A 72,089-nucleotide genomic window follows, 5' to 3' on the forward strand; every position below is an offset into this window, starting at 1 on the left:
CAATGGATTGTGACATTTATTAGGAATTCTCTCCACCCCGATCTCTAGCTCTTGTAATGCGAGACACTGCCCCGAGTTGGTCGGAATGCCGGCAATCAAACAATTACCGAACAATGTACCGCCTCGAGAAGCCAAGGCCTCCACAACTTAGTGGCCGGCGCATTCGAGTGAATAGCGGGCGCAATCGGCTCGAAACTGAGTTCACTCGGCGATGATCGGAGAGATAAAAGTGAAAGTCTAGTCTTCTGTTCTGCACATCGGATCGCGGTTCGATTTCTCCCGAGAAATGGCTTTTTCAAGTCTTTTTCAAATAAATTAAACAAAAAAGTACACTGCTACCAAGTTGGAATAATTTGTGACTTTTTGATTTCTTTTGGGTGTTTTTTTTTTTTTTTTTTTTGCAATGGATGAAGTATCATAGAAAACCTCTTCTTATGTCATTTGTATTAATCTTTTTTTTTTTGTTTTGAAATTTTTTGCTGCTGCTCTCGTCCTCTGGCATCTTTCTTCTAGCTATGGCTTCTCAGATCGGAGCCCGTTTAGGGCTTGTTACTGCAGATCCTCATGGTCACCTTGTAGCTCAGAAGCTCTCCATCAGCCATCTCAATGTCAATCTATTTGAGGTAAAGATTCCAACCTATGAATCAAACATGACCTTTTGTTTTCTTTACCTCCTTTGCTTGAGAATTTATCAACATTGTGCTTTCTATTTCTATTTTGATTTTTTTGCAATCTAGAATGATAGTTTTTTTATTTCTCCAAAATATGGCCAGCGTCCAATTCTGCTTCTTATGCACAAGAAATTTCTACCGTTTTATTTTCTTTGCTGCCTAAATTTAAGTATTTTCTAAGCCACAAGATAATCAGCCCCCAATTCTGCTTCTTATGTGCAAAAATATGTCACCATTTTGTTTTTTTGCAACCTAAATTTATAGTTTCTTTCCTCCACAATATAATCAACATCTAACTCTGCTCCATTTGCATAAGAATTTGTCACCATTTTGTTTTGGGCACCATCTTTTGTTTTTGCAACACAGGCTCTAAATATGATCAACATCCAATTTTGCTTGTTTTTATAAGAGTTTCTTGCCATCTTGTTTTCTTTTTTGCAATCTAGATTTACAATTTGTTTTTTCAAATATGACAAACACCCAATTCTGCTTCTTGCATCAGAATTTATCAGCACTTGTTTTTTGCGATTTAGTTTTATAGAATTTGTTTTTAAATGTAATAATATCCTTCTTTGGATACGAATTTGTCACTAGAAATTTTTGCTTCTTTGGATAAGAAGCTGTCAACGTTTTCCCCCCAAATGCGCAACATGAATTTTTGGCTTCTTTGCATAAGAATTTGTCATCAATTTTTTTTTGCAATTTAGAGTAACAGTTTGATTTTTTCTCCAAAATATGTTCAATGTGAAAATTTTTCGTTTCCTTTCATATGGATTTTTCTGCAATTTCTCTCTCTCTCTCTCTCTCTCTCTCTCTCTCTCTCTCTCTCTCTCTCTCTCTCTCTCTCTCTTCCCTCGCTTTGGAGACATTTCCATTCTGGATCGACCTATGCTAGAGATCTTTCGAAGACAAAAGCTACAATATACCTAATTTGAGGATCTCACATGTGCCAAAAACCAGATTCCCTCATTAATTTTCTTTTCATGTTATTTACTTTTATATTTACTGTGTAATATTTATTTCATTTTGATTTGTTCTCAAGACGAGACAACACTTAAGATGTAATCTTTTATTTGGTCTTATAGGCCATTTTGGCCTCTTAAAAGACGTTAATATATCTTTCTTTCTTTCTTTCTCTCTCTCTCTCTCTACATATATATATATATATATATATTTCTTCTAAACTATGATTACTTTTAAAAATTGCTTCCTTCATAAGAATTTGCCACCATTTTTGTTGCAATCTAGATTTAAAATTAGTCTTTGTATTTGCAACATATGATTGATATGGAATTTTTTACTGATGACAATTTATCTAGTTTTTGCTTTCTTATTTTGACCGTTTCGTATTTTGCATGATATGAAATGGTTTTTGCATAAGAATCTCTAAAGTTCGTTTATCATTTTGACCATTTTTTTGCAATTTTAGATTTATATTTTTTCTTTTGCAAGCTGTGAGAAACATGTATTTTTGTTTCTTGCATAAGAATATGTCAAGTTTTCATTATTATGTTTTTGCAAGGTATGATCAATGTGGAATTCGCTTCTTCCAACGAATTTCTCAAGTTTTTGTTTTTTGTTTTGATTTTCTTTTTGCAATTTAGATTTGTAAAGTGTACTTCTATTCTTGATTTCTCTTCTTGCATACACATTTGTCAAGCTTATTTGACGTGGACCATTTTTCAGCACCATTTTTTTGCTACATGATGCATATGTATATAGCTTGAGGGCAGATTTATCTCTACAATTTTCTTGATACATCTAAACATTAGTATTTGAGAGGACACAAATTCAGAAGATTTTTTTGCAATGGGACCCGCAACAATGAGGGAGAAGATTTTTATTTTCAAAATAGTGATGCTGCATCTATACATGATTTTCTTTAAGTGTTATGTTCACAATAACCACAAATATGGCACATTTGTTGGCAGATTGATCCCAGGCCTAGAAATGAAGGCCCCAAGAATCCGAACCTGGTGCAATGCACTAGCACTGCTGAGGCAGCTGAAGGTTTGCAATCTGCACACTCTCAAATGCATGTCATGAGTATACCTTTTTTGAGAAATTATGCCTATTTGAGGATTGGTTGTTTTGGAGAGAGGATGGGTATATATTCTGGCCAATTTTGCTTGTTTTAAGCATTGAGAGAGCATGAACATTAAGCATATGCATTATTCTTTTGGACAGAACATGAGTACATGTTCAATTGTGCTTGTTTTAAGAATGTCAAGTTTTTTGGATAAATTAGCTTGCTTTCAGCATTATGATTTTTTGTGGATACAGAAGAAGGGTTGGTTACTAATAAACACAAATACGTTTTCTGATAAAAAAGTTGGAAGGTTATGTGTCTTCCTTTAAGTAATGCATGGAAATCCTACATGGAGAGACATTCAATACTGCTAGATTGTCCATAGTATATGATGATGAAATTCTATATGCAACCTTCTGGTTTTGAAACAGGCTGTGGAATACTAATTATCATGATTTCTGACCTCATCGAATTGGACGCTGTTATTACCGATGTTCTCTCAGGTGTATCAAAGGAATTAGGATCCATTTTTCACAGTAATTTTATCATTTACTTCATGTAACGTTTTCTGACTACAAATTTGTACTATAATTTCAGTTGTTGCAGATCAAACTGTGATAATTATCTGTGGAGGATTCTCTCCTACGTATATCACAACTTTGGCGAAAAGGATATCAGGTATATTTTTGTCCTCCTTGTCGGTATTAGCTTTTACATACTCTTTAAGAAATCTTATTGGATAATCTTTGACATTTCATTGGAAGCCCTTACCGTCAATTGCATCTGCTGATAATGCACATATAGGCAATGCTTAAGTTCATTTTTCTGTAGCATCTATATGAAAGATGTCTCTGAACTAGGAATCTTTCTCAGATGCAATAAGAAGAACTTCAGCACATGAAAAAGATAGAACCAGAAAATACAACACACCAAATATATAGTATATAAGAAATTGAAACAATCTTTATGAACAAATGACACAAGATTAGCAGCGACTTATAGAAGCTCAAGATGAAATGAAGATTCTGAAATCTTTGTATGAAATGGAAGACTTGCTTAACACTTGTCGGAGTTGAAGCATGCATTTCCCTGCAGTTGTGTTGGCAGTAAACATCTGCTTCACTGTCACTTGGAAGAATGAGTGGGCCTTGAGGGCCAAAGCTATTAGGACCTCTGTCTCTCTTCAATAGAAAATGTGTAGAACTAACATAAACCCCTGTTTTTCTTAAAATCAAAGGTTTTCCTTATCTTATATATTACAACAAATTGTTCAATGTCTTTTGAGATATCCTAATAGATGATGAAGGTGGATTGCAGTGTCTCCCCTATCCATCAGGAATATCTTTAATGGTGATAGAAGTTGCGTAGATAACCCCCCATTTTTCATAAAATGAAAGGTTGCGGTTGTCTTATATACGACTTTTAAGATACTTCAAAATTACTCTTTTAGCTTGTTTTAACCTCTTTATTTTTTCCTGAATTTACCTAGTCAGAATGCCACATTTTGTTACCAATGGTATTTGTTTTAATGCTCCAATAAGTTAGAACAGTAATGGAAATATTTGATCTTATGCTCACAATGTGCCAAAACTCTGACATTTAAATATATGATCAGCTAAGAATTTTCCTTTTACAGAAAAACAGGAAACTTTGCTGTTGATAAATGCAGTTATTTCTTTTGATTCAAACTCTGTTGTGAAGGTATGCCTATTGGCATGTCATTGTTTTTTCATAGCAGTTTCCATGATCTATGTGATTCTTGTTTCAGTTTTATTTCTCATGCCATATTCCCTTGGAACCTTCTATTTTGTATTTACCCAGATGTTGGCATCTGGCACTATCAAAGCCTTGGAAAAAACAGGCAGTGCACTTTCAGGTAAATTTATCTTTTGAGTGGTAATTGATTAATTTAGCAGGAGCGTTTTTTAAAGAATATTTCATAAATGATAAGTATAATTATAGTAATTGTTTTGTCTCTGTTTTAAAACTTAACCACAGATATTAAATTTTTGCAGTTTTCTGGATTTCATTTTTGTAATATGAAGTTCCATGTGCTATCATTTCATGTCGATGATTTCTCTTGAGAATCTCACATGAGCTGAAAACCAGTTTCCCTCATCTCTTTTTATCTTATTTACTTTTATATTTACGAAGTAATATTTATTTTATTTTGATTTGTTGTTCTCAAAGACGAGACAACACTTAAGATGTAATCTCTTGTTTGGTCTTATAAGCCATTTTGGCCTCTTAAAAGACGTTAATATATCTTTCTTTCTTTCTTATATAAGTTTTAATGCAATAATACTTTGGAAAAACTCATCCATGGAAGATATTTGAGCCTTTGGCTAGTACGCCTATGAGCTAGTTATTGTTTTTTTTTCCGTAGTGAAATTTCACACAGGTTTGTCACTCTGAGGGATATTCATGCACAGAGGGTAGAGTCAATGCAGTAAAGAGGCAAGAAAGAAAGAAAGAAAGAAAGAAAGATATATTAACGTCTTTTAAGAGGCCAAAATGGCCTATAAGACCGAATAAGAGATTACATCTTAAATGTTTTCTCGTCTTTGAGAACAAATCAAAATAAAGTAAATATTACACAATAAATATAAAAGTAAATAAGATGAAGAGAAAAGAGACGAGAGAATCTGGTTTTTGGCACATGCGAGATTCTCAAGTTAGGTGTATTGTAGCCTCTGTCTCCGAAAGATCTCTATCATAGGTCGATCTAGAATGGAAATGTCTCCAAAGCGAGGGAAGCACCTACGATGGCGGGAGATAATGGCTTTTGAGAAAATGTCATTATCCAACAAGAGGAGCTAGCCAGATGCCTTTTTGAGAGATTAAGTTGCTAGTTCATACATATGATTACTAGCTTGTTGTTAGAAAAACTGTGAATAACAGCAGCGGAGCAATTGTTAAAACCAATTAGACACAGCTAACCTGTGAGAAGGCTGTTAGACAGCAGTAGAAAAAATGGTTGCAAAGAGTAGAGGCACAACCAAAGAGTAGAGCTTGTTTTTAAGTAGCAACCAAAGTAAAAGTCTTTACAAAAGAGGCTGGTATAGCCTATTTATACAAAATTAGGGAAAGTGGGTGAAATGGTTGTTTGGTAGTTAAGTGACTCTTGTACTACCAAACAGGTACAATAAACTAGGAATAAGAGGGAATATCTTGGAAAAAGTGGAAGAGAGAAAAGGCATTTAAAGCGTTGCAGATTCTAGAGAGAGAAGGCATTTAAAAAGTTGCAGATTCTAGAGAGAGAAGAATCTGGGAAGAGAGAGAATGTAGTATAGAGATAATAAAGATGAAAGAGAGTGCAGGTCTGGAGCTGCCACCCTCCAACACTTGTAAGATCAGGGTCAAGTAATGAATGTGACTGTTGCATGTATTTTAACTCAACTTCTCCATTCTTGTTGTCTGCTAGCTGACATGGGAATTCTATTGTAGCTTTTCTATCTTTTTGAAAATGCCTGTTTATCCAGCAAAGAGATAGAAAACTGACATTCTATGGTCTTCTTACTAGCCATATGCAAGGATTATGTTCAAATCGAAGGGGATGTAGGTGCAGCCAGGTATTTCTGTTTTCCTTCAGGGTTTATATAGTTAAGATCTGTAAAAAATGGCAACTTCTGACAAATAATGCTTATTTATGGCATTACACGTCATGATTCTGTTTGCTTGTATGATTACCCCACACACATATGATAGCATATACATGCCATATACTCAGTCAAATATAAATATTTTACTAGGTAAAAATGTTATCATATTTTGTTTTGAATATTACCCTAAATGCTAACATTTGTTTGCCCTGCAGCAAGGTGTGGATGGTTGAAAAACTTTTAGTAGCTGTACACATCACTGCTGCTGCAGAAGCCATAGTGCTGGGTGCAACTGCTGGAATAAACACCAGAGATCTTTATGAGATTATAACAAATGCAGCAGGCAGTTCACAGTAAGTCTTAGCAGGAGACACCGAAATCCTGTTTTTCTGTAACATGAAAATACAAATATTTTAAAAGTTATCATTGGACTGAAAACAGGAACTGACTTTGCAATGCTCATACGTTTGTGGACGAGTGTATTAACATATTCAATACTTGATTGGGGTTTTTTGGAGGGAGAAGGAGATAATACTAATAATTATAGAAGCAGTAAATAGTAAATTATGTTACGAGTACAAAAAGAAAAACGTCTTTCTCCTCTAGTTTCCTATAATTAAATACATATCCAACACAAAGGTCTGCTGATCACTGGACTGAAATTATGGACCTGAAGGCAAATTGGAAACTGCAAATATCTTGATCAATCAACCAAACATGCTATATACATTTTGGATTCTTTTTGTAAGAAAGAAATTCTATTATAATTGCTAGTTATATGGAGAAATATGAAAAATATATTAATGTCTCAACAGAACCATAACACAAGTACAAGATTACAACTGTCTATGTTAAAGTCATCTATGTGAGTACAAAAAGAAAACCGTCTTTCTCCTCTAGTTTCTTAAAATTAAATGCACAGCCAACACAAAGGTCTGCTGATTATTGGACTGAAATTATGGAGCTCCAAAAGTAACTTCTGAGGTCCGGAGCTAACATTCTCCTCCAGGTAAATCAGAAAGAAAGAAAGATACATTGAGGCCAAAATGGCCTATAAAACCAAACAAAAGATTACATCTTAAGCGTTGTCAAGTTTTTGAGAACAACAAACCAAAATGAATGTTACTAATTAAAAAGTAAATAAGATAAAAAGTGACTAAAGAATCTTGTTATCGGTTCATGTAAGATTCTCAATTCAGATATATTGTACTTTCTGTCTGTGAAAGATCTCTAGAAAGTTATATTAAAGTCTTTTAAGAGGCCGATTGAGAAATTACGTCTTAAAATGTTGTCTCATCTGTGAGGACAGCAACCCAAAATAAACATAACTAAGTAAAAAGTAAATAGGGAGAGAAAGAACATGGAAACCCTAGGAAAAGGTCTATAAGACCAATTGAGAAACTACATTAAAATGTTGTGTCATCTGTGAGGACAACAAACCAAAATAAACATAACTAAGTAAAAAATAAATAGAAAGATAGAGAACATGGAAACCTTAGGAAAAGGTCTCGTGTTCTCATAGTGTGAAAGGGAATAAAGACGAGTACTTAAATGTAATGGAAGTATAAAAGCCAATGTTTTGGCCTTTTAAAAGATGTTAATATACCTTTCGTTCTTCCCCACATCTGCCTAACTTTGTGCAAGTTTAGATTTGATCTCTTTTCTCTTATGATACACTTAGAAATTCGGGTAGGAATATATGCATATAAATCTATTTAAGACTGGAACGTGCGGCCTTTTGGTTTCCAACGTAGTTGGGAGCTCTTTGAGCAAAGGTACCTAAGACTGGCAGGTATATCATCAAAACAACTTGGTGAACATGGAGATCATCATTATTGGTATGCTGAAATGCAAGAATGCCTTGAATCACATTGCGCATTTATAAATTATTCTCATATATTTAATGCAAATTCCCACTTGACTTATCATAGAAAAATACTAGATAACCCTGAATTGTAACTTCTGATCTAGCTGGAGGAGAATGCTAAATACCCAAAATTGGTAGCAGTTCTTTAATGCTGCAGATAAATGATGGGTTTAAACATATCCCTAAATTTACCAATGATTGGTAAACTTGAGTTTTGCAACTTTATGCAACATAGAATGTAGAATGGAGAGTCTAGGTATTGTATCCTGAGAAATTATGATCATGAAAGTGAAGTAAACTATAGACTTTGTTTTTATGGGTGGTTCTAATAGTTTTCTGTAAAAAACACCACTTCTATTTTAGCATGTTTGTGGATCGAGTGCCTCAAATGCTGGCGGATGAATATCTGAAGTCAGGTTCTACTATTCGCAACTTTCTTAACAGTTTGGTAATATTTCATGTCCAATTTCAATTCTCTTAGTGTTCTTTGAGTATATTCCTTTATTCTCGTTGATGATTGCCTGTATTTTGTTAAGAATATAGAAAGATGATAATCATTCTAAGGATAGTACTTTCTACTATGTCGTAGGAATGTTAAAGCAAACAATGATGGGGTATTAACATCCTAGTAAATATATAGCAGGAGAAAGACGGAAAGATATTTTAATGTCCTTCAAGAGGTCATAGTGGCCTTAACGCCAAACAAGAGATTACAGCTTAAATGTTAAAGCAGATGTGTGTCCATATAAGAGGGCCTGATGATGAATCCATGCTCTGATGTATGTAAAACGTGTCCTATAGTGGGCCATCTTCCTACCAAGAGATGTAGTGGGCTGGTCCATCTTATTTTGTATTCGAACATGATTCTATCAGTTCGAATCACTCTATTTTTTCCACTTTGCTGGCCTCAATATTACACTCTAGTTGGCCCTTTGAATGGACAAAATTTCCAACCTTGCTCATTGTCTAGATTTTCCTCACTTTTAAGGGCTGTAAACTGTACCAACTGATAGCTCATGTGCAACTATGCATCTTTTGTTTGACATTTTTAATTGTAGAATATTAACTTTGGATGCCTTTAGAATGTTTGATAGAAAACAATGCAGAGACACAAGAAACAACATGGTCAGAAAAGAACAATAGGTTCTTCTAGAATGGTTAGGTGGCTATAAAACTTGGAACTTATAATGCCTCCAAAGATCAATTAAAATAACAAATTCAAAGTGTTCTCTTATGTCCTTGTGTTTGGTTCTAATTTTTGTTTCTTTAAATAAAAACATAAAGTACTCATATTACTACTATGTATTGTAGAGTTTATTGCTTGAAGAAGCACGAACCCTTCTGTTCCCTCTGCCACTCACTGCAATAGCAAACCAGTATTTTCATATGGGTAAGTTTTTGAGGTTCTTTTTGAAACATTTTGTCCGATGTTTATGATGTATTGTCCGATGTTTATTGCTTGATATGAGTGGTTGGGTGGGCCGAAAAAGGAAGCCCACAAGAAGATGCCAAGAATCTCGGAACAAAGATTGGAGCATCAGATATTCCATTTGCTTCAGCATGGAGGGTGGGAAGAGATGAGTCTAGAGCTAAAGCACTTATCATCCGCTTCATGGATATTGACAATAAAAAAGCTTTCCTCTCTAAAAGAAAGGCACTCAAGGGTGAAAAAATATACTTAGACGACGATCTCACTCCAGCCCAAGTGGCACACTGCAAAGAAAACATGCCACGAGTGCTTGATGCAAGAAAGGAAGGTAAATGGGCCGTATATAGAGATGGCAAGATCATTATTACAGAGAAGAGAACAACATGACGATCTATGGCCTATGAGACCCTACGCATGACCATATGGAATTGCAACGGCTCTCTACGGACAAATGTCGGATATTTTGAAGATACATTGAAAAACACAGATATTGCTATGTATACAGAGACTCACCAATGCATGGCTAACAAACTCCCTGAGGTACAAGGATATAGATGGGAGTCAATATGTCACCCCCAACCTCGGACACGAGGAAGCACTAGAGGTTCGGGAGGAGTGGCTATGCTATACAAAGAGGAGCTCCATGATAGAGTGCATGTTGTCCATAAGGATGTAGATGCATGCTACATGTGGATACGAATAAAAAGAGGGGATCTTAGAGAGTTATATATTGCAATTTGCTACTTTCCACCTGCCTACTTAAGGTTTGCACCTCTAGGTGAATCACCATATCTACCACTATATGATGACATCATAAGATTTGCTTCTATGGGGGACATAATACTATTAGGAGATTTTAATGCATGAACCAAGGATGAATAAACAACTATTTTTAACACCAATGAGGCTGTTTATGGAGAAGTTATGGCGGAAGAGGTTGGTCTAAAGCAACAAGCTCAAGATATGAGTGTTATAACTGAATATGGAAAACACTTTCTAGCCTTAGGAAGCACGCATGGATTTGTGATATATAAAGGCTTGTCACAGTGGCCTGGATCAGATGCTTTGACATGTTGGAACCCAAAAGGGGGTGCAAGCACAGTTGATTATCTAATGGGATCTCCATCTCTTTTACCTGAAATAACAGTGTTCACTATATCGGGGAGACCTATTGGCTTGGCAGCTGATCATGCATATCTACGGTTCGAGGTAAATGATGGATGCACAAAGGATGTATATGCTAAGGAGAGTGGGCTGAATAAGTATCTATTTACTCGCGAGACAATTGATGTGTATAGTTGTGGTGTATACAATGGCATGCTAGATTTGGATCCTTTCGCACCCCTTGAAGAACTTACCCAAGGATTATCCAAATCATTGCATAAAGCAACCACAAATGCCTTCCCTCACACAACGGCCAATCCTCCCAAACTCGGTAGAGTAATACAAAATAGTTTGTATGATGACGAATGTCGTGATACAAGGAGATGCTTGCAGTGTGATGTAACTCGGGGCATTTATACACACAACCAAGCGAGAGCAACCTTCCAACGTCTCGTAAGGAAGAAGAAGAGACTGTATTTGGCTAAATTTGAAGATCATTTGTATCACTTGTTTCTAGGACAAGAGAGTAAAAGAGCATGGAAAATGTTTAATGAGAGGCAACCCACCACACAACTGACCTCACCTCAGGTGTGGCATGAATATGCAAAGGTTCTATATGATATCCCGGGCCAACCTCCTCTTCCCCACCCGAATGCTTCATGCCCACATGAATCAACCTTCTTTACACCACAAAATGTCAGAAATTCCATTGATCGGTTACAATTTGGGAAGGCCCAAGATCATGATGGATTGGTGGGTGAGCACTTTATCTATGCACGTGACACCTTGCTCCCATTGCTAGCACACATACAATTGATCGGGCAATGGCAATTTGCTGTGCACGTAGGCCCCGGCCCCATGGACCACGACCTCGACACCCTTGTCATCGACAGATAAAAGCCATTATCTCCCTCCATCGTAGGTGCTTCCCTCGCTTCGGAGACATTTCCATTCTGGATCGACCTATGCTAGAGATCTTTTGAAGAAAAAAGCTACAATATACCTAACTTGAGGATCTCACATGTGCCAAAAACCAGATTCCCTCATTTCTTTTCTTTTCATGTTATTTACTTTTATATTTATTGTGTAATATTGATTTTATTTTGATTTGTTCTCGAAGACGAGACAACACTTAAGATGTAATCTCTTATTTGGTCTTATAGGCCATTTTGGCATCTTAAAAGACGTTAATATATCTTTCTTTCTTTCTATGAAGCATGTTCCTCTGGATATGGTGACTTCTCGGATGCAGCTGTGGTCAAGGTGCTTAAATTCTTCTGTATAATTATTCAAAGTGAAAGCAAAGCATGCAGACCAGACTGTCTCGACCAGACACGTGCATGGGATCACAGCACAATTAGAACATTAAAGCAAATATTTACTTTTCATATATCATAGAATAGATATATACATATATGTAGCGAAGATATTGAATATGGGCATCATGTTTTTTTTATCATTTTACATATGCTTTTGTTGTAAGGTATGGGAGAAAACTGCCGGTGTCAAAGTTACTGCAGCTGCAAAGTATGATCACGAGACTTTTTCTCAAAAGGCAGAAAATATAGTGAAAGAAGCTCCATCAGTACAACATGTTGGGTTCATTGGACTTGGTGCTATGGGCTTTGGCATGGCATCAACATTACTTCGGGAGAAGTTCATAGTTTGTGGATTTGATGTAAGATGCATGCGAAATGACTGTTTTGTCTGCTTGTGATTTCTAATGCATTTTAATGAGTTTATGAAAAATGAATGGGTCAATCAAAATGACACTTTCTTTTTCTTTTGATTTATAACGTACTTATAAAAAGAAAATAATGATTTATTTCAAATTATTATCTCTCCATTCAAATAAAACATCACTTCATCTTCAAGCAAGGAGGCTTTGTTCCATCTTCTTTCATTTAGATCTCCATATGATGAGGATATTTACACCAGCATTATGCTTAATATTCCATCATGACGGTATCTTTCAGTGCAATAACTGCTTTTTTTGGCTATGAATGTCAAATGTACAATCTTTGTACTTCCCTACTCACAACAGTTTGGAAGGATTAATGTACAGATAGTACACAGCCTGTGCCATGATGTGGCCGGTGTAGAGGAGGAATATAGAGAACGTGAAGAATAAAGAGAAAAAGGGGACAGTGCAGAAATCAATGTAAAAATATGTAAATACAATCTGAAAAATATATAATAATGAAAAGTCAATGGCCTAGTGGTTAAGGCTATTGATTGTGTGGGAGAAGGTGTAGGATTTGAATCCTAGCATGAGTGCGTGGGTGCTAACTACCCTTTTTTTAACATTTCAATGAGAAGGGGGTGTTTACGCATTTAATGCAATCAGTGAGCCTCTTCTCTCACTATAAAATGGGATTTGAGGGCTCATTTTCGGGTTGGATTTTATTGGGATGTTTTTGGGTGTTTTGAAGAGCTCGTCTTCTATTTCTTTTATGCGGGTATTCTTCTACCCTTTTCTAGGCTTTCTTCCTTCTTTTATATTAGGGGTTTTGGGGTGTGAGAGTGGAAATTGGGCCACTTCTCCTTCTTCGTCTCGAACTTGGTTTTTCTTGCTTGAACGAGGGGAAAGGATGAGAAGAGGATCTCGAAAAGGACAAAAAAGAGGTAGTGGAAAGATTCAACAGCAAAAGGAGAAGGCCATTGATCGTGAGGTTGGGCCACTAAAACTCAAGAGTCCTTCCTCCTGGTTTACTCCCAATCTCCAAACAACTATTCCCTTGTAATCACCTCTCGCATTTGCTATTTTAATCACTCATTGTAAACCCTATTTTGAAAAAGGGGATATTTTGTTAATAATTTAGTGGGTGTTGCCTTAATCCAAGAGTTTTAATACTAAGCACGGGTCTTAATTCCCATTTTCCTTGTGTAATCGTGTTGAGTGGAGGAAAGATAGTTAGGGAGGTTGATTCTCAACGTCCACAACAAAGTTTCCTTCAGTCATGATTCTTCAATCTGAGGCTTCCTTGAATCACGATTCCTCGAACCAAGGTTTCCTCGAATCACGATTCCTGATTCCTCAAGCCAGGTTTCCTTGAATCATGATTTCCTCTAATCCTAATTACTCAAGCCTAAATTCTTCAAGCTAGGTTTCCTTGAACCAGGAATCCTCGAATCAAATTCCTTGAAAGTGATAATTCTTGAAATACAAAGGGGTTACATGAGGGCTACCCATGAAGGGCTTTAACTCTTCTCACACAGTATTACATCCTAACTGGTCAATATCCCCTGTGGTCTCGCTTGAGTAGGACACACTCGTTCGTTTACGCGACATCTATCTTCTTAATTAAAACAAAAATTCAATTCCCTTTTATCTCTTTGTCTAATTTCTAAAACCTTTCTATATGGAACAGGTTTATGAACCAACTTTGGTAAGATTCAGGAAACTTGGAGGACTCACAGGGAATTCTGTCGCAGAAGCTGTAAGAGGTATAACATTGTCAAAGGAGTAATTTGTTTTACCAAGTTTCAAAATAGTTAAAAGGTTCCCGGAAGATATATCTTATTTTTATACACAATGTCAAGCATTTTAACGTTCATATAAACTAGTGAAATCATTGAGGAGTCTGACTTCATCTTCTATGAGATGAAGTTGTAGGCTGAAAGGAAAATCGACTAGCCAAAAGAAAATCCTGACTGAGTCTGCAGTAAGTAAGATATCCAGAAACTACATAACAAGGAGGAATGTACTCAGATCTATTTAGCCTGCAGAATATGTTAGCCTTTTGTATGTTCTTTCTGGTGGTACCAATAATCTTTAAGTAACCATCCACTAAAATTGACTAAAGATCCTTCAGATTAGTGTGAATAGATGAATACTTCTCAAAACATTTTTCACCAAAATATTACTCTGCATAAAGACTATTCAAGAATCAAGAATCGTTATCTAAACCTATGTAGTCTTCAATTAGTGGAATTTGGGCCATGGATTCTAGGGGATGGAAAACCTCTAACATGATCAGTTATAGTTATGCATGTAACATACTCCCCCACTTTAACGTACTCTCAGATTCTCAGAAAGTATAAACTTGCAGCTGATTGTACAATAGATTCATCTGTCTGAGATATTGTGTTTGTTAAAAATGTATCAAAATCAAGTTAAGCAGTGAAGTCATTTTATCTGAAATTCTGTTTACTGATCTCACTTTGTTAACTTTTTAGCCTCTGAAGTAGTTGTTGTGATGGTTGCAACGGAAACTCAGGCAGAGAGAGTATTGTTTGGAGAGGAAGGTGCTGTTGCAGGTCAGTGCACATATTCTCTGTTTCAGAATTTCTCAAAAGAGCTCTTCATTCTGGATCAAACTATGCTAGAGAACTTATGAAGAAAAAAATTACATTATATCTGTCTTGAGAATCTTACCTGTACCGATGACAAGATTCTTTAGTCACTTTTTATCTTAGGAAAATTTATTTTAGTCTCTTGTCCTCAAAGACGAGACAACACCCAAAGATGCAACTCTTGTTTGGTCTTGTAGGCCATTTTCACCTCTTAAAAGACGTTAGTATATCATTCATTCATTCTCTCTTTATACTGACATGTTCCTGCTTTTTGTCAGCTGTTCCGAATGGTTGCACTATTGTGCTCTGCTCGACAGTGTCTCCAGTTTATGTCGCAAAACTCGAACAGCGCCTCAGAGGTAGTGTTTTTCCGGATTCTATTTCTTATGGACTTTCGGTAATTTATGTGTTTACTTTATACTTTTGGATTAGTTTATTCTATGACCTCTTGGGAAAGCATCAGATTGGGAAAGCAGTGCTTAGTTGTGCTGTTTTTTTAGGAACTACTTTTTTCTCTTTAGGAGAGGTAGCTTCTAACTCACAATAAAATTATTACTAATTCTTTAGATATTTTAATGTCCGTATTCACTTTCAATAAAACCTACTAGTTCCTATTTATACAAATTTCAACTAATACTCATTAGACCATAGGAGTCATATCCAAACCAGTATCACATTATGTTCTCCTATATAGTTAATATCCCATAGGTATGTGTGATTCAGCTTCCAAGAAACTATGATTGAGTTCCTGTACAGCTTCTTGTTTACTCTCTGTGAATGCAACATTTTGGAAAATCTGCAATAGAGCAGACCAGATATTTCTGAAAAAACATATGGACTAGGATCCCAGGAGCTTTGTTTAGTGTCTTATATGATTTATATAGAATATTGTTCAGAGTATGGAGAATATTGTTTATATATAGTTTAACAAGGTGAGAGATTCACTATTGCTAAATTTGTGCAAGATGGATGTACTTTTTGAGATTGAATATTATTACATTTTAGAGTTTCTGAATCTTGGTGTGGGATCTTCACCAGCTTTTAGTCAGTTATATAAAGTAGGAAGTGGATGGTCAGCTTTTAGCCGAAATTAATGAAGAGAGAAGTTATTGAAGTACAACAATACAGCCACAGCAGCTCATCAACAAAGAACAATGAGGACTTTCTTTGTTCATCATAGCTTGTGTTACAAGTTAATCAAGGACTGCAAAAGTAGGGTCTTGATTCAGAACAAATCAAATGGGTTACATTAGCTTAGGTTATAGTAATGTCCAATTCATGTAGGCCATAACATGTACACCACAACAATTTGGACCACAGTCTCATCACCCTTGTTATTGAGAAATAAAGCCATTAGGACCTTGGAAGGGGTTACAATAGATTAGGTAATAGCAATGTCCGATGCACGTAGGCCATGACATGTATGGCACAACCATTTGCACCACACCTCATCACAATTGTTATTAACAAATAACAAAAATGCCATTACGACTTGACAAATAAAACCATTATGACTTGACACAAAAAATGCATCCTGGATGTGAAAAATATCTCACATTTTGGAGAAGCCCGTGTTGGATATTTTTTGAAGATAAAAATTTCAGTCAATCAATCAAAGTTCAGCATCTTAAGTTCTTAGATATCTAGATTGTTTAGAACCAATCAATCAAAGTCAAGCATCTTAAGTTCTTCGATATCTACATTAATATAGGTTTCTTTCTTTCTGATTCTGCTTATAATGCATTGCAGCTGAAGATAGGGATCTTCACCTAGTAGACGCCCCTGTTTCAGGAGGAGTTGTGAAAGCTGGAAATGGAACTCTTACGGTATAATGGTGTTTCCTCGTCAAATGCCTCTGACACATTTATATTCAAGTATGATATTCTATGTAATATGTATGCAGATTATGGCAGCCGGATCAGAAGAAGCCCTCAAAAAAGCAGGATTGGTTTTGTCAAGTAATATCACAGTTGTTTTATCAACTGAAAGTCCATAATAATGCAATGTTTGTATTTATATTGATTTCTGTAACGTATTCTTTGCAGCTTTAAGTGAAACTTTATATATTATCGATGGTGGAGCTGGTAAAGGAAGGTATAATATCTTCACTGCTTATAGATTTTGGTGTATCTTCTGGAAAACTTTGTCGGCCTATTGTCTGAATGTTATCATCATGTTGCTTGTTAATCTCAATATATTTGTAGTTCAATATGCTCTCAGTCAAAGTTTTGATTGAGAAAAAGAATATACTGGGTTTCTTCAACGTTAGAAAAAATGTTTCCTCATATTTTTATAGCCAGGAGAAGCTATATTTTTCTGCTATTCAACTAGCACCGAAACCTAATATAGTACTGGTGGCTTAGTGTTACTAGTTAAGTTAGTACGGGGGGCTAATGCTACTAAGCAAATGAAGAGTTTCATAGAAACCTAATTTGTTGCATAGAGACCTTAGGTCATGCAACCCCTCTACTAGATTCAGTCAGAGAGTGATTTTCAATGACTTTTCAGACCTAAGGACAAATCATCTAATTGTAGAATATCAATACCATTCATCGTTCAACTACTTTCATCTCCTTCACACATCTAGTGTACCTGTGCGTGAAAGTCATTCTATGGTCATGCATCTCTCTTTGCCCAGAATACAACCATTTCTATCGACAAAAAGCTATTTCATACCCAGAGGGTGCATATGGCTACTTCCACCAGATCCTCAAGAACAGACGAGGAAAGAAGGCAGACTTTCATCACTTCATGCTCAAAGCTTGACGCAGTCACTGTATATATTACGTTGTGCTATTCTCAGAATTCAGTCACATGGGAATTCTGAGGGATTTATAGTAGAGGTAATGAAAAGGCTTGAAATTGAAACCCAACATATAGAAGTAAATTAACGAGGATTTAATTGCTATGCTATGACAAAGCAAGTGGGATGAACACCACACAGGATTAGTACAATCAAAATTAGCGTATACTCCTATTCATAGTTATTTAGTTAAAATCTCACTTGCCTACTCAAGGGTGCACCTCTCAGACAATATCCATATTTAACATTATACAATGATGTTGTAGTGTTTGCAATTATGGAGATACAGTACTATTAGGGGACTTTGATGCGTCTATTGAACATGAAAAAATAACATTGTTTGACAAAAACAAGGCCATGTATGAAGAAGCTGCACCATAATATGTTGACCCAATGAGACAAGTTGAAGATATGGGGGAAGTGCAAGAATATGGCAGACAGTTTCTTTAGTGTAAATGGATTAGTAAAATATCGAATGTCTTGTCACAATGGTCAAGATCAGATGCTTTGACATGATAGAACCTCAGTGGAGGTACAAGCACAGTTGATTACGTGATGGGTTCTCCATCCCTTTCACCCAACATAAGAGAGTCCATAAGAGTTGTCAAAGTCATTGTGTTTTGCAGACACATATTCCTTCCCCACAGTATAGTTGGCAGTGCACCTACTCATGCTAGAACCACACAATAGCTGGTATAATGAGGAATACCATGATAAAAGTAGACACTTGCGAGAAGAGGTGACTCTAGGGACTTCTACACACAGACAAGGAAGGGAAACCTTAACCTTCAAGAAAGAAAGAAAGAAGAAAGAAAGATATATTAACGTCTTTTAAGAGGCCAAAATGGCCTATAAGACCAAACAATAGATTACATCTTAAGTGTTGTCTTGTCTTCGAGAACAACAAATCAAAAAATTAAGTAAGTAATACTCCGTAAATATAAAAGTATATAAGATAAAAAGAGAGATGCGGGAATCTGGTTTTCAGCACATGTCATATTCTCAAGTTAGATATATTGTATCTTTTGTCTTCGAAAGATCTCTAGCATAGGTCGATCCAGAATGGAAATGTCTCCGAAGCGAGGGAAGCACCTGCGATGGCGGGAGATATTGGCTTTTATCTGTCGATAACAAGGGTGTCGAGGTTGTGGTCCATGGGGTTGGGGCCTACGTGCACGGCAAATTGCTATTGCCCAATCAATTGTAATCCCTTTGTTATATCCTGGTCGGGAGCCCATTTGTGTATCCCGTGATTGACTTGTAGCATTAGTAGGAGTGATGGGGCTAAAGAAAGTTGTGATAGTTCTTTGTGGATGAGCTTGTATGGCTGTATTCTTCAACAACTTTTCCCGATGTCACTTGAGCTCTAGCAAGAAAAGTCCTAGGCACCGTTGGTCCTCATATTCCATTACCTTGCGTAGTGGGCCAAAGCCTTGTTTAAAGAGGCAATGGTTTCTCCCTCTGATTTCATAAAAGACACTATAGTGACAAACATAGTGTTTAATACTAGGCTGGATTTGAATCAGAGGTATCTAGGACAAGAAAGTCAAAGAACATGGAAAATGTTTAATAAGAGGCATCCTGGCACACATTTGGTTTCACATCAGATTTGACTGGGACATGCATAGCAACTCTATGAAATTCCTGGAAAGCGCCCCTTTCCCCTGCACACATGGCTCACAACAATGTGAACTCCACCCCCATGATTGCTACATGAAGAGGAGCAAAGCAATGATGGTCTGTGATATAATTGGATCTGAATAGGAGTACCTCCAATAGTTATCAAGGTACCAAAATTTTCAGTATATTGTATCCAATAGATTTAGGAGTATGATTACCTGCATTATGAAGAGTGAAGCATTAGTGCCCCATAATATATAATCCAGGCTGAGATGAAAGTAGCCCCAATAGTGATTGAGGCACTATTCTGATGAGTGAACTTCATCAAATGGATCTAGGAGCCCTCAAAGAAAATATATTCAAGATTTTCTATTATGTCCTCAAAACAAGTAGTAGAACTTGGAGATGGTATGGAGAAATGCATGAATGGTTCCAATTAAATGCCATAAATATAATGAAACTTGAGAGGGCGTGTTGAGAATCAAGCTCAAATCGTGTGAACATGTGCTTATGGAGAAAAGCAATGTGTGAAAGTGCATAAACGCACTTTACTATAATCTGTGTGAACTATAATGCATTGTTTTCCAAGTGAGTAAAACTCTCAAAACTGTGGAATTGGTTGAGATTAGTCTGATTTTCATATATAACTAATCATATAACTGTTGAATGGGTTCAATCATTTCATACATGCTAGGTTAGTTTTCTTTGATATGGTCTGAAACATAGTATATGTTGTACCTTTCACCTGTTTTCTATTGTAAGGAAACAATGTAATTTAAAAGAGTCCATGTTTTCCCTTTGTCAGCGGTGTAAAAGTTGTAAATCAGCTACTAGCTGGAGTGCATATAGCTGTTTCTGCTGAAGCTATGGTATTTGGTGCTCGATTAGGACTCAACATGAAAACTTTGTATCAAATCATTCAAAATTCAGAGAGCAGTTCATGGTATATTTCTGTCTGACAATATGTTTTGTAGCTGTCAAGTTGTCTATAATTTCTGTAACTATTATGAAATTTCAGATTTATACTGATGTCCAAACTACATTGAAATTATCGCAGGATGTTTGGTAATCGTGTTCCACACATGCTCAATGCTGATTATACACCATACTCCGCTGTCAACATATTTGTCAAAGATCTTGTGAGTTGATCTTCAAAATCAAAGTAGAACTAAAAACTATGAATAAGAACTTATGGTGAAAGTCTTGCAGGGCATTGTTCTCAGTCAAGGAAAGTCCTGTGGAACATTTCTCCATCTTTCAGCTACAGCCCATCAGCAGTTTCTTTTAGGTAATTCAGCGTAGGTTATATTATGAGTTCTATTGTCTTGTTGTGTCTCTTAGGCTATTTTGGTCTTTTAAAGATATTAATACATCATTCTTTATTTCTTCTTCCTTTCTTGAAAGATATTTTGATTTCTTGTAGGCCATTTTGGCCTCTTAAAAGACGTTAATGTATTTTTCGTTCTTTCTTTCATAATCTGCTTTTTATTTACGGAAAACATAACCCACCATATATGTGCAGTTTGTTTGTCACTGGCTCTTTTCTTTCTTCCCCTACTGTTTTCTGCCTCTCCAAGGTATTTGAGGAGTCAAATATCAAGGTGTATATTTGCTAAATGTAATCCTGAAGTAGATTGTAATGAGTTTGATTATATCAGCTTTTGGTCACATATAGCTTAACCATATTCTGTTCACATAAAAATGGTTTTCCTCTAATCCTCATCTTTCTTTGATACATTTTCTGCTTCTAGCATGATATATATGTGTGGTTGTATCTTCCCATATGTAGTTTTGTTGAGCAAATTAATATTTTTTGTTCTAAGACCATTTATTTCAAATCAGCTGCTGCAGCTGGCTGTGCATATGAAGATGACTCTGCTGTTGTAAAGGTAGGTTCTATACAGTCAGAAAAAGAAATTATTATGGGAAGTATGATTTATATTATTGTGTCTAAATGTAGCTTTTGATCCTTCTTCTTTCGTGGAGATATATGAGAAATTAGCAGGCATTTCTGTGGCTGCTTTAGATGTAAAACCATCTTCAAATCCCAATCTTGTTCCAAACGCATCAAAGGATTCTAAAGCTGAAGTGGCATCCAAAACTCACCTTTTAGGAAGTCTTATTCCTGAATGGACTGAAGATCCAATGAAAGAATTTACTGAGCTGGAACACAGTGGGAAAGCTAAAGTTCTTGTAGTGCTTGATGATGATCCAACTGGCACACAGACTGTACATGGGGTGAATGTGTTAACTGAATGGTAATTGGTAATATTCATGAGCACAACCATTCTCTAGACTCCTGAAAATGGGAGAATCAACTATGAATTAAAATATTTTATTCTCTTGATTTTCTTCTTAGATATTAAAATTATATTAAATTTTACAGGGATGTTGATTCAATCAGGGAGGAATTCCAGAAGCAGCCAACATGCTTTTTCATCTTGACAAATTCTCGAGCCTTGAATAGCGAGAAGGTAAGTAGTGGATGAAGGACCTGACTACCGTGTGACTAATTTCCTCACCTAAGAAGTTTCACCCATTTACAGGCATTTGGTCTCATACAAACAATAGTGACTAATGTCAATGCAGCTGCAGCCTATACAGAAAGTTCGTATACCATTGTCCTAAGAGGCGATTCAACTCTTCGTGGACACTTTCCAGAGGTCTAGAACATATTTTCAGCTCATGTTAACACACAGAAATCCCAGGAATTAGAGCAGCCAAACATCTCTTTTTATATGGCAGGAACCAGATGCAATAACATCTGTTCTCGGTGACATGGATGTATGGATCATATGCCCATTCTTCCCACAGGGTGGTCGCTATACAATAAACGATATTCATTATGTCGCCGATGAAGACAAGTAAAGTACTTGATAATGTGCAACTAATAGCGTGTAACTTATACAGGTTTCTTCATGATATCTTACTAATTCTCTATTTATCTACTTAATTATTTGTTAGACTTGTCCCAGCAGGGGAAACAGAGTTTGCTAAAGATGCTGTGTTTGGATATAAGTCATCAAATCTCAGAGATGTAATAACCTCTTCAGAAATTTAGATAAGCTGAATATCACAACCAATCATTATTTGAATTTGGCAATTTTTACTGCAGTGGGTTGAAGAGAAAACAATGGGCCGCGTAAAAACATCTGATGTGGGCTCAGTATCAATTGAAATGCTACGCAAAGGTGGTCCACGTGCAGTTTGTGAATACATTTGTAGTTTGCCAAAGGTAATCAACATAGGAGAACTGTAAAATTAGAGAAAAATGAATTCTCGTGACTGCAGCCTATATATTGAAGCTTGGAAAGGAAACAAGTAATTAAGTTTCGAATTCTGATTTATATCAGGATAAAAAGGTCACAGTATAGATTGTGTTGATGGTATTACGTATTCCACTAAACTCCATAGGAGTACATTTGAATGAACCTTAACCATTGTTATTTTTCCAGAGAAATCACACCAAAATGCTTCCATGGAGAGTTTTCTCCTACCTTAGCTTTAACATTGGAGACTAAGAATAATTTGTGAACCAAGATAATGGTGGAATGCCATCGCAAATTGATCCTCTCATTCTTTATTCTCTTAGTTTTTAGTATCACGAGGGACCACCTTGAGCATGGACAACTCCTCCCTTTATACACTTGCAGGCTCTAGTATCAAGTTCTCATTAAGACCACCATAGTGGATTCAAAGTCTATGATTCCCCTTTTCTGGTTCTCAATGCAAATTCATGATAGGAAAAATGTTACAGCGTATAACTAAATGTGAGTGTCCTTGGTATCAATATACGTGACGTTGTAGTATGTACTCTGCCTCCATGCATTGTGAGTGGGGAATTACATGATAAACTTCCAATCTTTCGACACAGGAGGAAATCTCCTCTTACGATAAACGGATACAATGCTACATAGCAGGTGATACCCAATGTGTCATGTACAACCTCTCAAAACTGTAATATAACTGTAGCTGTAGCAATATTAAATATCTTCTTTTGAGATGTCGTACAAAACAAATATTTTCATTTTGCAATATTTTACCAAGAACTTGAGATTTTATTCCCATATCCCACTTTAATCATACTCATAGAAAGATTTTTAGTTTTAATTATAGTTGTAAATATTGTGTTCAACAGCAATGTCTCTCCATTTGTGCATTAGCAAGTTAATACATCTTCTTTACATGATATAATTGATAACTAATCTTCTGTCCAATTCTGTGCTATTTGCAGGGTTCAATCTGCATTGTGAATTCAGCCAGTGAAAGAGATATTTCTGTGTTTTCTTCTGGAATGCTTTTGGTATGAATATTTCATCAGTAAAAAAATGTAGGTGTTGAATATGTAATTATGTCATATCACCATCTTTTATGTGAATTTGCAGGCTGAACTAGAAGGAAAGAGCTTTTTATGTCGCACTGCTGCTACTTTTGTCTCGGCTAGGATTGGAATAAAATATAAGCCCCCTATTACACCCAAGGATTTTGGGATCTCGAAATCAGATACTGGAGGGCTGATAGTCGTGGGTTCTTATGTTCCAAAGTCAACAAAACAGGTCAAAGATCTTTCTACAGATTTTGATGTCTACTCTGAGAAATGCTCAATTTTAGTTCCCAGGTTATTTTGATCTTGATGCGTTTGAGCAAGTTTTTCCTAAGCTAATATTATTGTATATGTTTACGAGACATAATCATGTGCTTGCCAAGCGCACATATTGTTGCGGTTTTTCTATCCCTTTTGGCAAAATTTGTCAATATGATTTAACCTGCCAATCAGGCAGTTTACCAATCTGTGTGGAAATGTGGATTGAAGTGGCTATTTTTTCTCACGAAGGTGGAGGAGTTGAAGGCACGCTGTTCCCATTTTATTCATTCACTTACGGTGTGTATTTTATGTATACTTCTTTATTCAACATAGACATGTCACATAGACTTCTGAGATTTGTAAATGATATGGAATCAGGTTCATGTTCCTGTTTTTGCTACTGGCTCACCTACGTCATGTGAAGAAGAAATAAAACAGATTGTTACTGCAGCAGATGCATTGCTTGCTGCAGGAAAGGATACTGTTATCGTCACAAGTAGGGATCTTGTTACTGGTAAAGGTGAGCAATTTGGATATTACTCTATCATATTTCATTACATATGGATGAAGAAGATCCATATATGATATCACTTCCTTTAACTTCCTTCTCTATTGCAACAGGTAACTTGGAAAATCTAGAAATAAATAGCAAAGTGAGTTTGGCACTTGTTGAGATTGTCAAGCGGATAAAAGTACAACCACGATATTTACTTGCAAAGGTTGGTGTTGATATCATTCATTATTTACAAATAAATGCCCATTCTATGTATAGAATTACTGGCACAACTTACTCTTATGTACTAGAGGATTTCATTGTCTCAAAATAGATGGGAGGAGAAAAAAAGAAAGTCACATCAATGCCTTTTAAGTGTTAATAAGGCCTATGAGACGAAACCAGAGATTACATCTTAAAATATTGTCACATCATTGAGAACAACGAATCATAATCTTGTAAATACAATTCCAACAGATGACTGATCTAAGAAATAAAATATAAACAATGGCTGTATCTATATTTAATTATATACCATTGGAAAAAGGAATAATATGAAATGCATAGGATCTGACTACATGATTTCAAATTTCCATTTTATAGACATTCATTTTATAAGCTTCACATGGATGTATCTTTTGGTCTGATAGGTTGGTTTGGCCTATTAAAGACGTGAATATAACGTGTCTATAGCACAAACTTTTCTTTTTACTTAATTCAAGTCCTTAGCCAACACCAATAAATGGTTTATAGAAACTCAGTATCTCATATTTTTACTTTCTTTGAGGAGATAGTTTTGGTTTAAATGCAATCTACATTCCTGTCGCTCATTAATATACCCTATCTCCTTTGTCATTAAATAATTGAGTTTCATGATACTCATCATCATGCCACTGTGGAGCATTGTTTCTATAGCCTTCAAATATTAGCATGTTGTGTTAAGGGAACGTACAAATAGCTCTAAAGTGAAGTAGTTCAGGAAGCTGAGATGCAAGTATATATCTGTGGAGAAGGCTTCATCTCTATAACACCATGATAAATTGTGTATCAATAAATATTTACACTGTATGGGTTAAATAGATGGTGGTTTGAATGGTTTGGTTCACCATGCAAAGGGATAATTTGGATGGATATTCATGGCATAGACATATCTCAATGGAAGGCCATTATTGTATTGAATTCTAATATATTCCTCTGAAATCACGTAGTTGTTGTCTTGGTTAATGTTTTAATTCAAAGGAAGCTGCTTTTTGTGAGTATCAATGATTGCTACAAGATTTTGTTTTTAAGTTACTATGGAAGTTGCCTTAGGTAGGAGGAAAGAAAGATATATTAAAGTCTTTGAAAGACCAAACTGGCCTATCAGACTGAATGAGAGATTACATTTTAAACTGCTGCCTCGTCTTGGAAAACAACAAACCAAAAATAAATAAAGTGAAATAGCAGAACTGCCTAAGGTAGCAGAAAATATCATTAGCTAAATATTATGAATTTGGATGAATTTTTCATCCAAAACATTTCCAACATAGACCAATCAAAGATGGAGAAGTGTCTGAAGTGAGGAAAGAACCTTCTGTGTTGGGTGATGATGGCCTTCATCTGTTGATTACAAGGATGAGGGGATACTGATCTAGATGGAGGTTAACGTGCATGAAAAATTACTATTGCCCGATATATTGTAACCCTTTTTGAGCATTGTGGTCAAGATCATATTTGGGTAGCCTCACTTTCGACTTCATTGGGCATATCCAGGTATGCTGCGAATAATCATCAATGAAGGTAACGAAGCACCTACACCACCAATTGTCTCGTTTTGAGGTGGGCCCCACACATCTGAGTGGATGACGTCCAACAGGCCTTTATTAACATACCTTTTGCTTGGGAATGAATGCCTATGTTGCTTGCCTAGCTGTCACGCTTCACATATATTATCAGGATTTTTCAAAGTAAATCGTGGCAATCTGTGCACAGCTCCTTTTGTTTGAATTGATCGGAGTATACCGAGGTTTACATGGCCAATCCTTTTGAGCCACAACTCGATATCAGACTCAGCCTTGAGTTCCTTTGCATAAATGGCTGTGTTCACCTCAGTCGTATCAATGATAAACATGCGACCTTTTCTTCTTGCATGAACCCTAAACTGGCCCTTATCCTCGAAGAAGGTTGAATCGTACTTGCATTCCTTGCTCGATGTTGGGACATGCAATACGTCCTTCATGTAGCCCTTGCTATCATGATTGTTAAAGGCCACATCTCCGATGTGCTCAATCGTGTGTGGAGTCATCACCAATCTCCACCACGCCGGGGGGTCTCTTGGGTTCCCCCAAATTCATGAACCATTCTTGATGACTTGTCGTGTGATTTGAGGCACCTGAGTCCACGAACCAGACATCATCAGGTTGGGAAGTGCTTGTTATCATGTTATTCGCCCGGTGTCGCATAACAAACATCGGCCCTTTGCTATCTAGGCCACCTATCATAGCATAGTTTGTTTGCTGCTGGGGCTAGGCAGTGGAGTCATTGTTCTTCTGACCTTCTGCTTCAAATTGGCCAGGATTTCCACAATACCAACACTCGGTTTGCTAGTTTTGTCGGGTTGATTCAAGCTGGTGGAAGCTCCCCCTTCTGCCGGAATTTCCTCGGCTGCTTCACCTTGTTGCTGCCTGGAATTAAACTGTTGTGGACCTCGTCCACCTCTTCCTTGGCCATTCCTCCCTGATTTCCACGACCATGACTGTGACCTCGACTGAGATCATCCTATGTATATTGCATCTGCCCATCAGATGTCATTCTTTTCGACCATGTATGGTTCTCCTCGACCATTGGCATGGAGTGCAAGTTGAAAAAGCTCGGGTAGTTCTCCCTTGTTGTGATTGCAGTTTGAAATGCACCATACTTTTGTTCGAGGCTGCCAAGGCAGATATGCACCATCTCATCATCATCGAATGCGACATTGATGCAGCCGAGTGAATCACATAAGTCTTTGATCTGGAGGGTATAGTCGGTCACGGACATATCCCTCTGTTGAATATTGTTTAACTCCTGCCAGAGTTGAAGTGTTCTGGCTGTGGTTGAAGCCCCGAAAATCTTCTTCAAGTTTTGCCACGCTTCCTTTGGGCTTTTGCAGCCCGAATATAGCTTAACATGTGATCTTGCACACATGTTGCCAAGCAGTACATTACCCTATTGTTGCCTTGCTGCCATTTGGGGGTAGTTGGGGTTTATAAGATCAGGGGCTGTTTCTTGAGCTCCCTCGATATAACTCCAATACCCCTGCCCGACTAGGTACTGATGCATCTTGTACTCCCAAGATGCGTAGTTGTACCTGTCCAACTTCTCAAAAATGAGACAACACTTAAGATGTAATCTCTTGTTTGGTCTTATAGGCCATTTTGGCCTCTTAAAAGACATTAATCTATCTTTCTTTTCTTTCTGTTGGAAGTGCACTACTCATCTGTGCATTCATCTTTCTGATTTGGCTTGATTTGTATGCTCCTCTTAACGTGAACCTCTTGTCGTGCAACACTATAACGATGATAGCTGGTTTGAAACAGCGTCTCTAACTGCTCACACAGTTTCAATGGTAGAGCTCGGTGAAGGATCTCTAATCCTCACACTTTGATACCATGTAAAGAATCTAACTCTCGTAGAGTTGAGTATGCGGGAGCGTAGTGCGTGTGAGCAAGAGAAGGAATTAGAGAGAATAACCAGAAAATAAGAAAATACACAGTAGGGGGATTACAGCTTGTGCACTGAAGGAAGGAAGAAAGAAAGATATATTAACGTCTTTTAAGAGGCCAAAATGGCCTATAAGACCAAACAAGAGATTACATCTTAAGTGTTGGGCTTTTTGGCATACCAACAATGATTATGTCGATGTTCAGCCAAATATTTTGACGACATCAAGTGCTAGCATTGAATGCCTTTTGTTTTAGAGCTTCCAAATCCATTGTACATCAATCACTGATGGGAATCGTGCGTTGGTCACTATTGAGGCTGCTCCTATCTCTTTTTAAATTGTGTCATGTGGGTAAATAATTGACACTAAAGCTCATGAAATGTGTCCAGATTTGTCCCAAGTTCCCATAGTTAGAAATGAGGCCATGTGAATGTTACTCCCAAGGTATGTGTAGGATTGTGTATAGATCACCAATACCAGAATCCCGACAATCATGATATTAACTTCTGTTAAGAGGCCAATGTGTCCTATAAGACCAAAACAAGAGGTTCCATCTTACAATGTTTTCTCGTCTTTGAAAACAACAAACTAAAATAAATATAAGTAAACATCCGGTACTAAAGGATATATATAATCTAAGAATTCAAGATTCTAAACTTGGAGGACTAAAACTTTTACTTTGAAAATCTCCAACATGGGCAGCTCCAAGATGGAGAGATATCCAAAGTGAGGGAAACTACTTGAAGCCTGTGTGATAATGGCCTTTATTTGTCATTTACAAGAGTGACAAGGCTGCTCCCAATGCCCGTGGCCCACATGCACAACACATTACTATTGGCTGATCTATTGTAACTCCTTCAAGTGTCCTGGTTGAGTATATACTTGTGTAGACCTTGATAGACTTACAGCATAAGGAGAGATGTGGCTAAAGAAAGTTGTGATTGTCCTCTGTTGATGAGCTATTATGGTATTGTTCTTCAACAAATTCTCTCTATGTCCTGTGAGTTCTACTAAGAACGGTCCAAGCACCTTTGTTCTTTGTATTCTGGGATCTTGCATAGTGGGCTAAATCCTTGTCTGAAGAGGCAGTGGTATTTCCGTCTTATCTTGAGAAACATTACAGTGAAAACATAGTTCTTCCAATTACACCTCCTGATGGCGCACTTGACACATCTGTTCTCCCATAGTTCGTGTTCATATATTCCTATCTCAATTTCTAACTCATGTGAAGAGTTTCTGAGCTACACTATCACACTATGGTGATACAGTCATACCAGCGTTAATACACCAGATGCCATCAGAACTCTGCAGTAAGAGTGTGTGTGGGTCAGAGCAGTATCTGGATGGGTGACCTCCTGGGAAGTCCTTGTGTTGCATCCTTTTCGACCTCCCCAAATGTTTTTCCAAAGGTCAAAATTGGCTTCCTTGTTAATTTTAAAAATTCGATTCTAATCTATTAAATATGTATCATTATATGGCCTGATAATAAATCCTTCCGTTGACATGTGTGAAATGAGTGCCTTGTAAGTGAGCCATCTTCCTGCAAAGAATTCTTTCATTTTCCAGTTGAATGATATCAGTGCATTTAGACTTACGCCATGCAACTTGGACCATTCTTGCAGTTCAGCATACCAACAACCTTTTTTTATCACGTACTGAGTAGCTTAGCTTAGGGAGCTCCTGAATCAGTTCGATATTGGTCACTGATCTGAATAATGCCTGAGTCACTATTGGGACAACTTAAGATTCTAAACGTAGATGGAATGGAAGTTTGTGTTTGGAAAATCTCCAACATGGGTTCCATGTTTGAAGAGGCAGTGGTTTCTCCTCCTTATTTCATAAAAAGCAGGAGAATGGCAGACATAGTGTTCTTCTGATTCCAAACGCCCGAGGGCAGGATTGGTAGAAGAATGAAACAAAGATATGTTGACTTTTTTTAAGAGGTCAAATGGCCTATTTGGCCAAACAAGATACTACGTTGTAAAATGTTGTCCCGTTTTTGCAAACAACAAACCAAAATAAATTTAAATGACTAGAGTACCAAGGAATGTAGTTATCAAACAAATTTAAGATTCTGAACTTAGACTGAATTATTTCTGTTTGTCATTTTTGTCAGGGTGGAATAACATCTTCAGACTTGGCAACAAAAGCCATGGGTGCACGTCGTGCTGAAGTAGTTGGACAAGCATTACCTGGCATCCCTATTTGGAAGCTTGGTGAAGGAAGCAGACATCCTGGGATACCATATATTGTGTTTCCAGGTGAGTCTATTCAATTGTTTATGGTTACTTTACTGCTAACCCAGAACCCATAGAGGGCAGTATTGGGCAGTACCTATGTATGAATCATGGTTAGTGAGACGCTACGATTCATGATCCTACCAACATGCATGTGCGCCTATTTATTCTTCAATTTTGTTTGCATGGTGCTTCAAATAGCTCCTTTTAGAATCTCTTTTCTAGATTTATATTATATGTATTTTTATCCGTATTTTTCATGTACACTGCATTCAATTAGACTCTAGTGCTTTTCTTTTCTAATAAAAAGAAGCATGTTATTGATGTCCACAAATTTTCTTTACAACATAGCTGCTTTATTTTCAGTTTCAGTCAGTTCTCTAGTACTAACCCAATATGCATGCTCTTTGAATCAGGTTGCATGTTGCTCCTGTATGTGCATCATTGATGTGTAGAGAACAAAAAATAACGTGCCCCAGCACCAAGGTGTTACTATTGTGCACATAATGCAAAGCCATAAGGCCCTGCAGAAATGTGGGCTGCTGAGAATGTAGCTATTACTATATTAACATTTTATGCATCTGCACCAGGATCCTATGATAATAGACCAAAAGAGAGCCCCATTATATGCAACCAACCCAAAACATTGCAGGAAATTATGTGAAAAGAAAGTATAAGAACTCAAACAAATACAGCAAGAAAGGGAGATATGTTAACGTCTTGTAAGAGACCAAAATGGCTTATAAGACCAAACAAGAGATTACATCTTAAGTGTTGTCTCATCTTTGAGAACAAGAAATCAAAATAAAATAAATATGACAAGACTAATAAGCTTCTGGCAAGTCTACTATACCCAACCTCGTAACATCGGTGTAAAAAATTCAATTGTGCTAATGATGCAAGTGGAAGAACTTGTACTCTGTCACAGCTTAAGCTGTCCGACAACCTTTAAATCAAAGTTTGGGAATATGATCTAACTTGAAATGTAGTACAGTTTGCTAGTTCAAAAAGACTCGTTTCTTGCTGTGACTTTGATCTCGATTTTTCTTGTTAGGAAATGTTGGGAGCACTACTGCACTTGCTGAAATTGTGACAACCTGGGCATGCAGACCCCAACAATCAGCCAAGAATATACTTCTTGTGTGTTTTCTAACTTTAGTTGTTTTCTTTTATTTTCCATGAATCTTGGATTTAGAGATAACATAACATTTTAACAAACAGGAAGCTGATAAGGGAGGATATGCGGTCGGAGCTTTTAATGTTTATAATCTTGAAGGAGTAAAAGCAGTTGTAGCTGCAGCAGAAGCTGAAAAGAGCCCAGCCATCTTACAAGTATGTATATCTTGGACCTTGAACAATGGTACTTATCTGCAGTTCAGATTGTAATCTAACAATCTTACAATTCTCTTACTTATAGATACATCCAAGTGCATGGAAACATGGTAAAGAGCCACTATTAGCGTGCTGCATTGCTGCAGCAAAGTCTGCTAAAGTAAGGAAAAGAGCATTCTTCTTTAGTACATTGAGCATGAATCCATCATTTTAGCTCACAAATTCACCTTGCATGCTTTGTTAAGGTTCCAATCACAGTTCATTTGGACCATGGAGACGATGAACAAGCAATTGTTGCAGCATTAGACATGGTATGCTCATTAACTGTACAAGTTGTCTCATTATTCGAGTATAAGTTATATTGAAGAGTTTGGTTTCAGATCATTAGTTAGACGTTGATTATCATGGACATTAATTGAGCACATTATGGAAATCGAGGCAATCTTTCTAGATTCATCTCTGCGCTATGATTTGAGACAGTAATCTGGCTAAGCTTATAGCACTGAAAAATATTTCCTTAATTTTTGCATCATCTCATATTAGAGCTTCTACTAGGATGTAAACTAGTACAAGCATCTTAATCACTTCTTCCATTCCCTAAATATACAAACAAGCATGCTCATTTATGATTTGCTACATGATTAGGGCATAAATTGTGAGAAAAATATGTAGCATGGGAAATTACTCTTTTGCTGTAGGAACTTGGCTGAGCAGAAAGTTACTAGAGCATATTCATTACCCATCCAAAAGTTAGATTTGGAAATCTAAATTATCTCTCCACAGCCTGAAGGTGACTTTGTTTGTTCATTTGTCTCCATGAATGTGTTATATTCAATAGAATGTATGACAATAAACCAAATGCTTAATATTTTGCATGAGGGATCAAACAATGAGTTCCCCGAATCACCTCCATTATCCACTTTTTAATATTTAATGTTAACCATATTTATCCAGTTCAATGTATTCGTAATGTTCTCTGGAATTCAGTTCAATAAGTTTTACAGGAGCAATCTGCAGAGCTAAAGTAGATTATTCCACCTTTTCCTTTATATTCCTTTCGTATCAGGGATTTGATTCTGTCATGGTAGACTGTTCAAATCTTCCGTTTGAAGAGAATATGAAGTGTACAAAGCGCATCACGGAACTCGCACATGCAAAGGCTATACTTGTGGAAGCTGAACTAGGAAGATTGTCAGGTACAGAAGACGACATGAATGTGGAAGAATATGAAGAGAAACTGACTGACCCAGACCAGGTGTATATATGAATGCTATAATCATAGTAAATCAAGATATGAATTTATTACAAGTGATTCCTTCTTTTTTCATAATTAAAGAATATCCGGGTGTTTTCAGGCAGAAGTTTTCTTGAAAGAGACTAAAGTGGACACCCTTGCGGTTTGCATTGGTAATGTGCATGGAAAGTACCCACCAACTGGTCCAAAGATACAACTTGATCTGCTTAAGGTACTATCGCTTTCATATACAGTTACCAGTAAATCCTTAATTTGATTCTGCAGCACAGCACATAGAATAGATGTTTATCCATATAAGATGGGGTGATGATGAATTCGTCCTTTGATGTATGTCAAAAGTTTCTTATAATAGTTCATCTTCCTCCCAAGTGATATTTTAGGGCTGATTCATGTTATCTTCTTGTTTTGGAAGTTAATAATATTAGTTTGAATCACTCTATTATTTTCCACTTTGGTCATGTTTAGATAGGGACAATCCAAGCTATATTGAAATGGGGTAATGCATTTGCACTTATGCCATGTGACTCAAACCATTGCTGCATTTCAGTGTACAAACAATGAATGTCTCCCTGTGCAGCAAGTTTCTTGAGGACAAAGCTACCAACCTTGAGTACCTTTGTTTAGGGAGCTCCCAAAGCCATTGAATAGTCCACTAGTCTCATCACTTGTGCCCCAACCCCTCGTCTCACATCGTAGTGAGTGTGAGCTAATTCACATGGAAGCAATAGTTTGAATGGGAGACGATTGGATGATCTCTAACATATATTAATGTGTGTGGTTTCCTTATTGAGCAAAAGGAATATGGTTTTGTAGCTAGGTGCAACATATGTAGAATAATGTGTGAAGTGTGAGCCTCCACATTTTTCCCATGTCATAATACATTGGTGTTGCAAAATAGGCCTCATTCATAGAGGAATCTATTGATGCATCATTAAGCAAGTGTGTTGCATCCCATCTGCCAAACCATTTTTCCACATATTTCATACAACCTAAACACAAAAGTTTGCTTTTATATGCTATCATTTGGATCTTTTTTCTTGCTTTCCATGTGATTCTAGGAAGCCGACGTAAGGGACGTTTTTGAACCTTAAGCATGTATTCTACAATCTTTTCCTTGGCCATGATATTGAATAAATGGTGTAGAGAATCAAGCTCAACTTGTGTGAACATGTGCTTATAAAGAAAAAGCACAGTGTGTGAAAAAATGCGTGAGCACACTTTATTGTAATCCATATAGTTGTCAAGTATAAATTTGGTCAAAGAATATCAGATATTCTTATGACTGGATCGTACTCGAGTGGATATCTTGATTTGATTCCACCAACCACATTTAATGTGGCAGTCCCTTGAGGACTTGTATATAAAACCCCCTTTGCCCATTGTGTTTAGTTGATGATCTCTATTTGATTAATATAGTTTTCTCTTTAGTGCATAAGCTTTCACCCCCCTAGGTGTATTTTATTATTTCTGGTTATTTTTCCTGATTCCTTCCCTTGTTCACAAATCTACTCCAACACACGCACTATGCTTCTGCATGCCCTGACTCTATGAAAATTAGATTCTTTACATGGTATCAATGACTTAAAGAAAGACTGCTAGTTGGTTAAAGGCTTAGTCAATTAAAAAAGGTATTTTGAAGGAAAAGAGTGCCTAAATGATAGGAATACAAATAAATGAAGAGTTTCATGACTATTAAAGTACTCAACAAGCTATACTTAGCTTGTGCATCCAAACACATCGCGTCCAGAAGCTAAAACTCATGACATGATTATTGTGCTTCCAGAAGCTGAAACTCGTCACATCCAAACACAACACCCTCTTGGTCTTACATGGAGCATCAGGCCTTCCGGAAGAAATAGTTAAGGTATATTACAGTCGCTTTTTTCCAGTGATATAACTTTTCAGCTCTATGTATTAGAAGCAATAATAACTGCTGTATTAGATTGTTATAGTAAAATAAAAAGATATTGTGATATATACCAATGTTTAAACATCTAGGAATGCATTGAAATTGGTGTGCGTAAGTTCAATGTGAACACGGAAGTGCGGACAGCATATGTGGATGCTGTTAAAAAGACCAACAAAGACCTTCTCGACGTCATGCGATCTGCCGAGGCTGCAATGCAAGCAGTTGTTGCACAAAAATTAGCTCTTTTCGGTTCATCTGGCAAAGCCCCTTAATATTAGAGGTCAACATTAGGCTTGGTGTAATGAAGGAATTTTGATCATCATCCTTAGTGGAAGAAAAATAAAATGAAATGAAATCATAAGCTACATTCTAGCTTGGATAGCTGCATTCTAGAAATATCATTCATTTCATTGATTAAAATGGCATGAAAAATGGAATGCATCGACAATTTATGACATTTCACATGACATGTTATCTGATTATTTCTCTGCAATCAAAGTTTGAATGAATCACTTTCTGAATCCAGAATTTCCTGGATATTGGGTAATGATGATACAAAGAAAATGGGTCATGCTATATCTATTATTTCCATTAGGTATCCAATGATACGAAATGCATGGTATATTAAAATTTAGTAGAATGTGTAGTTGCAAATCAATTTATCTTTATGTGTGTATATACCCATTTTTATGATATGAAAAATGCTTTATATTCTCACAATATAGTTGAAAGTTGTTGAAATCTCGCACTTCAATTAATGGTCTCAATTTGGCGTGCATTTGTACCTTTGGTAATAATATTATAGCTGCATTAAATCTATTCCACTATAGTAGTTAAAACTCTTCTTCTTCTTCTTTTTCCAAAAACAGTAGTTAAAACTCTTTGTTATTGGGTTGAATTGTGTGCCTACATGCACCTCTCCAAAGTAAATTGTATTGATTTGGTGTATCAACTTTTGGGATGACTTTCTTTCCCTCATGATTACTTAAGGATGTGGTGTTACGTCAAGACGAGTAGTATGATTGAAATAAGTTAATTGTTAATCATAGATTTCCTAGCATAAATAGTAGCAAATAGTTATTCAATTTTTACTTTGTTGTCCATAGTAGTATTTTAGGTATATAACAAACCCCATCAATGCATTATAGCCATCTCATGCGCCATCAAGTTAGCACAAAATCATATCCCAGCAAAAATATTGGTGGAGTAATTATTAGAGCAAATGCCTAGATATGCACAATTATCCCTATTTAATAACTCTTTTCTTGAACCAAGGGAGTAGTCCTTGGTTATATGTCATATGTTTTTAAGAGGTGGTTGATGACATGTTCCTCATTCTTCTTCTCTTGAAATGTTTATTCAAGTTTGAGATAAATACTCGTTGGAAATCATATAGTGTCTTGAGATTGCATGCAACTATTGATGGAAAAATCTCAAATTTGCAATGTGTAATAAATGCAATCATGGATTGTTTACGAACAATTGTAGTACAAAAGGGAAACCTTGCAATCATGTAGTGTCTTCCAATGAATTGTAGTACAAAAGAGAAGCCTTGCAACCTTGGGTGTCTACCATTGTGAGTCTTCTCCGACTTGATATGGCTCATGTCCCCTTCCTATCTTATATAAAAAAATCCCAACCACTAAAATGCATAGCTTGGTCAGATAAATTTGCACATCATTGGGATATGGCAAATTCAACCAATGGATAGATTCTCAAGAGAGAGAGAATCCTTGTTACATGCTTTTTTGATCTTGCTATATTTTATAGTAGTAAAAGATCAACTTTTTGAATAATCAATATTGGAAGTTGGTGAATTAACAGTTTTTTGGGTATAGAAATGATACACACATTATGCTTTGGTGTCTATGGTGTTGTTAAAATTTGGATCTCGTGGAGAGTGAGTTTTGTGAGAAATATGTGACTCGTACAATATATACATAATAAGTTATACAAGAATAACAAGACAATTCATATTCAAGCCCAATGTAAAAAACATTAGTTTATATCTAACACAATATACCAATATGATTAAATGAAATTATTCATTGTAAAATTTTTATGTTCTATTAGTAAGGTTCGTTTTTTTGAGTTACGGTTATGGATTTTAGTCTCAGTCATGGAGTCAAGTGTTGCATTTAATGTAGAACAAATTAACCTAAAGTCATGTAAAGTAATAATATCCTTGTAAAAGTATGGTTTCACAAATTTGCATTCATTTTCTCATTTTGAGACCATGCATATAAAACATTTTTTTGCTCCTTAAAATATGGCTTTATAGATTCCCTTTGATTATAGCCTACCTTTATATTAAGAATAAGCACAACATTATGTTGTAACCATAGGAAATTAATAGTACTGTCATGCAAGTCCCTACATGCAAATGAATTGTAAAGGCACATATCAATATCAAGGTGGAAGGCAATAATAGCAACTTTGATCTTTAGAAATTTGTATTGATAAGGTGGAAGGCAATAAGAGCAAGTCCCTACACTGAGTTCGTTAGCTATTGGCAATTATATCATAAGTGCGAGAACAAGGCTAAATTTAAAAAATCGATACATAACAAACATATGTGTTGAGTATCAATCATAGAGTCACATTTCCATTACAAATCAACATTATCACTAAAATCTTTCATAAAGTCTATGGCCTTCTTATGTGAGTATTATGTCCATTTTTTCCATGTTGCCCACATTGCTTTGAATGAGCAATCATCAAAGTTCATATGCGATGCAAGGTAATTTTATTTTTGGCACTAGAGCCTCAATTTTGCAATTCTTGCCTTTTAAAGGTAAATGCAATCATATTCACTGTTTGTAATGTTGGGACAAAAATTCCAATGTACTGTATCTTGGTAGCAAGGCACTAGTCTACACAAAAAACTAGATATTTGAGAAGAATTTTTGTAATCAAAACAACGTGAACCCATTCATCAAGACTCAAAATCACAACCTGAATTTTTTGAAGTCTTTATCACCACTCAATAATGTTTGTATGTTTACAATTTGAGGCTTAGAATTTAGGAATGCAACTTGAGGTTTCTTTTTACTTCAGGCTTTAGTATAAAATTATTTTGTTCCAAATGGCATTTCCTTATGAGATGATTTTTCTTTACATCGAGGAGCAAAACAATTGTGTCCAACCTTTTTCAACATGTAATTGTAATCTCATTTTGACCATCCTCATATATATTGCATATGAAGCTCCACCCTAGTTCATTAACCATATGTTGTCATATCACATTTTCTGCAATTTGGCCATATTCAACCAAATTCTAATTAGGGAACCTACTCAAGCATGAGAATGGGAAAGGTCATAGATATAATCGTACATGGTTCCAAATTTTAGTATTCTCCAAACTACATATGTATGTTTGTCTATATACAACACCATATATTGTTCAATCTATGTATTTAAATATGTGGAAAACAACCAATACCGCCTAGTCAATGATTGGACAAAAACAAATGTTGGGAGGTTTTCCCACCACCCTTTGTCATTTTCTTGATATAAGAAATGTTTACAATATGATGTTTATAACCATAAACAGGTGATCATAACGAACATAGGAGAGGTGTCTAGCCACAATAAATATAATGAATTCAGTATAAATAAACACTTATCTCTTTCATGATGATGCATTGACTATTATGTGCCATTGATGAAAACCTTGACACAAACTATAACAAAGGATTATTTTATTGTGACTCATCACAAAAACACATCAATCAATAAACAATAAGGATGGTGTCCTCATAAAACCAAATTCGTAAAGTCAATCGCTCTATCAGCCCCATGCATTATGTCTACCCAGATATTATTCTCATACATCTATGGGCATACCTATATTAGAATAATATCTACGTAGACCTAAGGTGTTGAACTAAAAATGGATTAGAATAATATCTATGTAGACATAAAGCATACCTTCCCACACATAACCACATTGTATTGTCAATAACTACTAACCACTTCACAATAAGAAGTAATGGCTACATTACCATGTAATCATTACCTACATTACGAAGTAATAATTTAGGGAAGTTGCACCTTATAATGTTACACATTTAGTTATGCCTCCACTACCTTAACTCATAATTATTTGGCATTCATTGACAAAATAAGTAAGAATGAGACCATTCTAACCATTTAGAAGTGACGTGTCTATCTGCACCTAAATCATAAATAGTCTTAGCGAGGGAATTCTGACCACGGACGGTGCAGGTCGCTTAGCTAAGGGTGCATGCGATTTGCACCGTTCGATTTGGATAAAAGAAAGGGCGCCAATAAAAAGTTGACACCATTTGTCAGCAGAACACCCGATGGTTCAATATCTAAACACCTTGCTTCTCAAAAGACGCCCTACTCACACCTTGCTCATAGGAAGATGCCCTACTCACACTTTTCAGATTCCCTGCTCATTGGAAAATACCTTGCTTACATTAGGAAGACGCCCTACTCACACCCTTCGCACACTTTACTCCTTCGAAGACGCCTTGCTACATTTTTTAGACACCATGCTCATTTCAAGACACCCCCCGCTCATAATAGGAAGACGCCCTACTTATAAATATTGAGCAACCCAACTTACAAGGGTTTAGGGTATAAAACCTGCTCCTTGTCGATTTTTTGACATTTTTCAAATTAAAGTTTGTGGTTTTTGGAGGGATAGCTGATAGCCATCAACATGCAACAAAAAACCACCTGCACCTACATCACGATCAACATCGCCACCTGCAAATCATTCAAGTTTGTATTTTAGGGTTTTGGGATTGTATTACTATGTTAATATTATTAAAATGTTAGTTTACATGGATTGTTAAAATGTGGCATAGCTTTTGATGTGATATGAAACTATTTGGTTGAGACTTGAATCTTACCTAGTGAGTAAGTCACTTATAGCATATGGTTTCCTCGTTAAAAAGTTTTGTGTTCACATTGCCCATGTTTATCCCACCACCTATTTGTTTCTAATATAATATTGTTGTCCAAATGTAAAAATAAAAAAATGTAACACTTGGACTTTAACATCAACATTCGATTGGTATTCATAGTTTTTATAACAGTATGTCAATGATAAGCTACATAGGTTAAATATGATTTCTCTTACATTTTTCATTCATGTGTTTTATTACAACAATATGGGCTTGAGATTATGTGTGAATGTACTGATATGCATCTATTTACCATTATTTCTATGTTCCTTAATCTTCAAGGTTTCATACTAAAATAGGATGAAATGTTAAAATGGGATAATAATGTTAAAATGGATTGGACCTTATGTATTGTATATGTTTTTGGGGGTTTAGGGTTTGTTAGAATGGATTGTAAATTTTGTATAGGCGCTAGGGTTTAGTATTTTCCGAATTGAAAAATGGGATTGTACATATTTTGTATATTCTTGATAATGTTACAATGGATTGAACCTTATGGATTGTTTAGTGTTTTGGGGGTTTAGGTTTGACATATTTGGTTATAGATTGCTTGTCAAAGATGGCTGTGAAGTACAAAGACTTTGAAATGGAAGATGCCGATTGGGATGATGCATATCACTCTGAAGGGAGGTATGTGATTTCTTCATACTTGCATTTGAATAACAGTTATGCATGTGTGTTAACCTTTGTTTTGAATTTAGAGTTTTCGTGAGAAGGGGTCATAGAAAAAACATAGCTGCGAAGATGGAGGCTCAAAACAACATGGAGACGACAACGATAGTTCGAAGCCTTCAGTTGGACCCCATATACCGAAACATGTGTTAGGAGCGCCATCATCTGATGTGGAACAAGATCAACACTCCTCTCTAGTGGAATATTATAAGTAGATACAAGATCACAGTTGATTGATGGCAGCATAGACAAATAAAATAGGAATGCAGCTAGTGCGTTAGAGAGAGAGAGAAATAATTAAGCACAATTCAGAATATATTGCAATAGCCACAAGGAACAACCACATAACTAGGTTACAAAGTCAGTTTATATACTGACTGACTTAGGGCAACTGCCCTTCTCACTATTTACATAAGTAGCCTAAGCCTAGTGTGTACAAAGGAAACGGTGTGAATACGTCAATTAGAAGCCCGTATTCAACACTCCCTTGTAATGGGCGTATACATCTGAAATCTGTAAACCAAAATGAATGTACAATAGAGATTGATATAAGGTTTCCGAACAATCGAGAATTTGTTCGAATCGGTGAACTCCGAAGAGCAGAAGGCCAGATTGGTTGAGTTCAGAGAGACTAAAGCCGAAGTTTGAACTATCCAGGTCTATTGTTTGAGAAAGATCCCGGGTGTCCGATTTATTCGAACTGATTCTTCATTACGCCCATTTAATGCCGAAGGCATCGAGATCGATTCGCCAAGAGACACTTGGTCATTGCATCCGCAATGTTATCGGTCGTAAGTACCTTCTCAAGGATGATTTTCCCTTGAATGACACAATCCTGAACGAAATGATATCGAACATCGATATGCTTGGAGGCGTTGTGATGACAGAGCAACAACACCCTGACTGTCACTGTAAACAATTGGAACCGAGCCGATTTTGGCTTGTTGAAACGTGTAGGCCAGTCGAGCAAGCCATAAGGCCTCTTTTGCAGCATCAGGTGTGACTACGTATTCGACCTTGGTCGTAGATGTGGCGGTGCATCCTGAAGTTTCGATTTCCATGAGATCGCTCCATTGCCAAGTTTAAAACAAAATCCGGTTGTTGATTTACGGCTGTCTACGCAACCTGCAAAGTCCAAGTCGGTGTATCCAACTACGCTTGAGATGTCGTTCAGACCGAATAGAATACCAAGGTCTTTTGTGCCCACCAGATATCTGAACACATGCTTGATTGCGTTCCAATGCGATCGGCCAAGATTGTGCATAAATCTACTAACAACTCCAACAGTGTGAGCGATGTTAGGTCGTGTCGTGACCATGGCATACATTAGGAAGCCTATTGTCGGTGCATACGGTACCGACTTCATAATCTCCCCCTTCGAACCGGATTCCGAGTACTAATGGGGAGTAGGGTTGAAGCAGATTTTGCTGATTGCATGTTGAAGCGTGCCAAGACACGTCCAATGTAGTCGGATTGAGATAGAAACAATTGTCTTCGATTTCGATTCCAACTTATTTTCATGCCAAGAATGTGTCAAGCCGGACCAAGATCCTTCATGGAAAACTTCAACCGTAGTTGCTGAACAAGTTTGGTGAGTTCTCAAGCATGGTGACTTGAGATGAGCATGTCTTCCACGTAGACGATGAAGAAGATGGGTGATCCATCCCAAGCTGTTTTCGTGAAGAGACAGTGGTCCTCATCGTGCTTTGAGAAGTCGATCGATTGGATAAAGTCATCGAACTTCTTGTACCACTGTTGCGGCGCTTGTTTCAGGCCGTAAAGACTCTTCCACGAAGCCTTTCAGCTGCTCCATATAAATTTCCTCAAGATCACCATGGAGGAAAGCCGTTTTGACATCTAGTTGAATTAGATGTTCTTGGCCGGATACCACGAAGCCTTTCGGCTACTCCATATAAATTTCCTCCTCAAGATCACCATGGAGGAAAGCCGTTTTGACATCTAGTTGAATCAGTTCCAAATTCTCGGCGGCCACTACACCGAGCATAAAGAGAAGGGTGGTCATTCTCACCACTGGTGAGAAAATTTCGTCGAACACCATATTCCTGTTGAAAACCCTTTGCTACTAATCTGGCCTTAAATTTCGGGGTGGCCGAATCAGGCATCTCCTTAACTCGATAAACCCACTTACACAGAAGAGCACGTCGATTCTTCCGTAATTCGACCAAGTCCCAAGTGTTGTTTGCACGAATGGAGTTCATTTCGGATTCCATTGCCAGATGCCAGGTGGCCGAGTCGGCTGATGTCAATGCTTCTTCGCATGATGTCGGTTCTCCGGCGTTCGTGAAGAAGATACCATGAGAGTATCTCTCCGGGGTTGCGACAGTCTCTCGGAGCATCGAGGTATGACTGGACAGGTCGCATCGGGTGTCGTGGCCGGATGGTCCAAGCCGAGTCATTTGGCTGTGCCGTGTTTGACGTTGTCGAGTCGGTGTTAGAGGGTTCAACTACCCATGAAGTTGACCGTTGTCGTGAAGATTTTCGTCCACAAGCGGAAACCCGAGCAACATTGCACACGTACATAATGTATTTGTAATAGTAATAAAGGTATAAAGGTGATGTGGTTGTACGCACATCCATGAGAGAGAGAGAGAGAGAGGTACTATGCGGTACATAGGTGCCTAGTTGTTTGTGAGGAGGTGGGAGTTAAGGGGCCATCAATCTCACCCTCCCCCAAATCAAGGCAAATATCCCCTTTGAATGAAAGGGGATATTTTAGTCTCACTTTTGTAAATGGTCTTCCCTCCTTGTGCTATAAAAGGAGAGAGAATGCACCATTGTGGGGGTTGCCCATTTTGCATTCAAGGGTATACCGTTAGGTTTAGAGTTAGGTTTCTTCTTCTTCTTCTTCCTCCTTTGTGTTCGTTTAGGGTTTGCTTCAGCTCATCTCCTGCGCAAGACCCCGCTCGGCGCGACGAGCCCGTGAGCTCCCCGACGACGGCTTGGCAGCAAACGACTACTGTAACCTACCTCAGTCCGGCTCGAAGCCGAGAATGTATTCTTCTTTTTATATACATATATACGTTTGCGTTTGTCTGTGTATATTCGCGTCTTCGTTGGTGTCGGGTGCTTCCCCTCTCCTGCACTTCCTGTACTTAAGGGTGTGAGTCAGGCTGGCCTGTGTGTGTGTGTGTGTGTGAGTGAGTGTGCGTGAGTCGGTGTTAAGCGCTCTCTCTCTCTCTCTCTCTCTCTCTCTCTCTCTCTCTCTCCCTTCGGTTGCTTCCGGTGTGCTTCTGGGATGTCCCGGAAACGGTGAAGCACGACTTCCTACGCTCCATCACTCCCTAGTCCAAGACCCCCGTGGTCCCGCCTTTCTCCACGCATGTGCATAACAACGCGACACCGTGTGTTGTGAGTTGGGCCTTCGTGAAGGGTTGGCACATCGGAGAAAATTACCCGTCGGACTTCAATGGATTTTTCGACTGATTGATGCATGGTCGACTTGTTGAACACGACGTCCGAACTTCTGATGGTCTGTCAGTGCTCGGGGTCCTAGAGTCAGTATCCAATTTCACCATCTGGTCCATAATCGAGGAAAATACATTTCCTAGACCTTGGTGCAAGTTTGCGGCAATCATCTTTCGAGATGAGGGCGTACACCTCGCATCCGAAAATCATCAACTTGTCATAATTCAGCTTACCACCGGTCCATAATTCCTGAGGGATCCGAAGTCCTAGAGGCCTACTCAACGACATGTTGATTATGTGTATTGCCGTACGTAGGGCCTCTGCCCAGAAGCCATTCGACAGTCCAGAGTGTTGGAGCATGGAAACTATCCTTTCTTGAATTGTCCGATTCATTCCCTCAGCAATTCCATTCTGCTTCGGACTGTGGGGTGCCGTAAATTCATGTCTTATGCCGTGTTGTCGGCAAAATTTGACAAATTCCTCTTATTTGAACTCTCCCCCGTTATCGATTCGAAGGCATTTTAGTTTTGGACTGGACTGGTTCTCAACCATAGCGAGCCAATCAGAGAAGATCGAGAGCACTCGATCTTTGGTTTTGATCGGATAAGCCCACACCTTCCGAGTTGAGTTGTCAATGAAGCTGACGAAGTATGAAGCACCTCCAAGAGACTGATGTGGCATAGGACCACAGACGTCTGAGTGGACCAAATCGAGCAGACTTGATTCTCTTGGGGCGGATGACGGGTGTGTCGCGGCTGTCTGTTTGCCATATTAGCAATGCTCGCAGAACTGATGATCCGAGAAGGAGAGTTTGGGGATGTATCCGACTCTAGATAAGTGCGTCATGCCGGCCTTGATGAGGTGTTAGATTCGTCCATGCCATAGTGATGACACGGGAATGTCAACTAGAAATAGGTCACCCTCTCTGAGTGTGACGTGTAAAGGATATAATCAGTGTATCTTCGGTCCTCGAGCAAGCAAGAGGTTCCTCCTACGGAGCGTCCACCCTCCTGATGAGAAGCCAACACGAATGCCATCTTCATCCAATTGTCCGACTGAGATCAGTGGTTTGGAGAGCTCAAGTCCCTGTCGGACATTACGTAGCACTAATGTAGAGCCACCCGCAAGGTTGAGCTCTATTGTGCCGATTCCAATTATGTTGCAGTGTTGCGAATTTCCTACTCGGACTGAGTCGAAATGTCGGGCCATGTATTTACGGAATTGGGATCGATGAGGAGTCACATGAAAGGACACACCCGAATCTAAGAGCGATGTGCTCGATTCTTCAGTTGTAAGCAGAACTTCTGATTCAACTGGGTTCTCAATTGATAGTATGTTTGGGTTCTTTGATAATACTTCGGTTGTAGAGCCGACGTTGTTGATCTCGTCGTGTTGGCCGCTCTTCTAATCGGCTCGTTGAGCCTTATCGTTTTTGGCCTTGAGTGCATGGCAATCGGCTTTGATGTGCCCGGGTTTCTTGCAGTAGTTGTAGACTTGATTATCCTGAGACTTGCTCCGACTTCGTTGATTGTTCGGCTGCCGTGAAGAACCTCTTCCACGGTTGTTCGATCGGTCGGTCGAACCTTGTACTATGTAGGCGTTGTTCGCTGAATCGTTTGCAAATGATTTTCTCCGAGCTACTTCAGTCAGAATTGCACTCGTGACTGAGGAGTACTTGACGACAGCTGTTGACTCATTGCACACGGTTGTAACGAAGGTTTCCCAAGAAGGAGGGAGACTACTCATAAGCAACATTACTTTTAGTTCATCCTCGATAGTCATCCCATGGGGCGCAATTTGGGAGCTTAAGCTTTTGTACTCGTTCAGGTGTGCCTGGACCGAGTCGGACTCTTTCATCCGAAGAGTTATAAAGGCGTCGAATCAAGTATATCTTGGTGGCGACGACCTTCTTTTCGTAAGTGTCTGAAAGTGTCTTCCATAGTTGGAAGGCAGTCGAGCACGATCGCATTGTGAAGTACACAGACTCCGATAGGTGCATTCGAATGGTGGCTTGGACAATTCTATCGAGCTTTTCCCATTTAAGCGGCTTGTATCCTTCTGGAGGGTCTTCATTCTCAATGGGGTCAATTTCCCCCTTGACTATTAAATAGTCCTACATCTGCTCCTTCGAGAAGTTGAAGTTCGTATAATGCATGAGTCATGCTAGTGAGAGCAACGGTAGTTTAGGAAGAAATCAGAGATCGAGGCAATTTGTGGAAGGTTTGTGGCATCTATGTAGTGCTTCCAATAGGCTGGAAGAGGAGTATGCAACTTCAGGTATTTGCTATGTGTTTTGTCTTCTTGCTTGTTGAAGACTTAGCTCGACGTTCAAACCCTTTTGGAAACAAGTTCTAGCTAGCATGTCACAAACTTGAGTTAGTGGTTTTCGTGGCTGAATCTGATTTGAGGAGGATGTGCAAAGCAGGGGAAATGGCATCCACATTGACCATGAGTCTATTGACCATGTGGATACGATGCCCCAAGATGTGTTTGAGTGCTTTCACATCGTCAATCTACTTTGGGTGCAACTTCATGCGCAAAGTTATAAGTTGGAGGACATCCTTGTACATTTTCTTGAACGCGATTTCATCTTCATATCCACATTGCAATCAGGGCATTAGGTGTTGTGGATGAAGATGCAACATAGTCCACAAGGTGTCCCATGTACTTTTTGTGATCCACTTAATAATGATGCAACATGCACTTTGAAGAATCTGGAAGAGATGACCATATGGACGATATGTGGCGGCAATGACGACCGTTGTATCGTAATGGAAGGTTGACATGACATCTTGCACATCCCAACCTAACCTGATGGGTGGGATTGTGCCTATTATGTGATGCAATCCATTAGGATGTTAGTGGAGGAGTTCATCCAAGGCTTCACCATCACACAATTTTGGAAGTATGAGCTCATGTGTGGATTGCATGTCACTTTTATAAGCAATGGGTGGGTTCTTATAGTGACACATTTTGTACAGGGTAAAGAGAACTAGTTCGAACACGATGACATAACTCTCCTTCGGACAAACATGGTGAAATGGGCTCAAAGGATTTTTGGATTTCTAATTTCATAGCCATGGCACATTTTGTATATGACTCTATAATTTTGTATATGAAACAACCATTTTGTGTATGACTCTACAATTTTGTATATGAAACAAACATTCTTAAAAGTTTAACAGTTTGGGATAGATTGTAACTAACCTCAATCTTGATTAGTGCTTCTCATTCAAAATGTTGTGAGTTCAAACATTGTGATTTATGCTTGGTCATTGAGCATCCCTTTAATACCCAATGATTCTATGATTGATATGCAAGCCTTCCTTTAGTACCCAATGATTCTGTGATTGATATACCATTTGATGTGTTACGGTTGTATTCACTTATTTTTCGGGACTCCTGATTTCTAATGTAGGTAGAATGGTGACTTGTTTGCTCATCATGGATGTGGGCGATCCTTGAGAGTTCTTGTTTCCAAAATATTCCAAAGCATCTAGAACATACACACATGCAACACTTCGCACCATCAAATACCACATAGTACCGCTATTGTGAATGTTGGTCTTAATGTTTAGACTTATATATATATATATATATATATATATATATATATATATACACCTACAAGCCCAAGGATAGAGCAAACTTATGAAATGTTGGTTAAATAGGTAGGGTGAGGAGGAATACAGTAATATACTATACTACATAGTAATATACATACTATGTCCTCCATTTTGATGTTTGTTCCCCAACATTGACCAAGAAGCAAAAAGTATAGAACCAAGATTTGAACTCTACACCTATAACACCTAAGAAACGTCTTTAATCACTAAGCCATCATTTATCATCAAAATTTACATTAGTTTTCTACTTTATTAGTGTTTCATTGTGAGGACAGTTAAGCACTTCATGATAGAGTTGGGCGCTTTGTGATAGAGGTCGTGGTCAAAGTAGGATGCTCTTTTATTAGTGCACTCTTTTATATCCAAATCGAATGTGCCCTCAGTTGAGCGACCTGCACCATCCGTGGCCATGATTCCCTCGCCTAGCCTACTTATGATTTTGGCGCAATAGACACAAGCCATACATACACATACACATACACATACACATACACATACACATACACATACACATACGACGTGTCTATTTGCACTAAAATCATAAATAGGCTTGGCGAGGGAATCACGACCACGTACGGTGCAGGTCGTTTAGTTGAGGGCGCGCGTGATCTGCACCATCCGATTTGGATAGAAAAAGGTGCGAATAAAAAAATTGTCAGTAGTTGCCCAACTCTGACAGCTCGATCACCCAACTATTACAGATCAATGGCCCCACTATCACTAGCTTGGTTGCCCAACCAAATGTGGTCGCCCAACTATCACTAGCTCGGTCGCCCAACCAAGTCGTATAAAACCTTGAAACCTGTCATTTTCTCACATTTTTAAATGAGATTGTCAGGGTTTTGTGGAGGGAAAAAGGGTTTCATCCAGACATCCATCGATGTGCACTCAGAACACCATTTTCGTCGCCACCTACTTACTTCATAGGTTGGTATTTTATTTGTTTTTACTTTTTCTGCAATTTTTTTATACTATAAATAATATATTTCATGAAAATGGTTTCGAAACGGGACAAATGCTTTTTTATGGTATGGAGAATGTTTATTGTCTCAATCCTAATTTTTTTAATACCCAAAGTCACCTCTACCACATAGTTGGGCACACAAGCCTTCATATGTATGTATGATATGTTCCACTAAAATTGATTTTTGATTATTGCTTTTGTTTGATTGTGCAGATGGTTGCCAGGTTCAAGTACAAAGAGTGGTTTGATTACGATAAGGGGGACATATATCCAAGTGAAGGGAGGTATGTCACGAATACTTTTTTATTGCTAGTGGTCATGATTAGTGATGCACATATGATAACCGATGCTTTGTTTCTAGGGTTTTCATGAGAAGACAAAGCAGAAGTTGTAGATCCGACAATTTTGAGGGTGGAGAGAGGTTGGACCAACCAACGGTAGTTTCTCATCCTCGGATTGACCCCATATAGGTAGGGCATCATTCGAGGAAGATGCTCCTCCAAATAGTATGTGGATGTAGTTCATTGTATTCCATTTATGGTTTTTAAAATATAGCCCAACAAATCTAATGCAATCTCTCAACAACAAATTGTGAGTCCCCAAACTTGTTGTTTAAGTATGGGTGAGATTCACAAGGGAACAAGGCTCGTGCATGTATCGTGGTTGAGTCTTGTCGGCGCGAGCAAAGATGGTATCGAAAGAAATCTGACATGGAAACACACTTATGAAAGGCACATGGCATTGACATAGTGCTGCAACGATTGATGAGGATAGAGGAGGACGGTACTCCAGGGGCATGCTTCAACAACTATGAGTGCCAAGGTGGCAAAAGTGTTTCATGGACCCCGAAATAAAGTCCTTGAAATCAATAATCACACATCCAAAAGCTGAAGATTAGGGCCATTTCAAAGTTCAACTCCACTACTGTTGAACTCCGACCCAACACTGAGGCAGAGTTCGTGGACAGATTTATTGAGCAAGAGATGTCCATCTGCGACTTGAAAAAGGAAGAACGGATGGAGATGCTGAAGAAGAAGATTGCATCTGGATTTGATTCTTATTTAAGTATGAACCTTTCATAGTTTTTTAGTGCGTGACATAAAATCATTTTGTTTAGGTCATAACATGTATCTATTCAATGTATCATAGTATAAAAAAGTTGGTATATCCATTGGAATACAATTTTTTATTCATTTTATACATTGGTATATAGTTTAGGAACCCATTCGAACACAAATTTTGATTCATTGGAATATAGTTTTTGATTCATTGTATACATTGGTATATAGTTTAGGAACCATTGGAATACAATTTTTGATGCATCATATAAATTTTTGATCCATTGGAATACAATTTTTTATTAGTAATAAGATGTTTAGGTAGCCCAACTTAATAATGAGGTTACCCAACTCAGATGTTTCGGTTGCCCAACTTATTATTCAATCTTGTATTGTTGCAAATGGGCAATGGTCACAAACACATGGTCAACTTTTGTTGTGTTAGTTCCACGCCAAAAAATCATGAGTGGACAACTTGTTGCCAAAAGTAATTGCAACTGAGAGAAACCATCGTTATCACCGGATGTGCCAACTCATGCAATGCATTATTGAATCCACATTCAATGTGATGTGTGAGGAGTTAAGGTAGAATATGCAAACAAGCCAGATTTTTGGCAATATATAGGAGGATGGTGTGGCTTGACATGTGTGGAGGAAATTGTGGCCCAAGTTTGGTAGAATGTTCAACTATACATGTTGACACTACCAATATTGTGGACAGACATTGTCAGTTTATCAAATGTACTGCCTTGAGAGGGAACAATGAAACTGGCACTTGCATCGGAGGGGTTGTCATTGAATGGTACAAGAAATTACAAGAAATATGTGAGAGTGGTAGATTTGCACCCCATGCAAATTGTTGGGATCAAAGGTCAGGACTTAAAGAGGCCAAGAGGATACTCAAAAGATATGAAACTAATATTGTGACAATGCATATTGTGGACGAGGCCCGATATTGGTTTAAAATATTGAGCTTGATGATTCTCACTCTATGTTATAATGTATCGCTCCAATGTTCATATTGTGATTGCCAAGACCTTGCGAGTAAATGTAAGCATATACTCGGCATCCGAATTATTATTGAGAGGCACATGCCACATCTATGTGGGTCGTTGATTGTTATAGACCACGCGGCCCATATGCAAATGGACCATTTCATAGAAATAGAAGTGGAGACAAAGGTAGAACCATACATGGAGACAAAGACTAAAGCATGAGAGATGGAGGAATGGGAGTCCAAATTACAAATGACCAAGGCAATTATTCAATGTCTCAGGCAATGCATTCACTAGAAGATTGGACTAAGAAGGTTTATCGTGTTGGTGCACGGAAATCAACCAATGAAGAAGACGATGGATCCATAAGGCAGAAGCAAGCAATAGGTGCTCAAGAGAGGAGCATTAGTCGACATCTCACAAGATCTTATTGGCATCGCCTGAAACACTTCCAAAACCCACATTGGAAAAAGGCAAAGAGGTGCAAGTAGGGCTAGGAGACGGTTGCCAATATGCGTGACAAACAAGGTTCGATGCTTGCTTTGCGATGCCTTGACCTTTAGATCAAGAGAATCGAATGTTGATTGCTATAAGAATTGTGGCCGCATCTTGCCATCATCCCCACATGAGCCATAATCATGGCTTTAGTTTTCATCATGGTTGTTTGAGAACTTTGGTTTTGTCAATTTCTTATGTTTGGAACGTTTTGTGTTGGGAAAATTGTTAACCAAGTCTTAATTTTGTGTATTTTTTGAAGTGTTAAGTATTAAGCTGATTTTTTGTTTTAAGGTCTAACTTTTAACTCTAGTGTAATTCATTGAGCTTGGAAGTTTTAATGGTTTAGTTTGTGGCAATTTGATTTGTTATTTTAAGTTTTAAGTTTCAAGTTCAGAATGATAATTTAGATGATTGCGATGGAAATGCCACATTTGGTTGGGTGACCGAGCAGGTGATAGTTGGGCGATTGATCTGTGATAGTTGGGTGACTCAATAGTAGTTGGGTGACCGAGCTATCAGAGTTGAGCATCTACTAACAACATTTTTATTCGCGCTTTTTTTAAATCCAAATCAGATGGTGCAGATCGCACGTGCCCTCAGCTGAGCGACATGCATCGTTCGTGGCCGTGATTCCCTCGCCAACCCTATTTATGATTTTGGTGTAGATAGACATGACATACACATACACATACCGATGTTTCTATTTTCTACCAAATAATAATTAGGCTTGGTTAGGAAATCGCGGTCACGGATGGTGTAGGACACGTTTTGAATGGCGTGTGCGATTTGCACTGTTCAATCTCTATCTGTTATTCTCTAGCCGGACAAGGCCTAACACAAGGTGTCACGGAGACACTTCACCAAAGGGTGATTACAGCATAGGATTAAGATTCAACAATTACACCGACTTACATAGGCTACACGATTAGAATGCTTTGGTGAATTACACGCGCAAGTTATAACAGTAATTATAGAACGGAAATCAAGACAGAAGTATAAACATCATAAGCTCTATTAATTATCCGCTGTCATTACAATGGGGTCCGGGCCTTTAAATAGGTTTCCGGCCCGTAGTACAAAACGGTGCCTCTCGCACCTATTCGGGATCCGTCCGGATCTGGAACGGCATACCGTTTCCAGTCCGTCCGTCCACACTATGCTCATTTACAACCATATCTAATTAATTCCTTCACTCCGTATTTTGGACTCCTTGCCGGCCGGTAACACATGGCACGCCCGTGGGACAGTACCTTGTACGTCGAACCCTTCTCGGCCCCTTCATTGTTCACCCAAATTGTCCAAAATACTTTGTTCAAGAATTTCCACTTGTTCTTCCGGTTGTGGTTGCTGCGGCTGTGCTTGCTGCTGCTGCTGTGGTTGCGGTTGGGACTGAGGCTGCTCCGGCTGCTCTGCTTGCTGCTGCTGCTCCGTTTGTTTCGCTGACTCTGGCTGCTCCGTTTGTCTCTCTGGCTCCGGCATCTCAGTTTGACTGCTTCCGGTCCGGTCTCCTTCCAGTAACGGTTCCTCATCACTGAGGTTGACCGTAACTGGTTCTCGTTCTTTCTCTCCCCGGATCCGGGACCTCTCGTAGCTTTCAAACTGGATCTGCGCCTCCAGCCTGTCGTCGTCCAGCTGAGCTACAAGTTGCCGGACTTGCTCTAGTTGGTCCTCTGCCAAGGCTTGAAAGTCTTCGGCCAGCTCATCTCTTATGCCGGTGAAATCTTCAGAATTCAGCATATAGCAATCATCTCCCTCCTTCCGCCGGTTCTCTACGTCGGCCCGGAGCAATTGGAGTTCCGCCGCGTTCGTGGCCCACTTGGTCCACCATTTGACGGAACCGTTGTCAACCAAACTCTTGGTCTGGTTCAACCAGGCCCGCATTATATCCTGGATGCGACTTGCTCCCATTTGTGCTCTGCTTTCCACCACTTGTCGCTCCTCCTTCAACTGCTTGATGAGATTTGTCGTATCCTCCGCCTGCTCTCTGTAGCGCATCAGCTGCCCTTGATATGTCGTTTGCAGCCTCTGCAGTACCTCCGCCGCTCTTTCTTTTTCCGCCTGCTGTTGCCTGAGGAGCTCTGTACGAACCTTCTCCGCCTCTTCCAACCGTCTTCTGGTTTCCGCTTGTTCCTTGGCGAATGCGGTTGCGGTCTGATCAACTGCTTGCCGGAGCTCATCCGTCCGTTCCTTGTGCTCCGTTTGCAACCGTTTATACTCCCGGTGCAATTGCTCAAATTCCTCCGTTTTTTGTTTGAGCTTGCCGTTGATCTGGCGATGGTTCCGGTCCTCCCGGTCCTTTACCTGCCGGAGTTCCTCTTTCAGGCGCTCTACTTCTGTTTCGGCGTTTCTCCGGAGTCTCTCCTTCTCTTGCAGCATTTTCTCCTTCTCCTCCTTGAGCCGGTCGTACGCTTGGTGGCCTTTTCGTAAGCTCTCCTCGGCCAAGCGTAGCTTCTCAGCAGTCTTTTTGAGTTCTGCCTCCGCTGCCGTTTTCAACTCTCTTTCGCGGCTCCTCAGCGCTTCTTGGGCAGCTAGCTCATCCTTTAAGTCCGCAAGCTCTTGGGCTCGTGCCGCATTTCTCTCCGGAACGGTTTCCGTTGCCGGGGTCTGATTGCTATGTACAGGTTGATCTGCCGCTTTATTCTGTACATTGGCCGGAGTCACCGGTGCTTGGACTTGTGTTGTCACAGCTACTTGAGCCATATCCCTTGTGACCCTGTCCAAGTCTTGTTCAAGGCTCCGGATTCTGGACCGGGCCGTCTCTAGATCTACGGTTGTGACGAGCAACCGTTCCTGGTGCGCTCTCTCTTCCGCCTCTATATACTCGACCACTCCGGCGATTTGCTCACCTACCCACCGTAGCCACATGCTACTGGTGCCTTGTTGCTGTACTGGTCGGGTCGGCTCATTCACTGTGGAATTGTCTGGCCTGAGTGCCTGCATATGCCGTTCTGGTTCTACTCCTTGGCCGCCGTGTGTTCTGGCTGGGCTCGCCGGCTGTTGAGTTCCGGTTCTCGCCGTCTCCGGAGCCGTTGGAATGACTTCTTCTATAGAAGTCGACAAGACCGGTTCCCTACGCACCGGTTCCGGTTCCTCCCTTGTGGTTTGCTCAGGTTGAGTTGGGGGCGTTTCTGCCTCTCGCGGGTACGACCGCTCCCCTCCTGTCTCGGCGGTCCTACTTCTTGACCGTCGTTGGAGGTGCTCTTCTGGCTCCTCCGTTTCCTCTTCCTGTGTCACGGCATGTTTCTGTGCCGTCAAGGGTTCCGGTTCCTTCTGTCCCGGTCTCCGTATGGTTATCTTGACGGGTGGGACTGGTGACACCTCCTCCGGTTCTGGGACCCGTTTCTTCCCTTTCGTCGCCTTTGACGCCAGCAGCTGCTGTCGTTTGGACGCCGGCTTCGAGGTGCTTCCTTCCGATACTCTTGGCCGCTTCTTTGGCTGGACGGTCTCGACCGGCGGCACGAGCAATGTTATCCATTGAGCTACGGCGTGCCACAGCTTCCGGCCCTCCTTGCCGTCCTTTCCTCGTACCATGTCGATTGCCGTGCACAAACCGTCTGCAATCAACACCGGCCAGTCCACCTTGATCCCTTCATAGGTGGCTATGATCATCCCTGCCCGATTTTTTGGCATGACAGGGGGTCGGGGGTACACGTGACCGTACTCATGGAGCACTCGAGCTATCTCCCTGAATAGCGGATCTTTGCCGCCCTGCGTCCGATAGCCTTTGCCGGCAACAGAGTACTCACCGAAATATCGGATGAGTTGCTCCGAGGTTGGGTTATCGATCTGAAAGATTCCTCCCTCCGGAAGGCCTGTTAGCGCGCGGATCGCTTCCTCGGTGATGACCTCTGTGGCGAGCTCCTTGATGACCCGGTCGGCCTCTCTGTGCGGCGGTGCCTCCATGATGGCCAAGAACCCCTCCAGTCCGTGTTGCCTGAACCATTTCCTGGCCGCTTCCGACAGCGTTTGTGGTTCCATGTCTGCTTCAAGGTCGAGGGAAGATGGCGAAGTAGAGTGGTGATGAGAGTGAGAGCGAGAGAGAGAGCGTTCTGAGCGCGGGGGTTCTCTGTGTGCAGGTTCGCGTTTGCTCAGCTTCCACTGCCTTGGTGCTTCTGTGCTTCTTGGCTCGCGAAAAAAGAAGGTCTCCATGCGCTCTTCTTTTTCTCTGTGCGTCTTGGCGCCTTTTTTCGAGCATGCGCACGTCGTGTACCGATTTAGTATTAAGTACGTGGCGGCTCTTAAATTCCCACTACGTACCTTTTCGCTCCTTGCTTTCACACCCGTTCATACCTCGATTTTTAATGATTTTTTTTTTTTAAAAAAATTTTAATGACGGTGTGTGACCTTACACATCCGTAGGTCCCTTCGGACCCTTACCGTTTTCCTTACGGGTTGCCGTGTCTTCCTTCGTCTCTGCTACGGGTTTCCCGTCGTCTTTTTCTTCCGGACCGATCCGTACCGATCCCGGACAGGTTCCCGGTATAGTGCCGGTTTGCTGCATAAACGGGTTCTTTGGCATCGGTCCTTTATAGGGCTTTAGTCGAAATCCGTTCACCCACTTGCCTAGTACTTCACCGGCAAGTGTCCCTATCTGATAGGACCCGTTGTATTCCCGTGTCAGCCAATACGGGCCTGTCCATCTGAACCGGAGTTTACCTGGCATTTTGCCCATCCTCGTTTGGAACACTAGAACCGGCTTTCCGATTTCGAACATCTTTTCGTTACCTTTCCGGTGACGGTCAACGAACGCTTTCCGTCGTCGTTGCTCCAGTTCCAGGTGTAGGATGCTGGCCAGCCGTTGCTCCTCCAGTTCGCATAGTGCTGCTAGCCGCATTTCCTCCGACTTCTTTTCATTCAGTCGTTCCCGTAGTTGGATCCGTAAGCTTGGTACCTGAAATTCCACTGGCATGACCGCCTCTAAACCGAACGCTAGCCGAAACGGCGTTGTCCGGATACTTGTTTTGTATGCCGTTCGGTACGCCCATAGCGCGCTATGGAGCTTTGTGTCCCAGTCCGTCCGGTTTTCATTGACAATTTTGCGGAGAATGTTCTGCAGCGTTTTGTTGGTGGACTCTGCTAACCCGTTCGCCTGTGGGTAGTACGGTGTGCTTCGTTTATGGACCACGGCATAGAACGTTGTTAAGCTTTCCACTACCTGGCCAAGGAAGTGGCCTCCTTGGTCGCTGATTAATTCAATCGGACATCCATACCGGCACCAAATGTTTTCGTACAGGAATTTTGCTGTGGAAGACGCGGTGTTGTCTCTCAGGGCCTTAGCTTCCACCCATTTAGTGCAATAATCCGTTGCCACGATGACATAACGATTACCCGTTCTCATTGCCGGTGGCTTGAACGGTCCGACAAAATCCAACCCCCACTTCTGGAATGGTTCTAGTGGAAGTACCGGTTGGTGTGGCATCCGTGCTTGCTCCGTAGGCTGGCCCATTCGTTGGCATAGGTCACATTCCTTAGCATACTTGACGGCGTCTTTTAACGTCGTGGGCCACCATAAGCCGCTCTGCCATACTTTTCTTGCCGTCGCTTCCCCGGCACAGTGTCCTCCGGCAACCCCACAGTGTGCTTCCCGTAAGATTACTTGTTTCTCGTCAGTACGGACTGCCCGTCTCCATATTCCATCTGCTCCTTTGTGGTAGAGAGTGTCCCGTAACAGACAGAAATTGCGGCTCTGCACCGCCAGTCGTTTCCTCTCGTCCCGGTTCATTTCCTCTGGTGGCAGGCCCGTGCTTAGGAACTGGTGCATGTTTGTCAGCCACCTATCTTCTGATGCCACCGTGTCGTCCGCTGCCGTTTCCGGGGTGATACGGAATAACTCTACGTCCGGGAATTCATCCGCTACCCCGTCGCCTGGTTCTCCGGACTCTAACCGGCTCAGGTAGTCTGCTACGGCATGCTGGATACCGGGCCGGTGGAAAATCTCGAATTCGAACTCCTGCAACAGCAAGGTCCAACGGGCCAACTTACCGGTCAAGGACGCCTTGGAAACTAAGTAGAGGAGCGCCGAGTGATCCACATGGAAGGAGAACTTCCTTCCCAATAGGTAATGACGAAACTTTGTTACACTGTAGATCATGCCCAGGGCCTCCCGTTCCGTCGTTGAATAGTTCTTCTCCGCTTGGGACAGCTTCCGGCTGGCGTAATATACCGGCCGGTACCATTTAGGCTCCGTAAGTTGCATTAAGGCGCTCCCGATAGCGATGTCGGAAGCGTCCACGAACACATGAAATTCCTTGCTCCAATCCGGAGGCTGCACGACGGGTGCCTGCGATAAAAGTACCTTCAGGGCATTGTATGCCTTATCCTCCGTATCCGTCCATTGGAACGGTGTCCGATGCACCGCGGTGTGTAATGGTGTAGCCAAGTCAGCCAAGTGACGGAGCATCCGGCTGTGCCACCGGATCTGTCCTAAGAATCGGCTTAGTGCTTTGGCCGTTTTCGGCGCCGGTGCCCCTAGTATCGCGTTTACTTTGTCGGGGTCGACCGCAATGCCCTCCTTACTTACAATGTGTCCCAGCAATATTCCACTTGAGACCCCAAAGATGCATTTTGCTGGGTTTAAGCTTAGCCGGTATAACCTACACTTTTCAAGGCATAACCGTAGGTGCTGCAAATGGTCTTTTCCCCGGCTATAGACTGCAAAATCATCCAGGAAAACTTGCATGAAGGCCGGAATGTATTCGCCGAAGATCTCCATGATGATTCGCTGGAAAGTTGCTGGTGCCGTTTTTAGGCCGAACATCATGACTTCGGCCACAAACACCCCCCATTCGGTGACGAACGCTATCTTCTCCTGGTCGTCCGGGTGCATCCGGATTTGATTGTAACCGCTGAACCCGTCTAGAAAGCTATAAACTTCATGGCCGGCGACGGCATCCAGTACTCCATCCGTGAACGGAAGAGGGAATGCATCCGTAATTGTGGCTGCATTTAGTTTCCTGTAATCTACGCACACACGGATTTTACCGTTCTTCTTGGGGACGACGACGATGGGGCTCAGCCACGTCGCTTTCTTTACCGGCCGGATGAAGCCCACTCTTAGGAGTTTGTCGATTTCCTCCTTCACTTTGGCGGCGTAGTTGGGGTTCATTCGGTATCGTCTCTGTGCCACTGGTTTCGCGTCCTTGCCTAAGTGGATCTGATGCTGATATAATTGAGGGTCCAGCCCTCGCATGTCTTCGTATGACCAAGCGAATACATCGCGAAACTCCGTGAGAAGTTTGATCATCGCCGCTTTATCTTCCGGCTTCATTTCTTTGGCGATGTGTACCGGCTTTGATTCGTCCTTGCTTCCTAGGTTCACTTCGTCGAGCTGGGATGCTTTTACCCGTTGGGAAACGGCCATTTCTCGTTCCAACGCTTCCTGTGCTTGCCGTAATTCCCGAATCGCATCTTTGTCTAGTTCGGCCTCGGTTTCGTCCCGCTGCGGCAAGTATGGCGCTACGGCTTCAGCCACGTCTATCTCGAAGAGTGGTACGATCTTCGGGTGTTCCTCCAAGTACTGGGCTTCTTCGTCGTCTGCCAACCCTTCCAGCATGTTCACGCATTCCGCATATAGCGGTGTGCATTCCTTACCGTTGCTCGTCCGTGGTTGTGTCGGAACCCGGACCTTGGCTTTTCCGCGCCGGAAGGTAATCATATTTTTCCGCCAATTTTGCTTGATGTGTGCTGTTTTCAACCATGGTCTGCCCAGCAACAGTGGGTACGCGCCTTACGCCTGTAGCTGCAGCACTACAGCCGAGATGTGAAATGTGTGGCCTCCTATGGTGACTTCCAATTTCCGTATTAAGCCCGTTGGCCGTACAGAGCTCGTATCCGCCATCCGTAGCCAGAACGGACATGGCTCCCATTCATGTATACCCAAGGCATCACACGTGCGGAGGCTTATTACGTTCACTCCGGAACCTCCATCGATTACTGTGCCGGGAAGTTCGTGCCCTTTGACAATAGCTGTGATCACCGGACTACTAGTGTCCACTACCGTCGGTCCCTCCTCCGGGTTCGAGAAGAGGACTGGTACCGGTGGGGCTATACCGTCTGTCATGCCCGTTTTTAGTCCTTCCGTAAATCGCGGCACGAGCTGCAAGAGTCTTCCTAACGGCAACGTGATCTGACATTCTTGCAGTGCTTGCCATGTCTCGTTTTCTGGGTGGCTATCGCCGACACTCCCTATGGTATTTGCCTTTTGCCGTTCCGCGTCCGCGACGTTCCTTTCATTGGCTTCCTTCACCCATTCCGTCGCCTGCTTTCGTATGGCCTCTTGTGTTTCCCACTCTTTGGCCATGCCTTTCGACCGTGTGGTTACCTGCTGTACATCCGTCACTTCCGGAACCACCATATTAACTGCTGGTCGTTTTTCGTAGCTCTTTACTGGGCACTGGTTACTGTAGTGGCCTTCCTGCCTGCAGTAGTAGCAGTACTCTTTACGGGTATTGCTGGATTCAGCATTGCTGGTAGCCGGAGTCGGTCCCGTAGCGAGTGGTGCGTTCTGTGCCGGTTGGCTCCTTGGGGTTCCATGTTCCGGGTCCCTAGGGTGACCACCTTTCTTGAAATTACGTTTCTTATTATTCTTATTTTTATTTCGGTAGTCCGGTCGTGGTGGATCGTAAAATCGGCCATAGTCCTCTTGGTGCCTTCGGTAACCAGGGGAATGGTCTCTGTCGTATTGCTCGTGTCGTCTGTTGGGCTCCCGATAACGGTCCGATCGATCATACCGGTCGTAGTTATCACGCCGATTCCCGTATCGGCCATCATTATCTTGCCTGTCTCCGTACCGGACATCCTGTGCCGGTCGGTACCGGTTCATTTTTTGCCAACGATCTTCATCTTCGTCTTGGCTGCTTCTTGGCTCGATCCGTCGGACGGGTGGTGCTTGTCGGTTTAACAGGTTGTACTCGCACCGGTCCGTTGTATGACTCTTGGATTGACAAATCACACACTGAGTGCGCATGGTGCACTCCACTGCCGAGTGTCCGGCATTCAAGCAGATTGTGCATTGAATTGCCTGCCGGAACCGGAGATCTTCCTCGGTGGGTAACGCCCGTTGCAGTGTTCCCAGCGTAAGCCATGAGCTTGTCTTTTCCATTTCTCTGACCCGGTCAATGACCTGGTCGATGGTGCATCCTCGAAAGTCGATCACCGTACACACCGTGCGTAACGGTTCCCGGAGTGCGTTTAAAAATATCGTCCGTAATTCCTCCTCCGGGGGTGCACGGGCAAGCTGGCTATGCATTCGTTGGAAACGGATGACGAATTGGGGAATGCTTTCCCCTGCCTCCTGCCGGATCGTATAAAACAGGCCCACCATTGTCGTCTGGTCGACCTCCTTGTCGACCTCCTTGCTTTTAATTCTGCAAAGGTTGTGATGGTCGCCGGGTCCTGCGTCCGCCGCCATCGTGTCGCCGGTCCCTCCAACGTGACTCCGAATTCCGCTATCTTCGAGCGTTCTTCTTCCTCCGGTGTCATCCGCTGGGACGTGTGATTTGCTTCCCATGTCTGCTCGAAGTCATGAACATGCGCTTCCGCGTCCGGATCATCGCGATACTTTGAGTATTGGAACGGCATGTCGTCGTCCAGTATTAGGCCGCGGTTTAGTGGCGTTTGTTGATATCTTTCCGGTTTTCTCTCCGGTTCCACTTCCGGTTCTTTTTCCGGTTCTTTTTCCGGTTCCTTCACCGGCTCTTCTTCCGGTACCTTTGCCGGCTCTTTCGTTGGTGTTGGTGGCTTTGCTTCTTCCACTTCCGGTGTTGGTGGGTTGACGGCTTCCGTTTGCGGTTCTGGATAGCCCTGGTTGAGCGGTTCCGGTTCTGGAGTCGGCACGGTATCCGACCCGTCGTCCTCCGGGCCGCCGGGGGTATCGTTGCTGCTCCGGTAGTTCGTGTGCACGCTGTATCCCCCTTCGGAATCCGATTCGTAGGCTGAAAAGGCTTCTGCCTCGTTTATCAAGACAGAAGTATAAACATCATAAGCTCTATTAATTATCCGCTGTCATTACAATGGGGTCCGGGCCTTTAAATAGGTTTCCGGCCCGTAGTACAAAACGGTGCCTCTCGCACCTATTCGGGATCCGTCCGGATCTGGAACGGCATACCGTTTCCAGTCCGTCCGTCCACACTATGCTCATTTACAACCATATCTAATTAATTCCTTCACTCCGTATTTTGGACTCCTTGCCGGCCGGTAACACTATCTATAAAAAAACACGTGCTTAAAACCTCACTTGAGTCTGACGAGCCTTTGTCACATCTAACCCGGGCAATGATGATGCCATTTATTACCTAACCCGGACTTTCATTACCTAACCTAGGCAATGATGATTCCATTTGATTACCTAACCCGGTCTCTCATCACCTAACCTTGGCAATGTAATTATCCTCGATCCTTACAGTTCCTTGACATGGATGGATTTTGGGGTGAAAGAAAAACCAATGAGGAGAGACACTATTCAGATTCATTCATAAAATATGTTATAGTCACCCTAAAACCAGTGGCCTCTAATCACCAAACTTTGTAAGTATCTTATAATTTCAGTTTTCTATAGTCATCCTCGATTATTGGTTCTTTTACATCCTATTTGGCAGGGGTCTAAGCATTGGTATGGTGATGATGACGTCTCCCCCCTATGCGTTATGACCTCTAAGTGGGCACGACGTGTTTTGGGTCTCTGAACTTAGTGTGAAGGCGCATGAAGGCTCAACTCATGCTAAAAAATGAGTGTGAACTCTACTTAAAGTTGTCGCCACATCTAAGGGTATCATATGTAGAGCAATGACGGCCCTTCATATTGCACACACATGGGGGGGCATCCCATTACCCATTCTCACAAACTCTTAAAGAGTTGAAGAAACATTGGGCCATGGATCTTCGCGATCATGGAATAGCTAGTGCATACGTAAAAGCACTAATTGACCAATGTGGATGTCAGATAATACAAAAGGTAAATTCTATTGACATGTTAGGCACAAGTGTAAGTAAATATGATAAGATTACAATGCCCACAGAATTGATAAAGGTAGAAGTTAGTAAGTTCGATCATTCTCTAGCGAAGATTTAAATCACGTATCATACATGCTTGCGGAGAGGAGTCCCAAAAGGCAAGCATGTGACTAGATATGATTGTCATCACACAGGTGTGCCTCGACAACTGGTCGGATGCTCTCGCTTGTGCAAGGGTTCAAAGTGTTCTAGATGTAGTTTTCATTTGAATGTAAAGAGTGAATGAAGCGGATAAACATGGGATCGTGAGCATTTATGTACACGGATGCCATTCAGGCCATGTCCCAGGAACGAGACCTAAGGTGTACCACATGCCGGCCCATCCTAATGTAATAGAATGTTGTAAAGATTACCTTTTTTATGTTGGTTGTGCAAGGCATGTTGCACGGATCAACATGCGAAAAGAACCATATCACAAGCCCAAGGCTACTCCATTAGAACTTGTCACTTTTACATTCTTTATGATACCAAAGGAGGTATATAACATGGCCAATACATTAAAAATAGGAAGTGCATTGTTGGATGTTGATTGGTCTTTGATGATGCATGATGCCTATGCACTCTGAGATCTAGGCAAAGTGGCACATGTCCAACCATACTTGCCTAGTCCAAATGGATCTCCAGCTCGACAACCATTTATCTTGATACTTCAAGGTAAATGGATGTTGGAAATGTGTGAACGATTGTCACAAAACAACTCTTGGACAATTGACTCCACATTTTAAACTAATCAATTCGGGTTCCCATTATATGCATTTGTTGCACCAAATGCCATGGGAATAGGGATCCCACTATGATATATGATTTGTAGTTCTGATAAGGGCTCAAATCATGAGCAAGTGGCATTAGAAACTTGCTTGAAAGTCATATTTGCTAGGATGCCTAGGGTAAGGCCAAATGCGATAGTCATTGATAAATCTTGGACATCATATAATGCCATATCTAATGCAATTGCTCAAGACCATGAATCTTGGATTGTCGCAAATGGTGAATGCTCACAAACACGTTTTTGTCTTTTATTGTGTCAGTTCCAAGCTAAAAAATCATGGGTTGACAACTTGTTGCCCAAACTTAGTGCTGGCAAAAAAAAACCCCTCTATCAAAGGATGTGCCAATTCATGCATTGCATTAGCGAATCATCCTTCAATGCTATGTGTGAGAAGGTAAGGCAAGAATACTCAAACAAACCTAGAGTTTGGCAATATATCAAGGGTGGATGGTGTGGACAAACTTGTGTTTGGAGGAGTCTATGGCCCAAGTTTGGTAGACTATTCAATTATGGACATGTTGACACTACCAATCTTGTGGAGAGACATTGGCAATTTCTCAAGCACACTGCCTTGAGAGGAAGAATAAATCGGTCTATTATTGATCTTGTGCATGTCTTAATTGGGGATAGTGTCTCTAGCACTTGCATCGGCGGGACCGTGGTAGAATGGTACATGCAATGACAAGAGTGTGAGAGTGGTAGATTCCAACCCTGTGCAAATTGTAAGGATCAAAGGTCAAGACTTAAAGAGGCTGAGAGGATACTAGAAAGATATATGACTGATTGCAACTCTGTGCATATTGTGGATGAGGCACAATATTGGTTTCAAATATTGAGCATGACCACTCCCACTATATGGTACAATGTCTCACTCCAATGTTCATATTGTGATTGCCAAGACTTTGCAAGTGAACATAAGCATTTGCTTGCCATTCAGATGATCGTTAAGAGATATGCCATCACTATGTGGATCATTACCAATTATCGATCATGCAACCCAAATTCGAATGCAATTTTGTATTTTTAAAAAAGTTTTTGATATTTTTGAGTAATCTTAGCATCTTTTTTAAACAATGGTTTCTTCAGAAATTTCAATCAGGTACGCGGGTTAGGTGCATGCACTTGGGTTAGGTTTAGGTACCTGGGTTAGGTTCATGTACCGCGTTAGGTTTAGGTGTTATAGAATAGCTTGTTAGAGCAGGGTTATGTGTGACATAGGCTTGTAAGAGCCGGGTTAGATGTGACAGATCCGATTGTCAGACATGGGTTGGATGTGACAGAGGCTCGTCAAACCTGGGTTGGGTTTTAGGCGCGCGCTTTTGTGGATATGGATTGAACGGTGCAGATCACACGCGCCATTCAAAGCGTGTCTTGCACCATCCGTGTCCGCGATTTCCTCACTGGGCCTAATTATGATTTGGTTACAAATAGAAATGAGCTACACATACACATGCACATGCACATAGACATAGACATCACTACACATACACATACACATACACATACACATACACATACACATCCACACATCCACATACACATACACACATCCACACATACACATACATATCCACATACACATACACATACACATCCACATACACATACACATACACATACACATACACATGCACATGCACATGCATATGCACATACACATACACATACGTATACCCATACGCATACACATACACATACACATACACATACACATACACATACACATACACATACACATACACATACACATACACATACACATACACATACACATACACATACACATACACATACACATACACATACACATACACATACACATACACATACACATACACATACACATACACATACACATACACATACACATACACATACACATACACATACACATACACATACACATACACATACACATACACATGCACATGCACATGCACATACACATACACATACGTATACCCATACGCATACACATACACATACACATACACATACACATACACTGTCCCATTGATGGTGTGCTTTCAATGTGAAAACAGACATACCCTGTTTCTGCAGAGTTCTCTGCTTCTCTCTCTCTCTCTCTCTCTCTCTCTCTCTCTCTCTCTCTGTCATTCGTTCGCTCATTGTTTCATCTCATCGGACTCGTAAGTGTGCGAATTGGGTCATCTCTGAAACAAAGAAAAGGTATTTCTTTCTGCTTCTTTTCCTCTTCTTGTTTCTCGTCTCTTCAATAATTCCATTCCATTAAAGCTTCCTGTTTCAGACCCATTTCGTGACTGTATCCCAAAATACTTCTGTTTCAAACCCACTCTCGTCTTGCAAGAATGACTTCTTCCAACAATAGTAGCAGTAATGGTGATTCTCCCCACCCTAGTAATCTCCAGGGAATTCTTCCTTCTTCTAGCCATGGATCCTCTGAACAGGCCGTGCCTTATCATTCTGCTGCACAGGAAATCGCCCAAAATGCTCATCCGTCGAAGAAAATCAAGAAGGATCCTCAGCCCTCACATGGGTTTCTACCCCCAAATGCATCATCGGCTGCTCCATTTCCGAGTGTTAATAACCCAAATCCTAATCCTAAGCCTAACCTTAATACAAACCCTAACCCTGACATTAACCTTAACGCAGATCCAAATCCAAGCCCTAAACCCAGCCCAAATCCTAATCTAGACCCAAGCCCTAACTCAAACACGGACCCTAACCCTAACCTTATTGCTGTGACATCAGATGGATCTTCTCAACCCCCCATAGTTGTACAGAAGCCTGTCCCTAGTGTTGCTCAGAACAACTGGCATGACGTTTTGGCTGCCCAAAAGACCGATAATCCTACTATTCCCAACTTACAATCGTCACGGCAGAGTGCTTTCCATGATCCCACACAATCTTCTTCTTCGTCTGAAATTTCTCGGAGGCTTTCAGTCCAATCATGGGGAAGTAAGCCTTTGCGAATCATCGATCCTCATCTATGGATCATTATGGAGAAAGAAAAACAGAGACAATGCAAGAGCCTTGAGCTTATTGCATCCGAGAATTATGCGTCTCAAGCAGTGATTGAGGCGCTCGGTTGCCATCTTACAAACAAGTATTCAGAAGGCATACCGGGAGCAAGGTTGTATTGTGGGAATGAGAATATTGACCTTATTGAGATTTTATGTATTGAACGGGCGTTGAAAGCATTTCATCTCGAATCAAACTCATGGGGGGTTAATGTACAACCTTATTCCTGCACAACGGCAAATTTTGCAGTTTATACAGCTCTCCTACAACCGAAAGATAGAATAATGGGGTTAGATTCTCCCTCAGGGGGTCACCTGAGCCATGGCTACTATACACCTAGCAGGAAGAAAGTTTCTGCAGCGTCAATTTTTTTTGAGAGCTTTCCATATAGAGTAAATTCTGCTGGATATATTGATTTTGGAGATCTGGAGCGTATTGCACTTGCATATAGACCAAAGCTTCTCATTTGTGGGGCCAGTGCTTACCCTCGTGAATGGGATTATGCCAAGTTCCGAATTATTGCTGACAGGTGTGGTGCTATTCTTATGTGTGACATGGCTCACATTAGTGGTATTGTTGCAGCTCAGGTATTCTTTTTGTCCATTGTCAATACTAGTGTCTCAAGAATCCATCTTTGGTTTAGTACATCTCAGGTTAAGAGAAATAGTAATATCTCAGATTGTGAGCCATTGGTGTTTTCTGTGGTCTTGTTGCGTAGAATTTGTAATCGACAGTGCATGATTAAAAATGACTTTACTTTTCTTTCCAGTCTCTAAAATGATAAAACTTGAAACGAACGTCGAATTTGAAGATGGTAGAGAAGCCTCTACCCATTTCTCAAATGGTTACATTCATTTGAAATGATGGCATCTTAAAGCTTATAACGCTTTGGTAGGGATTTATATAAAATATAGCAAAAACACCGAACTAAAGAATATGGGATGTAAGATTCCCTCCATCATAGTTTACATTGCATCACTGAAATCAGGTTTCCTAGTCATTGATGATGTAAATTCTTTTTTTTTAACATCTTATTTTTATTAAAATCATTAGCTAGAGATTGCTTATATAAAACTCTACCCATAAGTATACTCTGGAGCAATGTATGTGTTGTCAAGTTTTACTGCTCAACCTAGGCATTTGATTTCATGTAGTGGCTGTAAAGTTCAACCAAGCCATTTCTATCTTAAAATTGTGTTAGTGCCCCCTGAACATGTGTAGGAGTTGTATATGTTACAGTCACATATACATCAATATATGTATATGCAAGCTGTTTCTTAAAGATTTATGTACACATAAAATATGTTCATGGGTAAGCTGAGATACATATAAAACACATTATGCTCTAATAACTTCAGAATAATTCCAATGTAATTTGAATACAAACTACCTTGGGGAGGGAAAAAACCTCGAGGCTAAGAAAGATCTAGAAAACTAGCTAATCAACTAAGCAATGGAGATGAAAAAAACAACAATGGGGACAAACTCTTGGAGCCCTTAAAAGCTTAAAAGAACGATTAAAAAATTAGCTAGTTAAACAGCTGTTCTGTTTTTCAATGGTTTTAACAATTTAAAGAGTCTCTCAAATGCTAATGATATAATTCTTTAGTTTGTTAAAACGCTATTTTATAATAATATATTTTTATATTTACTTTTGTTTACATTTAGTTAGGATTCTTTCTCTCAATGTATGTTTTTAAGGTAGGAATCCTGTATATGTACATTCAAGTGTTTGCATAATCATGAAGGTTTGGAAATATAGCTTTCCTGATTTCAATCTGATGTTGAGACTTAAAGTAGGGACCTCTATCACAAATGGGTTATTGCATGTTAGATTGACGACATTTGCCATCTTTGTTATAACTATCATAAAGGTGGAATTGTGTTAAAAAAATACATGGAATGAACCAATTGATCTGGAAAGTTCCAACAACTGTGGACATATGAGTGGTTGTATGAACATGTGTAATGCATAAATGAGTTTCAAACAGTGCTGGTTAGAATGATGACCTTTGCCATGTTAGGAATATCTATCACAATGGTGAAATTGTGTTAAAAGGCTACATGGAATGGATCAATTGAACTGGAAACTTCCAACAAATGTGGACAATGTCAGTGGTTGCATGAACATGTGTGATGCATCTAAGGTACTCAAAGCCAGAAACTAATAGGCACTTGGTAGATATTTGGTTTTTTGCATGACTCTAGGGCAAATCATATGTTCAAACATGAAGAGATAATGTGTACTTTCTACTCTCTATAGAATTATTTAAACAATGTAAATACAATATTTTGGCATATAACTGCAAGTTGTGGAAGCACCATGTATCTTATGATATGTTTATTTTTATGTTTCAGCAATGCAACAGTCCTTTTGAATACTGTGACATTGTTACAAGCACAACACACAAAAGTTTGAGAGGTCCAAGAGGTGGAATTATATTCTACAGGAAAGGGCCAAAACGGAAAACAAGTGCAGATGATACTGATCAGTATGACTTTGAGGCTAAAATTAACTTTGCGGTGTCACACTCAATACAAGGTGGGCCTCATAATAACCGAACAGCTGCTCTTGCTGTTGCTTTTCTACAAGTTGACACACTGGAGTTCAAAGCATATATTTCCCAAGTCCTCAAGAATGCGAAGGCATTGGCCATAGCATTGCAGAAGAGGGACTGCAAAATAGTTACAGGGGGCACCGATAACCATCTCTTGCTGTGGGACTTACGACCATTTAAATTGACTGGTAAATGTTTTTTTTTCGATATCTGGAAGTCCATCCTTTGCCACCTGTGTGTTTTTTAACATATTATCTGATATTTTGGAGCAATACATTTTTCAGGGGCTCAGTATGAGAAAGTATGTGAAAAGTGTGGCATAACCTTGAACAAGAATGCTGTATATGGTGATAACGTTGGAATGGCTCCAGGTGGTGTCAGAATCGGTATGTTTTTTAGAATTGTGTAAATGACCGTAATATTGAACAGAAAAGTGAATCATCACAGTGAATTCTATTTTAATGTTGGCACCCCTCAGGCTTACAAATAGATACACATCTGTAGGAAAAACATTCTTTGTGTAAATGACCCTAATATTGACCAAAAAAGTGAATCATCACAGTGAACAAATCTATTTTCATGTTGGCACCCCTCAGGCTTACAAATAGATATGTAGGAAAAACATTCTATTGAGTGGTATGTTGTGTTGTATCACGGATTTTTTTTGGAAGGCTTGATCATTAGGTAGCTTTTTTTCCTTAGCAAACTTGGATGAAATATTATGACTATTAGCATGCTTCGTAGGCAAATTTTGTCCTCTTTTCAAGCGCATAAAATAAGGCTTGTTTATTTGTCAAATTTTTCAATTGTGGAATTCAATTTCAAGTATCCCTCTTATTTGTGTCCAGGAACTCCAGCTATGACATCAAGAGGTTGCACAGAAGAAGAATTTGAAACAATTGCTGAATTTCTCATGAAAGCCATTCAAATATCGCAAAAGGTACAAAAAGAACATGGAAACTCGCAGAAAGCTTTTTTGAGGGGGCTTCAAAGCAACAATGAGGTCGATGATCTTCGAGTGAATGTAGAGAAATTTTCGTTATCATTTGAGATGCCTGGATTAGACAATTGTACATGATCCAAACAATTGAGATATAATTTTGTATATTGTATGCTGAATTTAGGATTAGGGAAGCCAATGAGCCAATGAACACTTTGAATGCAATTTTTTCTGGCTGCTCAAGGGGAATTGAGAGGATTGGAGATCCATGTGATTCTACTATAATCGTCAATAAAACTGATATAGCAATTGATCCTACAAATGATTACGTTTTGGTTGTTCCCCCATTCATATGTATGTATTACTTAAAGTGGCCGTACATTCTTATCTTACATTATTCAAAACCTTCACAAGTATATGACATTTGCAGTTTGGGTTTCTACTGGACATGGTTGCCATGTGATATGATCTAGCTCTAGTATTTTGAGGTGCTTAGGTCTCTTCCCTGGGAAATAAAAGAGTTACCTGTTACACTCATCAAGGTATCGTATTCATGGCATATTTTAATTGTCAGAATAATTCACTGGACTAAATTGTGGTTGGTAACCAACCTGAAATAGAAAGTACGAAATTAAACAGCATGGGTGCAGCTTTTTCCAACTCTTAGTTTGATCAACTATGTACCAAGTACATGCTTTTGCACTACATAAATTATATTAATGTAATTATAGAGGATTCATGTTTTGGGTATATTTTTTAATAATAGTTTGTTGTGGCAATGTGCAAACTGTATGTTGTGCTAATACTTGCATGTTCAAGGTAATGTAACTGATGATTGTGTGGTCTTTGACTAAAAATATGATTATGCAATAACTAATTAGACAAAATAGCCCACAGCACTACTTATAGCTTTGACATTAATGCATTCTGCTCACCTGTAACCATAGCTTAAGTTCATCATTTTCTATGCTATGGACTAGGTGTATAGATTAATTGTTCTACAAACCATAGTAATGGCACTATGTTAGAGAAACCTGATTGCGTTAGTATAACATCTTTGAATAATGGACTTCACAAAACCAACTACAAATGCAGCAAAGATATTATAAGAAAACCTCAGCCAAAAACAAGCTTTGCGGAAAGGCACAGTATTTATACCATATAGCAAAGTCTTCTGATGTGATTTGAAGAGGACTCACAATAGAGAGTATAATTTAACACTGACATGAAAGTAGTTCCAAACAATAGTGCTTGCACTGATATTTTCAGAAAACATTCATGTATTGCTAAAAAGACACTAAAGATGCTCACAAAACACATAAGAGGTGTGCTCAGTAATTGTCATTGTAGCCTCATGTTTTTCTTATTAAAGTGTAAGTCAAAAAGATTATCATATTTATAATACAGTTCTAAATAATGGACATGAGTTCAGAGCTCAATGCTCCAGTTCATCGGAATACTACTCGAGTTCAAGGGATAATAAAATACACAGAATGTTAACTACTAGGCTATATCCATCAAAATCATAGTCTTTAGTAAGAAAGCAAAACGTGAAGGACTAGCATGAGCAACCTCCAGCTTTCTTCTCACCTTGTGCAGAATGGTCTGTTGGATTCAACTTCACATCTACTAGACCTACTTGCTTTGCAGATGAGAGGACTTCCATGCCTGGTAAAGCTGCAGCAATCTTCCGGAACAATGCCTATAATAAGCATATATCCACAACAGTTAAAGTTGTGTAACCTTTCATTCCCATGTTCATAGATAATGGAAAGACCTATCTTACCTTAATGTTAAAACCTGCCTTCGCACTCGTCTCTATAAACATTACACCAACTTGTTTGGCTTTAGCATCTCCTTCTTCTACTGAAACTTGCCTAGCAAGAGCATATACTACAAATCAATGCCTTGCCTAATGCTTGAGTGCCTTCTATTATAATCTCTTAAAGAAAATTGCACTTCGAAGATCAACATTATTAAATAAGATATCCTTTTTGGCAAGCTACCTTTTATCAACCAGGTCTGTTTTGTTTCCAACTAACATAATGATGACATCGCTGCCTCGTTCTGTCCGCACTTCTTCTATCCATTTGGCAGTATTTATAAAAGACTGTCTATCTAGAGACAACCGAGACATTTAATAGAACTTCTATGGCTTTGATTAGAAAAAACAATAAATATTCATAAACAAAGCTATAATGTGACTAACGAATCAAGACATACTAGCAACATCATATACCACCACCGCCACTGAAGAATCACGTATATAGCTTGGTATCAAACTCCGAAACCGTTCTTGCCCAGCAGTATCCCTGAGCCAGACCAACAAATCAAACTATCATATATGAGCTACTATTAATGCACCATATAAGAATATCGAAGAACAGCTGAGAATCACTATCAACCTCTCCTTCAATTTTCTATTTCAATAGTTAATTAGGGAACTTTATATTCAAATTCTAGCATCACATACGTGACATCGCTGATCAGCAGCAGATGATTTGCATATGAAAACGTCATCATTTTCACAGCAATCAGAGTAATCTAGCCCTTACAATGTCATACAGATAGTCATTATTTACATTGTAGTTGAGCATTCTCAAGTAGTTTGATCAAACTTAAGTGATGATATGTATCATCGAAATAAAGAACCATATTACATGAGCAGAGTTCAAACGGTGCAATGACTACCCAAAACTAAACAAAAATTTCATAACAATAA

General features: G+C 39.7%; 4 protein-coding genes and 1 long non-coding RNA gene across 5 annotated transcripts in view; 4 read left to right on the plus strand and 1 right to left on the minus strand.

Annotated features, from left to right (window-relative positions):
* Positions 1 to 458: 458 nt before the first annotated feature.
* Positions 459 to 35,432, plus strand: LOC147862149 (ketose-bisphosphate aldolase class-II family protein). The gene is made up of 42 exons (XM_087322521.1): positions 459 to 623; positions 2,603 to 2,681; positions 3,132 to 3,203; positions 3,298 to 3,378; positions 4,337 to 4,401; positions 4,522 to 4,576; positions 6,224 to 6,272; positions 6,518 to 6,655; positions 8,533 to 8,617; positions 9,481 to 9,559; positions 11,919 to 11,965; positions 12,186 to 12,380; positions 14,074 to 14,149; positions 14,882 to 14,962; positions 15,277 to 15,357; positions 16,748 to 16,824; positions 16,902 to 16,956; positions 17,044 to 17,092; positions 20,227 to 20,364; positions 20,479 to 20,560; positions 20,631 to 20,709; positions 21,264 to 21,310; positions 21,408 to 21,679; positions 21,808 to 21,895; positions 21,968 to 22,084; positions 22,167 to 22,285; positions 22,386 to 22,458; positions 22,537 to 22,656; positions 23,656 to 23,724; positions 23,807 to 23,977; positions 24,256 to 24,303; positions 24,385 to 24,526; positions 24,628 to 24,725; positions 30,295 to 30,439; positions 31,470 to 31,555; positions 31,637 to 31,747; positions 31,833 to 31,907; positions 31,993 to 32,058; positions 32,814 to 33,002; positions 33,103 to 33,213; positions 34,786 to 34,866; positions 35,001 to 35,432. The coding sequence occupies exons 1-42, from the start codon at positions 516 to 518 to the stop codon at positions 35,181 to 35,183; spliced, it is 4,182 nt and encodes a 1,393-aa protein (XP_087178647.1). The 5' UTR covers positions 459 to 515; the 3' UTR covers positions 35,184 to 35,432.
* LOC147862150 (uncharacterized) lies at positions 4,984 to 5,987 on the plus strand. Its single transcript, XR_015530026.1, has 2 exons — positions 4,984 to 5,149; positions 5,476 to 5,987. It is a non-coding gene; the product is annotated as an uncharacterized LOC147862150 (long non-coding RNA).
* Positions 9,794 to 11,506, plus strand: LOC147862151 (uncharacterized; the record flags this gene model as incomplete). Its single annotated transcript, XM_087322365.1, has 2 exons — positions 9,794 to 10,459; positions 10,505 to 11,506. Coding segments are annotated over exons 1-2 (1,470 nt in total), but the record flags the coding sequence as incomplete, so codon positions are not given.
* A 29,451-nt stretch (positions 35,433 to 64,883) lies between the features above and the next one.
* LOC147862152 (serine hydroxymethyltransferase 4-like) lies at positions 64,884 to 69,790 on the plus strand. The gene is made up of 4 exons (XM_087322908.1): positions 64,884 to 66,456; positions 68,228 to 68,615; positions 68,712 to 68,813; positions 69,276 to 69,790. The coding sequence occupies exons 1-4, from the start codon at positions 65,197 to 65,199 to the stop codon at positions 69,503 to 69,505; spliced, it is 1,980 nt and encodes a 659-aa protein (XP_087179034.1). The 5' UTR covers positions 64,884 to 65,196; the 3' UTR covers positions 69,506 to 69,790.
* A 951-nt stretch (positions 69,791 to 70,741) lies between these two features.
* The window catches only part of LOC147862153 (ras-related protein RABH1e-like), a 4,244-nt gene continuing 2,896 nt past the window's right edge, over positions 70,742 to 72,089 (minus strand). The window contains exons 3-6 of the mRNA XM_087322909.1: positions 71,591 to 71,679; positions 71,374 to 71,485; positions 71,154 to 71,244; positions 70,742 to 71,069 (exon numbers count right to left, since the gene is read on the minus strand). Of these exons, the coding sequence (XP_087179035.1) occupies positions 70,926 to 71,069; positions 71,154 to 71,244; positions 71,374 to 71,485; positions 71,591 to 71,679 (436 nt within the window). The 3' untranslated portion in view covers positions 70,742 to 70,925. The remainder of the gene's footprint in view (positions 71,070 to 71,153; positions 71,245 to 71,373; positions 71,486 to 71,590; positions 71,680 to 72,089) is intronic.

The sequence above is a fragment of the Azolla caroliniana genome, unplaced genomic scaffold, assembly GCF_043228905.1.
Source record: "Azolla caroliniana isolate FFs.n. ecotype wild unplaced genomic scaffold, voAzoCaro1.0.p SCAF_7, whole genome shotgun sequence".
Lineage (NCBI taxonomy): Eukaryota > Viridiplantae > Streptophyta > Polypodiopsida > Salviniales > Salviniaceae > Azolla > Azolla caroliniana.

Bases quoted from the DNA above. Each gene is read 5' to 3' on its own strand.
- LOC147862152 (XM_087322908.1), top strand. From the start codon at position 65,197: ATGACTTCTTCCAACAATAGTAGCAGTAATGGTGATTCTCCCCACCCT. The intron at 66,457-68,227 runs GTATTCTTTTTG...TTTATGTTTCAG, and splicing joins GTGGTATTGTTGCAGCTCAG to CAATGCAACAGTCCTTTTGA. The intron at 68,814-69,275 runs GTATGTTTTTTA...ATTTGTGTCCAG, and splicing joins TCCAGGTGGTGTCAGAATCG to GAACTCCAGCTATGACATCA.
- LOC147862149 (XM_087322521.1), top strand. From the start codon at position 516: ATGGCTTCTCAGATCGGAGCCCGTTTAGGGCTTGTTACTGCAGATCCT. The intron at 20,365-20,478 runs GTATATTTCTGT...AAATTATCGCAG, and splicing joins AATTCAGAGAGCAGTTCATG to GATGTTTGGTAATCGTGTTC. The intron at 31,556-31,636 runs GTGTGTTTTCTA...TTTAACAAACAG, and splicing joins CAGCCAAGAATATACTTCTT to GAAGCTGATAAGGGAGGATA.